Source organism: Hylobates moloch, unplaced genomic scaffold (assembly GCF_009828535.3).
Source record: "Hylobates moloch isolate HMO894 unplaced genomic scaffold, HMol_V3 SCAFFOLD_2, whole genome shotgun sequence".
NCBI lineage: Eukaryota > Metazoa > Chordata > Mammalia > Primates > Hylobatidae > Hylobates > Hylobates moloch.
The window spans coordinates 111435713-111507801 of record NW_026652277.1 but is presented as its reverse complement, the minus strand read 5'-3'; the positions used below and the strand labels follow the sequence as shown (position 1 = coordinate 111507801).

At 35.1% G+C, this 72089-nt stretch overlaps 1 long non-coding RNA gene across 2 annotated transcripts; it reads right to left on the bottom strand.

Annotated features, from left to right (window-relative positions):
- Window positions 1-23968: 23968 nt before the first annotated feature.
- LOC116475600 (uncharacterized) lies at window positions 23969-67442 on the bottom strand. Of its 2 annotated transcripts, XR_009210637.1 has the most exons (8): window positions 67314-67442; window positions 62079-62090; window positions 50487-50617; window positions 46631-46723; window positions 34056-34107; window positions 30273-30317; window positions 26505-26619; window positions 23969-26029 (listed from the first exon to the last, which is right to left on the bottom strand). It is a non-coding gene; the product is annotated as an uncharacterized LOC116475600 (long non-coding RNA). The 2 variants fall into 2 exon arrangements; XR_004249937.1 differs by lacking the exons at window positions 62079-62090; window positions 67314-67442 and adding an exon at window positions 52021-52481.
- Window positions 67443-72089: the final 4647 nt, after the last annotated feature.

Genomic DNA, 72089 nt, shown 5'->3' with positions numbered 1-72089 from the left:
TTCAGAAAAATTTGGTGTCCAAAACATAGGGACTCTGTTTATTGTTCATATGGGAGCTAACATCTGGGTGTTTATTAGCTCCTAAAGAGTCAGTGCTCAAAATAAATAAATAAATAAATAAATAAATAAATAAATAAATAAACATTTGTAGGAAAGTAGGAAAATACACCCAACAATTGGCTCAAATAAAAGATAATAATATTATTTTCTTTTGCCTTGTCCCTGGGTAAAACAAAAATATATCTCTTCTGAGAAATCAAAATCCAAAAACTTTATCTTGAATAGATTTAGGTTCAGAATTATCCATGAGGTCTGCATAACTCCAATAAAAAATTAACAATAAAAATTTGTACCCTCTGGTGATAAATCTGGGATATTTGGCAGAAGCATATAAAAGGCACTCAGGAGATAATTTCCACAACCAATACTATAGGGATACCAACACACACATATACCAAGAAATAAAGTTAAGTTAAAATATAATGACAAAATTTACAAAATGTAAAAGAGAACAATCTACTTGGCCCCTGAATAAACAGACTCAACAAATATGGCAAACTCAGCCCCAAGAACTCAATACAGTACAAAAAAATTTAAAAAGACTATAAAATAAATAAATATGCTTAAAATAGTTAATAAAAGAGTTTTAATAAAATATCTATAAAAAGACATTTAGGAAATACAAGCCCATTTGTAAAAGAGCAATATTTTCCTGTTTCCTGAGAAACTCATTAGATGGGATAAACACCATTTAAGGAACAATTCAGTATGAAAATGGTAAACTTTTAAAAACCTGGAAAATTTACCAGGGTGAAACACAGAGTGATAAAGAGGTGAAAAATATCAAAGACAGTAATACACAAAAGTCAACAACTTTCTTATATACAAGCAATGAGCTGGCAGGATTTGAAACATAAAAAAAAATACTATTTACATCAATCCTCCAAATAAAACACTTATGTGTAAATCTGATGAAATATATTAAATGTTTACATGACGACAATGACAAAACTCTAATGAATGATATCAAAGAAGACCTAAATAAGTGGTGAGATATCCCATGTTCATGTACAGAAAGACTCAATATTGTCGAGATGTCAGTTCTTTCCAACTTGAGTAGTAGATTTAATGCAATACCAATCAAAACCCCAGCAAGTTATTTTGTGGACAAACTTATTCTGAGGTTTCTATGAAGGGTAAAAGGTCTAGATTAGCCAACCCAATAGTGAAGAAAAAGAGCAAAGTCAGAGTACTAACACTACTGCATTTCAAGATCTAGTATAAAGCTATAGTAATCAAGACAGTGTTATTGAAAATAGAGATGAATAAATCAGTGGAACAAAATAGAGAGCCCAGTAACAGACCATGTGATTCTAGTCAACTGGTCTTTGACAAAGGACCAAAGACAAGACCTGGTCAACTAGACATTTACATTCAAAAATAGGGACCTAGAAACAAACTTTTACACCATTCACAAACATTAACTGAAAATGCATTACAGATCTAAATGCAACCCACAAAACTAAAAAAATACAACACAAAATAAAACTGTAGGAAGATAACACAGTAGAAAATCTAGATGAACTTGGGTTTGGTGATGATTTTTTAGTTACAATACCAAAAATATGATCCATGAAAGAAATAATTGGTAAATTAGACTTCATTCAGATAGAAAACTTCCATTCTGCTAAAGACAATGTCAAGAGAAAGAGAAGGGGGTGGAGCCAAGATGGCCTAATAGGAACAGATCTGGTCTACAGCTCCCAGCATGAGCGACTCAGAAGACGGGTGATTTCTGCATTTCCATCTGAGGTACCAGGTTCGTCTCACTAGGGAATGCCAGACAGTGGGTGCAGGACACTGGGTGCAGTGCACTGTGTGTGAGCCAAAGCAGGGCAAGGCATTGCCTCACTTGGGAAGCATAAGGGGTCAGGGAGTTCCCTTTCCTAGTCAAAGAAAGGGGTGACAGATGGCACCTGGAAAATCAGGTCACTCCCACCCTAATACTGTGCTTTTCCAACGGGCTTAAAAAAGGGCACACCAGGAGATTATATCCCACACCTGGCTCGGAGGGTCCTATGCCCACAGAGTCTCCCTGATTGCTAGCACAGCAGTCTGAGATCAAACTGCAAGGCAGCAGTGAGGTTGGGGGAGGGGCCCCTGCCATTGCCCAGGCTAGATTAGGTAAACAAAGCAGCCTGGAAGCTCGAACTTGGTGGAACCCACCACAGCTCAAGGAGGCCTGCCTGCCTGCCTCTGTAGGCTCCACCTGTGGGGGCAGGGCACAGACAAACAAAAAGACAGCAGTAACCTCTGCAGATTTAAATGTCCCTGTCTGACAGCTTCGAAGAGAGTAGTGGTTCTCCCAGCACGCAGCTGGAGATCTGAGAATGGGCAGACTGCCTCCTCAAGTGGGTCCCTGACCCCCGAGCAGCCTAACTGGGAGGCACCCCACAGTAGGGGCAGACTGACACCTCACACAGCCGGGTACTCCTCTGAGACAAAACTTCCAGAGGAACGATCAAGCAGCAGCATTTGCGGGTCACCAATATCCGCTGTTCTACAGCCACCTCTGCTGATACCCAAGCAAACAGGGTCTGGAGTGGACCTCTAGCAAACTCCAACAGACCTGCAGCTGAGGGTCCTGTCTGTTAGAAGGAAAACTAACAAACAGAAAGGACATCCACACCAAAAACCCATCTGTACGTCACCATCATCAAAGACCAAAAGTAGATAAAACCACAAAGATGGGGAAAAAACAGAGCAGAAAAACTGGAAACTCTAAAAAGCAGAGCACCTCTCCTCCTCCAAAGGAACACAGCTCCTCACCAGCAATGGAACAAAGCTGGACAGAGAATGACTTTGACGAGTTGAGAGAGGAAGGCTTCAGACGATCAAACAACTCTGAGCTACAGGAGGAAATTCACACCGATGACAAAGAAGTTAAAAACTTTGAAAAAAAATTAGACAAATGGATAACTAGAATAACCAATGCAGAGAAGTCCTTAAAGGAGCTGATGGAGCTGAAAGCCAAGGCTCCAGAACTACGTGAAGAATGCAGAAGTCTCAGGAGCCAATGCGATCAACTGGAAGAAAGGGTATCAGTGGTGGAAGATGAAATGAATGAAATGAAATGAGAAGGTAAGTTTAGAGAAAAAAGAATAAAAAGAAATGAACAAAGCCTCCAAGAAATATGGGACTATGTGAAAAGACCAAATCTATGTCTGATTGGTGTACCTGAAAGTGACGGGGAGAATGGAACCAAGTTGGAAAACACTCTGCAGGATATTATCCAGGAGAACTTCCCCAATCTAGCAAGGCAGGCCAACATTCAGATTCAGGAAATACAGAGAACACCACAAAGATACTCCTCGGGAAGAGCAACTCGAAGACACATAATTGTCAGATTCACCAAAGTTGAAATGAAGGAAAAAATGTTAAGAGCAGCCAGAGAGAAAGGTCGGGTTACCCACAAAGGAAAGCCCATCAGACTAACAACGGATCTCTCAGCAGAAACTCTACAAGCCAGAAGAGAATAGGGGCCAATATTCAACATTCTTAAAGAAAAGAATTTTCAACCCAGAATTTCATATCCAGCCAAACTAAGCTTCATAAGTGAAGAAGAAATAAAATACTTTACAGACAAGCAAATGCTGAGAGATTTTGTCACCACCAAGCCTGCCCTAAAAGAGCTCCTGAAGGAAGCACTAAACATGGAAAGGAACAACCAGTACCAGCCACTGCAAAAACATGCCAAAATGTAAAGACCATCAAGGCTAGGAAGAAACTGCATCAACTAATGAGCAAAATAACCAGCTAACATCATAATGACAGGGCCAAATTCACACATAACAATATTAACTTTAAATGTAAGTGGGCTAAAGCCTCCAATTAAAAGACACAGACTGGCAAATTGGATAAAGAGTCAAGACCCATCAGTGTGCTGTATTCAGGAAACCCATCTCATGTGCAGAGACACACATAGGCTTAAAATAAAGGGATAGAGGAAGATCTACCAAGCAAATGGAAAACAAAAAAAGGCAGGGGTTGCAAACTTAGTCTCTGATAAAACAGACTTTAAACCGACAAAGATCAAAAGAGACAAAGAAGGCCATTACATAATGGTAAAGGGATCAATTCAACAAGAAGAGCTAACTATCCTAAATATATATGCACCCAATACAGAAGCACCCAGATTTATAAAGCAAGTCCTGAGTGACCTACAAAGAGACTTAGACTCGCACACAATCATAATGGGAGACTTTAACACCCCACTGTCAACATTAGACAGATCAATGAGACAGAAAGTGAACAAGGTTACCCAGGAATTGAACTCAGCTTTGCACCAAGAAGACCTAATAGACATCTACAGAACTCTCCACCCCAAATCAACAGAATATACATTTTTTTCAGCACCACACCACACCTATTCCAAAATTGACCACATAGTTGGAAGTAAAGCACTCCTCAGCAAATATAAAAGAACAGAAATTATAACTGTCTCTCAGACCACAGTACGATCAAACTAGAACTCAGGATTAAGAAACTCACCCAAAACCACTCAACTACATGGAAACTGGACAAACTGCTCCTGAGTGACTACTGGGTACATAACGAAATGAAGGCAGAAATAAAGATGTTCTTTGAAACCAACGAGAACAAAGACACAACATACCAGAATCTCTGGGACACATTCAAAGCAGTGTATAGAGGGAAATTTATGGCACTAAATGCCCACAAGAGAAAGCAGGAAAGATCCAAAATTGACACCCTAACATCACATTTAAAAGAACTAGAAAAGCAAGAGCAAACACATTCAAAAGCTTGCAGAAGGCAAGAAATAACTAAGATCAGAGCAGAACTGAAGGAAATAGAGAAACAAAAAACCCTTCAAAAAAATGAATGAATCCAGGCGCGGGTTTTTTGAAATGATCAACAAAATTGATAGACCGCTAGCAAGACTAATAAAGAAGAAAAAAGAGAAGAATCAAATAGATGCAATAAAAAATGATAAAGGGGATATCACCACCAATCCCACAGAAATACAAACTACCATCAGAGAATACTACAAACACCACAAATAAACACAAATAAACTAGAAAATCTAGAAGAAGTGGATAATTTCCTCGACAAATACACCCTCCCAAGACTAAACCAGGCAGAAGTTGAATCTCTGAATAGACCAATAACAGGCTCTGAAATTGTGGCAATAATCAATAGCTTACCAACGAAAAAGAGTCCAGGATCAGATGGATTCACAGCCGAATTCTACCAGAGGTACAAGGAGGAGCTGGTACCATTCCTTCTGAAACTATTCCAATCAATAGAAAAAGAGGGAATCCTCCCTAACTCATTTTATGAGGCCAGCATCATCCTGATACCAAAGCCTGGCAGAAACACAATGAAAAAAGAGAATTTTAGACCAATATCTTTGATGAACATTGATGCAAAAATCCTCAATAAAATACTGGCAAACCAAATCCAGCAGCACATCAAAAAGCTTATCTACCATGATCAAGTGGGCTTCATCCCTGGGATGCAAGGCTGGTTCAACATACGTAAACCAATAAAGGTAATCCAGCATATAAACAGAACCAAAGACAAAAACCACGTGATTATCTCAATAGATGCAGAAAAGGCCTTTGACAAAATTCAACAACCCTTCATGCTAACAACTCTCCATAAATTAGTTATTGATGGGACCTATCTCAAAATAATAAGAGCTATCTATGACAAACCCACAGCCAATATCACACTGAATGGGCAAAAACTGGAAGCATTCCCTTTGAAAACTAGCACAAGACAAGGATGCCCTCTCTCGCCACTCCTATTCAACTTAATATTGGAAGTTCTGGCCATGGCAGTTAGGCAAGAGAAGGAAATAAAGGGTATTCAATTAGGAAAAGAGAAAGTCAAATTGTCCCTGTTTGCAGATGACATGATTGTATATCTAGAAAACCCCATTGTCTCAGCCCAAAATCTCCTTAAGCTGATAAGCAAGTTCAGCAAAGTCTCAGGATACAAAATCAATGTACAAAAATCACAAGCATTCTTACACACCAATAACAGACAGAGAGCCAAATCATGAGTGAACTCCCATTCACAATTGCTTCAAAGAGAATAAAATACCTAGGAATCCAACTTACCAAGGATGTGAAGTACCTCTTCAAGGAGAACTACAAACCACTGCTCAATGAAATAAAAGAGGATACAAACAAATGGAAGAACATTCCATGCTCATGGGTTGGAAGAATCAATATCGTGAAAATGGCCATACTGCCCAAGGTAATTGATAGATTCAATGTCATCCCCATCAAGCTACCAATGACTTTTTTCACAGAATTGGAAAAAACTACTTTAAAGTTCATATGGAACCAAAAAAGAGCCTGCATCGCCAAGTCAATCCTAAGCCAAAAGAACGAAGCTGGAGGCATCACGCTACCTGACTTCAAACTATACTACAAGGCTACAGTAACCAAAACAGCATGGTACTGGTACCAAAACAGAGATACAGATCAATGGAACAGAACAGAGCCCTCAGAAATAATGCCGCATATCTACAACCATCTGATCTTTGACAAACCTGACAAAAACAAGCAATGGGGAAAAGATTCCCTATTTAATAAATGGTGCTGGGAAAACTGGCTAGCCATATGTAGAAAGCTGAAACTGGATCCCTTCCTTACACCTTATACAAAAGTTAATTCAAGATGGATTAAAGACTTACAGGTTAGACCTAAAACCATAAAAACCCTAGAAGAAAACCTAGGCAACACCATTCAGGACATAGGCATGGGCAAGGACTTCATGTCTAAACACCAAAAGCAATGGCAACCAAAGTCAAAATTGACAAATGGGATCTAATTAAACTAAAGAGCTTCTGCACAGCAAAAGAAACTACCATCAGAGTGAACAGACAACCTACAGAATGGGAGAAAATTTTTGCAACCTACTCATCTGACAAAGGGCTAATATCCAGAATCTACAATGAACTCAAACAAATTTACAAGAGAAAAACAAACAACCCCATCAAAAAGTGGGCAAAGGACATGAGCAGACACTTGCCAAAAGAAGACATTTATGCAGCCAAAAAACACATGAAAAAATGCTCATCATCACTGGCCATCAGAAAAATGCAAATCAAAACCACAATGAGATACCATCTCACACCATTTAGAATGGCGATCATTAAAAAGTCAGGAAACAACAGGTGCTGGAGAGGATGTGGAGAAATAGGAACACTTTTACACTGTTGGTGGGACTGTAAACTAGTTCAACCATTGTGGAAATCAGTGTGGCAACTCCTCAGGGATCTAGAACTAGAAATGCCATTTGACCCAGCCATCCCTTTACTGGGTATGTACCCAAAGGATTATAAATCATGCTGCTATAAAGACACATGCACACATATGTTTATTGCAGCAGTATTCACAATAGCAAAGACTTGGAACTAACCCAAATGTCCAACAACGATAGACTGGATTAAGAAAAGGTGGCACATATACACCATGGAATACTATGCAGCCATAAAAAATGGTGAGTTCATGTCCTTTGTAGGGACATGGATGAAACTGGAAACCATCATTCTCAGTAAACTATCACAAGGATAAAAAGCCAAACACCGCATCTTGTCACTCATAAATGGGAATTGAACAATGAGAACACATGGACACAGGAAGGGGAACATCATACTCCGGGGACTGTTGTGGAGTGGGGGTAGGGGGTAGGGATGGCATTAGGAGATATACCTAATGCTAAATGACGAGTTAATGGGTGCAGCACACCAACATGGCACACGTATACGTATGTAACAAACCTGCACATTGTGCACATGTATCCTAAAACTTAAAGTATAATAATAATAAAATAAAATAAAATAAAATAAAAATAAACAAAGAGAAAGAGAAGACAATCCACAAACTGGGGACAGAGGGTACATGGAAATTCTCTGTAATTTGCTCAATTTTACTGTGACCCTAAAACTTTCTGAAAAATAATGTTTATTAATTTTTAGAAAGTAAGAAAGGAAATAAAAACATTGCAGATATATTATCTACAAAATATGACAGCAGAAATATATCCAAATACATCAGTAATAACAATAAGTAGACACAGGCCAATGTCATCAGTTGAAAAAAACTCTCAAAATGAACTAAAAAATAGAAATCTGTAATATGATATACACTAGAACTACACACAAAACAAAATGACAGGGAAAGATTTTATATGAAAGGATATAAAATGATGTAGGCAAATACTCAAGAGAGGAGTTAATATAATGATATTAAGCAGACAGTTTTGAATTTAAGACAGGACCATTATTATAGATAAAGTCACTACTCTACACATGATTAAAGGAAAAATTTGATAAGATACTATAATTCAAAACAAGTATGAGCTTCAAAGAGAGCCTCAAAACATATCATTCAAAATTTGTCTGTATTGTGAGAAAACTGGACATATCTTAAATTAGTATGGGAGATTATAATACCACTCTTTCAGAAACTAATTCATCAAGCAGAAGAAAAATAAGAATATAAATGATTTAAACAAAACAAATAACAAGTTTAGTCCCCACATATTGGCATGTATATATAACTCTTTCACCTTTATGATTAGTGAATATACATTGCATTCAAGCAAGCATTTATAAAAGTTAACCATATATTAAACTATAATACAGTAAATACCAAATAGCATGTAGGGACTGTACCCACTATAGGCAATACTTTAGAATGTAAACTAAGACATAGCCATGCCAGACAATAATAATAATTATAACAGCAAATAATTATAGTAAATACTATATACTAATTACATACATACATCTTATCACTTTAACAGAAAATATGACAAATTGGTATTTATCTGAAATCTTGTTTCCATTTTCTGGAACAGCCCTTTTTATACTTCTAATTGGATCTTAAATGTTATATGATTTATTATTATTTCTTTAAGATACATAAATGGAAACTTTTTAAAAGGAAAACATAAGTAGGACTAAGGAAAAATTAGCCATATTTAATAATAAATAATGTCATACTATCTTCTAATCCATGATAACTAAGAAATTTTATCCTTTCTGTTTCCTTTTCCAATAATATAGTATTCTCCCCTTATCCACGAGGGTTAAGTTCTAAGACTTCCAGTGGATGCCCAAAACTGTGAATGGTATCAAACTCTCTCTATAGTCAGCCATTCATATGTGCGAGTTCTACATTTCTGGATTCAAACAAGCATGGATCAAAAATACAGTATTCACAGAAAGCAAAACCCACAGACATGCAGGGCTGACTTTTCATATCTGAGGTACCACAGTGCCGATTGAGGGACTTGAGCATTGAGAAATTTGGTATCAGTTGGAGGTCCTGAAACATCCCACACAGATAGCAAGGGAAGACTGTACTGTTTTTTTCTATACACAATATAGAATTATACAATTTAATGTATAAATTAGGCACATCTAGGAGATTAAGAACAATAACATAATAAAATAAAACAATTGTAACAATATAATGTCATAAAAGTTAAGTGCATGCAGTCTCTGTCTCTCAAAACATCTTATTGTACTGTACACACACTTTTAGATCACAAATGACTGTGATAACTAAAATCACAGACAGCCAAGCAAAATCACAAATAAGAGGGAGCTACTGTATTTGCCTTAACTGCCTTCAGCATTTAGGACATCATTCTTTATTTTTATTTAGAGGTAAAACTAAATACAATCAATCCTAAGATTCATTGTGATTTCCAGCTCTGTTTTTAACAAGTCCCCATTATGCTGATTTCTCGTCAGTCTGATTGATAACATCAAGCTAAGCAGCCTCTATGCAGAAGCATTTGAGCGTGAAATACTTAGCATTTTACCTTCCTGTAACAGCAAATTTTAAAACTTGTGGGAATTATTCTCAAAAATGCTCATATACTCTGTATCTACAGGCCTGTTTTGATAGACCAGCTTTTGCAATCAAGTCTTTTGCATCTATAAATTCACCATATAGGATATCCATCTCTAAAATACCCATAATTTTAAAACTCACATTGAATGTCATTAGAATTTAAACTTCTTTTTTTTTTTTTTTTTTTTTTTTCAGGAAAAGTGGATTTAAAGCAGGGAGGTAATTAGAACTTGTGAAGTTTAAAGTAAAAGCCAATTAAGTAACAGTTTTAATGAAAAAAATTGAGAAAGTCCTGCTTATCTTTACCTTTGCCATTTTCTAGTCATATATTTTGGGGCTCTAAAGCAGTCTTATTTCTATTTTAAAAGGTCATGTTTTCCCAATATGTATTTTTATCACAATCTACACATAACAACAGCAAATACTTCAGATGCAGTTAGTTCATCTTTTTTTTAGACTGCTCATGGCTTCTTCAAAAGACCATCATAGAATTTTGGGGGAACAGAACATCAACTTCTGTTTTACTGTAATCATTTTCTTTTGTTTTCATTGTCAATATATTTCCAAATTAGAAATGGACACTATTTTTCTCATACTTTGAAAATATGCTTTTACAGGAGATTTTAAAATTGTTTCTATGGTGGGCAACATGTAGGCCACATGTTTAGGACGTTATCTACTTTTATTTCTATGAATTGAAAATTTTATTGTGTGGTTCTGCACATTTTGAAGAAATGAAAAATGACAAAATACATTCATTATGAAAGCCTCAATATCACAGATAAGCAAATTACACCTCTTTTAGTAATCTTGCATAGAAAGCACGCAGGACATTTAGTTAAGTAAGAGCTGTTCATTTTCTGTGGTTGAAATTTATGGAGGAATGGAATTTGCCAAAACTTGTATTTGTAATTTTTGCTGAATATGCAGGTAGATGAGCATGGCCTAGTTGGTATTTAAACAAAATATCAGCAATCTATTCTTTTCTGGTTTCTATGGTTTTATTAATTTTTTTGTAGAAATTAAGCGCTGTATTTGATTTTACAAACTGAAGTCCTTAAGAGTACTCTGTTGTTTTTGTTCTAACGATCTGACATATCACTTGATATACTGTAAGAAGGCATGATCATTAATATTAATAAAATCTGACAGAATCAGCTCTACACTATAAGGGCTGATGTCATTTTAGCTGCAACCTCTTTATCAGGAAATGTAAGTTTACTCATTTTCATAGAGCAATCAAGGTATAGATGTGACATTATGCATTTGTGTATGTGGTATGTCCACGCTAATGCAGCAGCCACTATTTTCAATAGACCATCTGTATCTTTTGGTGAGATGAAAAACATTTTGATGGATTTAAAAGTACTTCCTGGTGTTGGCTTGTGAGATTCAGTCTTCACATATGCTTTCTTCACATCCTCAAACCCAGATTATTTTCTGTATATTTTATAGTAAGCTCTGTTTTGGTAATTTACCTCCTGAATCCTCTTTTATATATTCTTCCATCTGCCATTAAATTGTACAGTCATTTAAGCTTCTTTTCCATTGAAGGCTAGGTCATTTTGATGTTGATATTATATTTGTTCTCGTTTCCATTATGGGAATTGTTAGAAAACCTGGTCACAATATTCACAATGTTAACAACTAAACTAGTAGTATCTTGATACAAATCATGATAGTTAATCCATCACCAAAATCAAGGATAAATTATGCATGCTCACAAATAAAATACACTTAAGTTATACAGTTAACTTGCTTCAGTCAGGTGATACAACATTGGATGATCCATTATTAGAGACTGCAAAGCATGATTGCCAACATAGGTGGCCAGGGAAAAAAATAGCAATAGGGACTATTGAAAGCAGATGGTCCATGCTGCATCCATTTAATGGTAAAACAATGCTGCTTTCAGCCCCTATTTTTCATCTGTCTTAGAACTTCTGTACCTTTCTCCCAACCTTCCATACCTATTACTGAAAAAATGGCTGTTTTGAGTTTCAGGGAGGGATTTCCTGGTTGTAGAACTTTCAGTGCTAAAATCAAGACATTCCCCATAAAATGAATAGTGGGCCAGCCTAGCTGTCCATGATGCAATAACATGCAAAATTATTACAGTAAAGAGAACATGTTCCTGATCCCTATGCATTTGCAAAATTTAAGTAATGTTTCTCGATTTCTAAACGTATCTTCTGAATTCAGATATAGAATTTTAGATAATCCACTAACATTATTCACCATATTAATATACTAAAGGAGAGAACTATAGGATAATGTGACTGACTGCAGAAAAAAAAAGTAACACAACATTCGTTTATAATTAAAACTCATAGAAAACTCCTAGAATAAACTTCTTTAACTTGGTAATGTGTAACTAAAAATAAAACATAGAGAATACACTTACTGCTGGATTTCTGGAAACATTATTTTTAAAATCAGAAGCAATACAAGAAAGTTCATGATCCTTGTATCTATTTACATGACACTGGAGATTCTAGGAAGTATAAGAGAATAATAAAAATCTTGATGTGGAAAATAAAATAGCATTATTTACAGTTTCTAGATAATTTATTAGAAATAATAAGAGATATAATCAGGTTTGAAGAATCTAAGAAAAATTTCTGAAATCAATAGCACACTTTACCACAATAAAACAATTAGGAAATTGAAGTAATAAAAATACCATTCTCAATACAATCCCAAGTTATAAGATTTATGGAAATTAACCCAAGACTACATGTACCCAGAGTACATGTTCTTTATGAAAAAAAGTATAAAACTTTATTAAAGGACATAAAAGAAGGCAAATAAATGGAGATATTATAACTTATTGATCAATTGGAAAATTTAAAATCATAAAGATTGCATTCTCCCCAAGTAAAATAAGAAATTAAATACAATTTCAATCAAAATCTCATCAAGATGTTTTATGAACTTGAAAAACTATGCTAAAATGTATATGTAAATACTAAGGACCAAGAACACCCAGCCAAATTTGGATATTTTCCCAACAAAATATTAAAATTTACTGTAAAACTAGACCATTTTTAAGAATCCTATAGAAAGGAGGCAATGTAATAAATCTAAGAATGATTACAGAGTCATGTGTTACTTAATGACAGGATATATTCTGAGAAATGTATCATTAGGCAATATTGTCATTGTGCAAACATCATTGAGTGTACTTATGCAAACCTAGATGGTGTAGCCTACTAAACATCAAGGTTATATGATTGTTCTGCTTCTAGGCTTCAAAACTCTATAACATGGTACTGTACTGAATTCTGTAGGCAATTGTAACAGAATTGAAAGTATATGTGTATCTAAACATATCTAAATATAGAAAATGTACAGTAAAAATATGGTAATATGGTATAATCTTATGGTACTACCTTGTCTAAGCAGCCCATGATTGACTAATGCATGTGGTACATTACTTTATACTTATAAGAGATGGCATTTTAAACCCCTGAGAAAGAATATTGGCAATCTATAGAAAAAATTAAAATTGAATTCTAAAACACCAAATGTATTAAATTCCAAATGGATTAAAAATGTAAATGTTAAAATTATTATAATATACTTTGGAAGATATCTATATAATTAAATGACATTTACACTTAATATTTTATATCAATGAACAATCAAACAAAAAAATGATCAACCAAGTGAAAAAAAAAAAAAAGAAAGCCTAGGGAAAGTGTTTGTAACACATAAAATTAACAAAAATACAAAATTGAGAGACTATGAAAGTCCCATAAATCTATTAAATGAAAAGAGAAAAACACCCTTCCTCAATTAAAAAAAAAATGAACAAAGTTAGGAAAAGACAATTTATAAAACAGGAAAATAAAACTGAAAATATATTCAACTTCGTTATTAATTAGAAAGTGCAAATTTAAATTTCAAGGCACCATTAAAACCATAACAGGATTAATAAGTTTGAAATTGTTAATAAGTTGAAAACACTAAGTGTTGGCAAGGCTGTGGGGAAATAGAATCTTTTATGCTTTCCTGGAGATAAAGCAATGAGACACAATAAATTTTGAAAGCAATATGACAATATCTAATAAAGTTGTAAACTTGCATGAACTTTATTATTTAGTAATTTACATCCATGAGTTCACAAGGGAACAGAGTTAAGCATGTTAATTGCATGACTATGTGTAATAGAAAAGAGAAGGAAGCAACCTAATTATTCCTCTGTAGAGCAATAGATAAATAAGTGGCTTAAGTACATGCATTCAACATAGGTGAATAGTAAAGAATAATTAAAACGAACAAACTAATTCCATTTAATGAAGTGTGGATAAACCTTAAAAATATTTTTGAGTTATAAAAAGGAAATTACAGGCCAAGCACGGTGGCTCACACCTGTAATCCCAGCACTTTGGGAGGCTGTGGGGGGTGGATCACGAGGTCAGGAGTTTGAGGCCAGCCTGGCCAATATGGTGAAACCCCATCTCTATTAAAAATAAAAAAATTAGCTGGGTGTGGTGGCACTCGCCTGTAGTCCCAGCTACTTGGGAGGCTGAGGTAGGAGAATTGCTTGAACCCAGGCAGGGGAGGTTGCAGTGAGCCGAGATCCCGCCACTGCACTGTAGCCTGGGTGACAAAGCAAGACTCCATCTCAAAAAAATAAATAAATAAAATCAAAAGGAAATTACAAAGTAGTATGTATATAATACATTTTTGTATGTTTAAACCATACAATAACACAATGTTTATGGATGCATGTATATCTACCAAGCGACCAAAGCATATAGCAGATTGACATTCACCAGTTTCAGGTGAGTGTTCCTTTGTAGGGATTTAGGAAATGGGTAAGGATGGTGAAAGTGAAATTTAGTATACCTGTCACATTTCATATCTTTGCATGAATCAAAAATAATAAAATGTAAACATTTTTTGGTGATAGTTGGGGGTATATTGCTATCCATTTAATTGTTTTATGATTATTTGAAATACTTTGTAATAAAAATTTGGTGTATGTGTGTGTGTTTGTGTCCCTGTGTGTGTATATTCCAGACAAAGGAAAGTATGAATTCCACTGAATTGTTTGCTGATTATTCCACATATAGTTTATTATGCCTAGCTATTGTACACTGATTTGAGTGTAATATTTTAAGAGAGATGTTGACCATTGACAAAAGAAGTACCTCTACATGTACTTGAAGAGTAAGATAATGATTAATTGAGATAGGTACCTAACAGTATTTTAGTATCTACTGTATTCCAGATTTCCTATATGAGTGTGTAATTAATGTGTGTATATGTATAAATCAAATAAGCCAATATGTAGAAAATGAAACAACTAGAATTGCTGAAACCAGTGTTAAACCTACTTATCTTGATGAAAATATCCATGGTCTTTTCTGTAATTCATACTTCCTTCCTGAAAGGATGTGAGGCAAGACGGTACCATGGAATTACCCTGAAGGACCGGCAACCATGCAAAACTGAATACATGTCGCCTTAACAAGAAAATCTTGAGAGTTATTTTGAAAAACTTCCACAAGGAGCAAGAAGAAAGGAAAACAGATTAACGTATTTTTGGTTGTTGAGACTTCCAGATAGGATTAATCGGTGAGTAACAATTAGAATGAGAAAAATATCAATTCGCTAGGTATTGTTCTAGTTTCCAGTGGCTGCTGTAACAAGTTATCACAAATGTGGTGGCTTAAAACAAAGGAAATTTTTTCTCTCAAAGTTGTGGAGGCCAGAAACCCAAAATCAGTATCCCTGGACCAAAATCAAGGTGTTGACAGGACTCTGCTCCCTCCTGAGACTCTAAAGGAGAATCAATTTCTTGCATTTGGGGGGTTCTACTGGTTGTATCCCTCCAATCTCTGCCGCTATGGTCACAATGGCTCTCCCTCTTTCAGCACGTGTCAAATTTCTCTCTTTCTTTCTGCCTCCCTCAAAAAGGATACATGTGATTGCATTTAGGGACCACCCTGATGATGGGGGATATTCTCCCAAATCCTCTTTGCCATTTTAGATAACATTCATAAAGTCCGTGGATTAAGATGTGGACATCATTGAGGGACCATTATTCAGCCTACCACAGGTACGAAGAGACATTTTTACAAACTACTATGGACTCCTAATCTTTCTAATTGTCCACCATCTCTTCACCCTTTTTCTGATTATGGGCACCCCAATGTTGTGAAACACTTCTCTCGAACTCCATATAGATCTGATGAGAGGAGTCTTATTATACCTCTCCACTTCTCCAGGATTGCGTACATGGTGTGGGTTTGTACCACATTTTAGAGGCGAAGATTCATACACCCGTGTGTGGACTCATGGCCCACGTCTGACTAATTGGACTTTATTATCTACTGTTATACACAACCATATATGAGAAAGACTCTCTTTTCCTGGAATCTATAGCTAATCTGATTAAACTTTAAAGCTGGTAGTAGCCAGGTTCACTATCACAGGGAGGAAGCATAGTGAGAGGAGAAAATAATGAGAGGAAAAAAAATGCTGGGTGCGGTGGCTCACGCCTGTAATCCCAACACTTTGGGAGGCCGAGGCGGACGGATCACGAGATCAGGAGATCGAGATCATCCTGGCTAACACGGTGAAACCCCGTCTCTACTAAAAAAAAATACAAAAAAAAAATTAGCCAGGAGTAGTGGCGGGAGCCTGTAGTCCCAGCTACTCCGGAGGCTGAAGGGGGAGAATGGCCTGAACCCGGGAGGCGGAGGTTGTAGTGAGCCGAGATCGCACCACTGCACTCCAGCCTGGGCGACAGAGCGAGACTCCATTTCAAAAAAAAAAAAAAAGAATGAGAAAAACACGCCCAAAGAATCAGAATGAAAAGAGTCCTCTTGGCATCAACTTTTGCCTCAAGTCAGTTCCATTTCTGACTTCTTTAGTTATGTGAGGGAATTAAAACCCTGTTTTTGACTTCATTTAGCTTGAACTGGATTTCTAACACCTGAACAAAACCGTTTATTCTGTGGGGGAAGAAATTCACAATGAATGTACAATTGGATAGGAAGATCTCAAAGTTCCCTTCAAACTCTACAACCTCTTACTTCCAAATATGCTTAAAAAAACCTGGGTAAAATAAAAAGAAATCAAAATATTGTCAGTTACAACACTGCACTTTGTATGACTTTTCTGAAATGGGGTATGTATAACACAGTTATGCTACAAAGTCACTGTTGAAGAAGAGGATACAATGTCAAGCACAGAGGAACCTAAGCTTTTGTTTGCTATGGGGGATATCTCAATTATCAGTAGAAGCTGTAAAAATAAGCATCCATAAACCAGCTTCCAAATAAACAAACAAACAAACAAACAACTAAAGAAACAAATACTCAAAGTCCAGCACCTATCCCTGAGAGTCCTAAAAATATCTTGAAATTTCCTGAAAAAATTGCTCCAAATGATTCATTTAAATTCTATGTTCCCAATTAATGTTTCCTTTACCTCATTTCTTAAAAAAATTCTAGAATTCTGTATCAGAATTTATAAAATTTTATGTATGTGGATACTATGTTGTCCAATTCAATAAGCACACTGAAAAATATAATACTATTGCTCTTATAAGTATATTTTTATATGTTATTTAAGAGTTGATAAGATAGTTTATTTCTAGCCATTTATAAAATAAAACAAAAAAATTCATCAGGCCCGTGTTGTGGAACATAACTTCCTGTTATAATATTGTTTCCATCAGATCTGAGATCCACCATTTCAACCTATAATGCCTTTTCCAGGAATGGAAACCTAAGAATATTTGAAAGATAGTTATAAAATCTTACTTTTAAAACACAATTTTAGAAAGCATAAGATACCACGTTCTAATTGAAATTAAAAACACCACCACTGTGATGTTTGGACAATTAATAAATAGATCTTGATACCTTAAATGTTGTCCCCAATCATCTAATGGATCACTCTTGAGATAATTAGCCCAAGAGTTTAAGTTGGATGTGAAGGATCATGATATTAATTAAATATGTACTTGTAAGATTTGTAAAGCAAAACATTATCCACACTAACACAGCAGCTCTTGTTCTTTGCGCAGTGTGGAATAAAGCTGCTTATCATAAAGAAAAGACACTGGACAAAAGATTATGTTTCAAAAGAAGATTGGTTATGGTGAGCAAGTTGATCACTTTTGCACCCCTTTTCCACTTAATAATAAAAATTTCAGTTTAGTTAAGGTATGTAAGTTTTAGCACACAGCCAAGCCTTGTATATAGCTGTCCATACCCCCATTTCCTAAGATAGGCAATGTTTGACTTAAGTCAATCAGTGTATTCTATACTCATGAGCAGCATGGGGCAGACATATGTTGTAAACATTCCAATCATGAGGAATCTCAGAGTTTTCTTGGAATGTTAAGACAAAGCATTCTCTCTTGCTCTGCATGCTGTAGTGTGCGAAATGTGAAAACTGGAGCCAACTTGAGGAATGCTGCTTGAAGTTTAAACCAACATGCACAATTACGATTACACACACACACACACACACACAAACACACACAGACCAGGACACTGAAATAAACTATAAACTGCCCCTGAAATGTACCCTTTCAACTTTCATTAATGAGCCAACAAATTCTCTGTTGTTGGAGCAGTCTGTCAGATTTTCCATAACATGGAGCTGAATTCATTTTCTCAGATACAATCACCATTAGTAAATTAAGCATATTATGTTACTAGTATATTTACCTCCAGTGTTTAAAGAATAACCTTTAGATGAATGATAAATTATTGATACTAAAACAAAATTTAAAGTGTATCAACAAAAGAAAAAATAGTTAAATCTAACTAACCAGAAAGTTGAGGAGGAGAGGAATTTATTTTTTTGAAATGTTCATTGTGTTGTGTTCACACAGGTTTCAAATAATATGGATTTATTGATTAATAATATTTCTATGCTAAATCCTCAGGAAGCATCTATGTATTTAAAGAGAAAGAACAGCTTACTTCAACTGATCATGAAATTATTCTAATTTGAGGACAAGTCATAATGTCTAAGGACACTCAAAACGGGTCTTACTATAATGGAACTCCTTAGACACTTCTCCAAGAAAGAGTTGTCTGGCCTTGGAACAAAAGAAGAAAATACAGATTCACTCAAAACAATAGTCTCTTTGAGTTTCAGGAGGAGAAATATATTAAAATAGTATATAGATTTAAATTTTGCTGAAATTACTAAAACTGAAATGAGACAGGTCAGAGTAAATTATGACAGTCATGCAAGAAGAATTATGCATGTTTAAGCCTCAGAAGCATATTTAGCATCCCCTTTGGTATAAATGGTCTCTTGATCACTAAGAAACTGGGATACATATCTTATCTCCCAACTATAAGCTGGCATCGTGGTATAGGAGAATATGCCTTTTCTATTTTTTGCATCTATGATAAAGAAATCTCTCCCTATAATCTCTGCTGTTCCAAGAGAGTATAAGTAAAAAGTTCCTCTCATTCCTGCAGCTCTTTCAGGCTTTAACCCCTCCCCATAATACAGTAGTAACTTATTCTTTAATCCATAAAAAAGCTAATATTTGGACCACTGCTGAACCTATCTTATCTCAATTTGTTCAGAACCCTTAAAGGTCAACTTAGAGGTCAAGTCACATCTTCAAATTCCAACAGAGAATTTATATGTACTTTGAACCACTTAAAACTTGTAGTTATATGCTCACATTTTAAGTATTGAATGAATACTTTCTGATGAGTAATAATTTCACTAGAGAAAAAAGAGATTTCAGAACACAAAACTAGATGATTATTTGTAGGGAAAAAGGATAGACGTAAAATAATGTCTAAAGAGAAGAGTAGGAATGTGGCAGGATTGTAATGCGATAATACTATGTTATATCATTGTCATAACATTAATAGTGTTAAAATTGTACCCTAGGCACACACTTTGTTATTAGATTTTGATTTGGATTATTACAGCAGCTTCTGTGTGTTAACTGCTTACACTGGTTCACACATTTAAATCTATGCAAATATCTCATTTAATCCTCACTACAATCCATAAGAATGATATCACCAATCCCATTTGATAGATAAAAATGTGGGCCGGGCGCGGTGGCTCACGCTTGTAATCCCAGCACTTTGGGAGGCCGAGGCGGGTGGATCACGAGGTCAGGAGATCGAGACCACGGTGAAACCCCGTCTCTACTAAAAATACAAAAAAACTTAGCCGGGCGTGGTGGCGGGCGCCTGTAGTCCCAGCTACTCGGAGAGGCTGAGGCGGGAGAATGGCGTGAACCCAGGAGGCGGAGCTTGCAGTGAGCCGAGATCGCGCCACTGCACTCCAGCCTGGGAGACGGAGCGAGACTCTGTCTCAAAAAAAAAAAAAAAAAATGTGAAGAATAGTGATAAAAATATCTGCAAATTCTAGAGCACTAGTGGGAGATAAATATAAGAATTATTTTACAATGCATAGGCTTTCACTATAAATTATACATTTTACTGCTTAACATGAACTTATGATCTCCTATGAAAAGGAATTTTCAGGGTTATCAAGTTTCCTAGGAAAAATAGTCAAAAGTACTCTTAATGCTTTAAATAAAAAGAGCCCTATAAAATGTGATATTTTTGAATGAAAACACATTAATAGGGTTTTTATTAGATTTCAAATATAACATTTTAAAAACAATTAACATATAATTGAGTAAAACCATTCACTGTACTTTTGCCAAGACGCAGTGAACATAATCCATGGTATGTCTTTGTGCTTGTTTCAGTGTTTGGATTGTATTTGAGAAAGTAAATAATATTGAATAACAAAATGACACATACATCTTGACTGAGTCATTAAGTTTTCAGTTAGACTAGCAAAGAAATAAAACACCTCTTTCAGATTCATCAGAATTTTTCAGCATAATTTTTCAATCCTGAGTCCACAAAGCACAACAGCATTCTCCATAAAGCTATGGTGGAGAGGATATGTTTAATTTACTTTTCTCCAAAAAATTATTGCAAAATAATACAGTTTTAGCCTATAGTCTCATAGTGCCCTATCTTCAATTCATTGCACTTTACTTATGACATTCCTCTATCCTTGTTGTGCCTCCCTCTTCCTCTCTATTTACCCAAAACTTACCCATTTGTCAAGTCCATTATTTATCATGCCTGGAAAAGTTACTTAATAATTCATGCTAAGAACTACTCTTTTACATTTTATATCACCAATATTAACAATTTTTTTACATATTAACACCATTGTTCACAAATTAATGTGTATTTTATAATCATAAAACTTTAAGTTCTATGAGGATATTGATTTTTAAATTAATCCTATCACAAAACATGACATTTTTAGGTTACAATAGATATATGTTTACTACATTGAATAAATTGCCTCCATGAGATAGGTGGGTCCAACCAGAGTGCATCTATTCAAACCTTCCTTAAGATACAGCAAGTTCTCATGACTCATGTTATTGTAGAATGATAGATGTGAATGCAAATCTTTTCTCTCATCTTTTGCATAACTTCAAGGAAATTCCTGTGGCAAACTCATGGATCAGATAACAGAGAAGACTCTATTATTGCTGTAATTACAAGTTATTACTGCTGTAGTTCTATTTTATCTAAACACTTTGCTATATCTTAATGAAGGTCTGAGGCATTTCTTATAATAGCAATGAACTAATGTATACAGGGAAGCCTCCTATTCCAGACAGCTGATCATGACACAACAAGATAAGATAAAAATTCTCCTGTCATTTATTATAAAACAACAGCTAAATTCATATAATGTAGACATAATTATTTTGCTTTTCCAGTTCAGAATTGAAAACCACTATGGTTTTCCCATTTGAATATATAATATATGTCCTCTCTCTCACATAAGTACATCTGAATGGATGAGGAAGGCCACTCTTCCAATGATCCAATCCATCAATCAACTGAATCAATCAGTCTCTTCTGACAAACTGGAGACAAAGATTCTCAAAAGATAAGAAGATACTTAAGACAGAGAAAAAAGCTAAAACCAATCTATTATCAAAATATGATAGTCCACTTTTTTTCTTTCTGATGTCATAATCAGCTTTTATTCTATTAATATTTGCATAATAAATCTCACTTTACTTGGGCAACATTGAGCAGGCTTATGGTCATTGAAATTAAACAAGACCCAAATATTAGTAACTATTACTTGTGTTAGAATTGCAATACATTCTCAGAGAAAACCTAGAGAATGTAGAATTACTTTTGGGTCAAGCTGGCCTTATGTCTTAAATTGGGAAATAAGAAGTTTTCATCTGTAGTCACTTGACATTGTATGTCCACTAAGGTTGTAACACTGAGGAACCAAATACTTTCTTCCATGGGATAGTCCAGATGGATTAGTAATACAGAGATATGTGGGTTAGATAATTACTTATCAAAATACTAGGCAAGATTTTGAGAAAATAATGAGCTTAATTGCTGGATTGGCAGTATTAACACACAAAAAGAAACACACCCATCCTGCAGTAAGAAGCCTTTACTACCTATAGTCAACATGTTGAGGTCTCTAAAAAACAAGTTCAGAAGGAGGTTCACATCATTTCTAAATTTCTCCCAACATTTTTTGTTATGATAACTTTAAACACACAGGAGTATTATAGGAATTATACTATAATATCTGTACACCTGATGTCTAGATTCAGTAATTGTTAGATTTTAACTATATTATATACAAGTTATGTACTCAATTATTTTAGCAAAACTTGTTTTATACATTTGCTCATATGTTTCAGATGTCAGATTTCTTTTTCTCGAAATCCTTCATCATGCATTTTCTAAGAATAAGATATTTGCCTATATAAATGTCATTTGCTTACCTAATAAAATTAGCAGTAATTTCCTAAAATCATCTAATATCCAGTTCTTACTCAAAAATTTTCAAACCTAACAATTTAGCATGAAGCTGATAGAACTAAGAAAAACAAATAATAAAATGCATAACTATGGTAGAAAAAGAGACTCACATAAGTAGCTTATTTGTCAAGGTAGAAAACATTGGGAAGTAGAAAATATTTTGAAATGTATATATTGCAAAAAAGTACATTTAATCAATTACTTAAAAATTTCTGTAAAAAGTTAAAACAGCTAATTAATGTTCCCCCAAACTGAAAATGGAAATAATATAAACAAAAAAGATTTAAAAATTGAAAAAGGAAATAGCAAATATTATTTTAAAAAGAGCAGAATTTCATGAATTAGAAAACCAACAAATGAGAAAATATAATTTACAAGTCCAATTTTTCTTTTTTAAAAAAATTAATAACATTAACAATCCCATAAAACTGGACTAAAAATAGGTATTAAAAGGGCCCAAATATTAATATTAACAATGAAAAGGATAAAAACATTACATCAATAAAAGCGGTGAAAAGAAAATGAGTATGGTAGATTGACTGCAAAAATGGCTTCTATGCTTTTCCCCTCTGTCTTTTCTTTCACAATGTGACTTTGCAGGTCCTCCTCTAGAGAGCTCGATTCTACTTCCACATCCTTTGAAGTAGGTCTTGTAGTTTTCTTGACCGACAAAATGTGGTGTAAAATGTTCATGTGTGAGTTCTAAGCAAAAGTCTCAAAAGGCCTTCCATGCTTCTACTCTCTCCCTCTTTCTGTTAGGCCCCTACTTTCTCCTTATGAGCAAGCTCCAGTTGGTCCAAATGGATGAGAAGCCATGTGAAGCAAAACCATTTGAGCCATAAAGGCATAGCTGAGGCTCTAGACATGTAAGAGGGTTCAGCCAAGAAAAGCAGAGCTGCTCAGCTTAACACAGCTGACTGCTGCTGCATAAGTGATCCCTCCAAGCCCAGCTCAGACTACAAGAACTGTGCCATGTTGCCAAGCAGAAAGTGCAAATTCAAGAAAAACAAATTAAATAAACAAATAAGTAAACATGTAATAGTGAAAAGGCAGAACCAAAATTCTCACTATTTGCACATAACATATCTTCACACAGAAAATCCCAAACAAATCTACATTTAAACTAAAATTAATGAATTTATGTAGTTCATCAGACCAAAAAACAAAACAAAACAAAAAAATCAAAGCCATCCACACAAAACAGTATAGATTGTTTTAAGCCAGTAAATCTTAAGGTAGTTTATTTCACAGGATGATTGTGGGAATACATAATCAAAAAGATCAGAATATTATAAACAAATTTATGCCAATAAATAGAAAAATTAAATAAAATTCTTATAAAAACACATTTTCAAAACTGATAGAAGAAATAAAAAACCTAATTAGAATTGAATTTAGAAACCTATTAGAATTGAATCTAATTAAAATAATTATCTGGATAAAACTCCATATCCAGAAGAAACTCCGTATGCAAACCTTTAAACAAATAATAAATTATACCAGTCCTAAATAGCCACTTTTATAAACTGAAAATATGCCACATTCTTTTTATTAGTCCAGCATAACCTTGATACCAACATCCTAAAGATATAATATATTTCATGACTAAGTACAATGATAAACAAAATATTATCAAGAAAAATTTATCAATTAATAAAAATACAATGTATAATTTTTAAAAATGAATTTATTTCAGGACTTCAGGGGTGGCTTAAAATTTTTAGATCAATTAACACAATTTTCTAAATTAACAAAAAAGGAGAATTATAATAGTCATCTCAAAACCCATTCGTAATATTAAATAACAGAAAACTAGAAATAAAATAGAATTTTCTTAGTCTGAAACAAGGCTTTTATTTTAAAAACGAAAAAGAAATATCAGATTTAATGGTGAAATAACGAAAGATATATGACTTCTGTAATGAGATAAGGATATCTCCTATGACCCATTAATAATTATCTGGCAAAGCCTAGCCAGTGCAATAAGCCAAATAATTATATTGCAGAAATAAAAATCAATTTATGTGCAGACATGATTTTTTTCATAGAAAATTCAAAAAAAACCTCAAATTATTGGGATTAGTTAATTGAGCTGATCACTGGACTGTACATGAAGGTAGTATAAAAATAAATTGTAGTTACATATACTAGCAACAAACAATTAGAAAGTAAGTTTTTTTGTTTGTTTTTAATGATACCATTTATAATGGCATGGAGCTAATGAAGGCTAAGTGGAAACTTCAAGTAGAAAATAAACCATTGTTAAGAGATATTAGAACAGATAAAATAAATTGGGATGTACTATATTATGAATTAGAAGACAATTCTCTCATATAGATATATAGATGCAACATAATCCCAATAAAAATGGTAGTGTTTTTTGAAGGGGATGGGAAATGACAAGCTGATTCTAAAAGATATGTAGAAATGCAAAGCAGGAAATAATAAAGTCAGTCTCGAATAATTACAAATCAGTGATTTTATACTAATAGCTAAAAATCATCTTATAGCACTTTACTATAAACAGTGTGGATTGAAACAAGGATTGATAAATAGACCAGCGGAACAGAATATAGGGTTTGCAAACAAACCCACAAAAATGGAGAAACCTAATCTATGACAAAGGAGAAACTGTAGAGCCATAGAGGAAGCTTCATCTTCTCCATAAATAATGCTGCCTAAACTGGATATGTATATAAAAATAATGTTGGCACCTATGTCAGACCATATGCTAGATTTCATTTTAGATGGCTTGAATTTCCAAATGTAAATAAAAAGTTAAAATGCTTCCAGAAGACTTTGAAGAAGAATTTTTCCAAGATTGCAGCAAATTCTTAAAAAAAAAAAAGTCAATTATTTTATAGATTCAGGAGGTACATGTACAGGCTTGTTACATGGGTATATTGCATGATGTTGAGGTTTGGAGTAAAAATGATCCTGTGTCCCACATGGTGAGGAGAGTACACATCAGTTTTTTAATCCTGTTAGTCCTCCTAATCTATTGTTGCATCTTTATATCCATGAGTACCCAATGTTTAGCCCCACTTTTAAGTGAGACCATGTGGTGTTTGGTTTACTGTTCCTCTGTTAATTCACTTAGGATAATGGCTTCCAGCTGCATCCATGCTGTTGCCTCAAAGGACATGATTTTGTTCTCTTTTATGGCAGCATAGGATTCCATGGTCTATATCTACCATATATTTTTTAATCCATTCCCCTTCCCTTTTGATAATCACCTTGGTTGATTCCATGTCTTCATCATGGTGAACAGTGCTCTGATAAACACACAAGTACATGTGTCCTTTTGATAAGAATTTATTTTCTTTTGTATATATAACCAGTAATGGGATTGCTGGGTAGAATGGTATTTCTCTTTTATGTTCTTTGAGAAATCTCCAAACTGCTTCCCACAGGTGCTAAACTAAATTATATTCCCATTAGCAGTGTATAAGCATTCCCTTTCCTCTGTAGCCTCACCAGCATCTGTTGTTTTTTGACTTTTTAATAATAATCATTCTCAGTGGTGTGAGATGTTATCTCACTTTGGCTTTTATTTACATTTCTCTGATGATTAGCGATGTTGAGCATTTTTTTCATATGTTTAGAAACTTAAACAATTTAACAAGCAAAAAACCAGTAACCTCACTAAAAAGTGGGCAAAAGACACAAACAGACACTTCTCAAAAAATCACAGCAAATTTTGATGGTGTACCATTTCTATCCCCAGCCCTCCTCTGAATACACCTACTTGTATTATGGACTGGTTCTGTACGTGCAGATAACTTTTCACATCAAGCACTGAGCTTGTCTTCTCTGTGTCAGGATTTTCTCTGGCAATATTGCTTGAGGTAATGATGCTACTCCTACTAGGAACAATAATATTTGAATCAGTACACCATCTATGTTTTACTGGTATTATTTTCCAATTTTCCCAGTCAATATAAGCTAATTGGCCTCATGAAGGTGTGTATTGTAGCGGAACACACTATACTTCTTAGGAAATATACTTTTTATTGAATTCTGCAGAAAGCAGACATTGTTAACTTTCCCCACTGTTAAAGATGATAAATTTGATTACTTCATTAAGGCAGTGACCACCAAATGTTCTCCATTATTTTTTAAAAATGTTTTTCAAATTGCAAATAATCTGGAAGTGACATTTTATGATCACATGAATCTTCCTCTCCAAAATAATTCCCCTCTAATTTTAGGTGAATGATAATTTTTGCCTGAGTCAATCATTTCATTAACAGTTGAAAAATGTTAATTTTTTAAAAAAATTTATTAACTAATGTTGTTCTGTAAAAATATTTTCCTCACCACTTGGGATTCACTGTATCTCCTCATTACACAAAGTAAATGTCTGGTTTCCATTTAATTATCAATTTTTAGAGTAAGAAATTGGTGTTGTAACTACCTTTGAAGATAGAATACTTGTTATATTGATTTGGTTTTATCATTCTTGCTTTTTTTTTTCTTTTTAGAAAATCATGGCTTTCTTTTTCTTATTCTTTGAGGGACAGGGTCTCACTCTGTTGCACAGGCTAGAGTGCAGATCATAGCTCACTGCAGCATTGAATGCCTGAACTCAAGCAGTCCTTCCCCCTAAGGTTCCTGAAGAGCTTGTGACTTTTTATTTCTTCATCCTTTCCTTCTCTCTCTCTCCTTCCATTCTGTCCTTCTTTATTCATTTGATTCTTTTTTTTTGACTTCTAAGTTCAGGGGTACATGTGCAGTTTTGTTACATAGGTAAACGTGTCATGGAGGTGAGTTTTAGAGATTATTTTATCACCCAGGTATTAAGCCTACTAACCATTAGTGATTTTTCCTGATCTTCTCCCTCCTCCCACCCTCCACCCTCTAATAGGCCTCAATGTGTGTTGTTCCCTTCTATGTGTCCATGTGTTCTCATCATTTAGCTACCACTTATAAGTGAAGACATGCAGTATTTGGTTTTCTGTTCCTATGTTTGTTTGCTAGGGATAACAGAATCCAGCTCCATCCATGTCCCTGCAAAAGACATACTCTCATTCTTTTTTATGGTTGCATAGTGTTCCTTGGTGTATATATATCATATTTTCTTTATTCAGTCTATCATTGATGGGCATTTAGGTTGATTCCATTTATTTGTTTTTGTGAATATTGCTGCAATGAACATACATGTGCATGTGTCTTTATAGCATAATAGAATTATTATATTCCTTTAGATATATACCCAGTAATAGAATTGTTGAGTCAAATAGTATTTCTGCCTTTAGGTCTTTGGGAAATCACCACACTGTCCTCCACAATGGTTGAACTAATTTACACTCCCACCAACATTGTATAAGTGTTTTTATTTTTCTCCACAACCTCACCAGCATCTGTTTACTTTTTCTTTTTGCTTCTTAATTGTAGCCATTCTGACTGCTGTGAAATGGTATCCAATTGTGGCTCTGGTTTGCCTTTCTCTAATAATCAGTGATATTGAGCATTTTTTCATATGAGTCAGCTCTATGTATATTTTCTTTTGAAAAGTGTCTGTTCATGTCCTTTGTCCACATTTTGGGTTTTTTTTCTTGTAAATTTGAGTTCTTTGTAGACGCTGAATATTAGACCTTTGTCAGATGCATAGTTTGCAAAATTTTTCCCCCATTTTATAGGCTGTCTGTTTGCTAAGTTGATACTTTCTTTTGTTTTGCAAAAGCTCTTTAGTTTAATTAGATCATATTTGTCAATTTTTGCTTTTGTTGAAATTGCTTTTGGCATTTTCCTCAATAATCCTTTGCCTGTGCCTACATCCTTAAAGGTATTGCTTTCAAGAGTTTTCATAGTTTGTGGTTTTACATTTAAGTCTTCAATCCATCTTGAGTTAATTTTTGTATATGGTGTAAGGAAGGGATTCAGTTTCAATCTTCTGCATATGACTAGCCAGTTATCCCAGCACCAATTATTGAATAGGGAATTCTTTCCCCATTGTTTGTTCTTGTCAGGTTTGTTGAAGATCAGATAGTTGTAGGTGTGTGGTCTTATTTCTGGGTTCTCTATTCTGTTTCATTGGTCTATGTGACTGTTTTTGTACCAGTACTATGTTGTTTTGGTTACTGCAGTCCTGTAGTATAGTTTGAAGTTGAGTAGTGTGATGCCTCCAGCATTATTCATTTTACTTAGGATTGCTTTGGTTCTTCAGGCACTTTTTTTGTCCCATATGAATTTTAAAATAGTGTTTTCTAGTTCTGTGAAGAATGTCAGTGGTAGCGTAATAGAAATAACATTGAATCTATAAATTCCTTTGGGCAATACAGCCATTTGAATGATATTGATTCTCCTGTCTAACTAAAATCTTGTATCCTTTGACCAATATCTTTCATCTCAATCTTCCACCTTCCCTAAATCCCTGGTAACCACCATGACACTCTCTGCTTCTATAAGTTCAAAGTTTTTAGATTCCATGTATAAGTGAGGCCATACATTACTATCCTAGCTTATTTTTCTTAGCACAATGTTCTTCATGTTTATCCATGCTGTTGCAAATTGCAGGATTTTCTTTTTTAAGGCTAAATAATGTGCCATTTTTGTGTTCATGTGTATACATATAGAAATGTATACCATATTTTCTTTTTACATTCATTGACTGATGGACACTAATGTTAATTCCATATGTTGGCTGTTGGTAAACAATTTCATAATTAACATGGGAGTGTAGTTACTCTTTGACATATTTTGTAAATATTATGAGTTCATATGAAAGTATCCAAATTAAATTAGTTATTACAAGTTGTTAGTTAATTTTCTTGAACTTATATTTGTATCTCTTTTCAATTACATTTAAACTTTAAATCCTAACAATATTAATGTAATTACTCGTTTGCTTTATCCTATATTTATACATTTATTTGAAATTTTGTTATCAACATAAATATGAATAGTAACCTGATAAGTAAAGTGTAAGATTATTTTGCAGATTATTAAATGTACTATGTTACTAATATCAGAATTTGTTTGATAAAAATCTGCCTCATGCAAGTGAGCACAGAAAAACAATCTGTGGAGAGAACAAATAAAAAGACGATTTAAAAGAGAAGTGAAGATGTGAGACCATGTATCCCTAGATATCACAGAGAATGTCCTTGGTTAATTTTTGATTGATGTCTTTCTAAGTCTTTGTTTCTGGATACCCTGAGACCTATTGCTTGATTCCTCTTTGGTTATTATGACATATATTTTAATATATTAAATATTCTAAGAATAAATATTTAATAATAAAAATGTTAATATTCCACCATGACCATACTTTCTTTCTTTTTTCTTTGCATGTTGTTTGTTTCTTGGAAGTAATTAATACCTTGATAAATAAAAGAATTCATTTAAAAGTTGACAAACCTAATAATTGGGGCTATGACAAAACTAGCACAAAGGCTCACAACTAGGATAAATGAGTACTAGGTTTGTTTAACACTATACTAATATTATCCTTTAAAACATTAGACATTTCCTATTTTCCCACATGATCCAAGAACTTATTTTCAAGGCTTACCTTGGCTCTTTGGTTTGAAGTAAGTTCATTACCAGAATTTTCTTCCTGCAAAAGATTTGACCATTGAGAATATATCTTATGAACAGAGGAGAACAGTTTGGAAAGTATACAATTGTGAAAAACTATAGCTTAAATGCATTTGGCCTCTTACAGTTAATCCAAATAATTAAGAACTAAATATTCAAGAATCACTACAGGCATGAGCATCAAAATAGGTATATTCCTAATGATATCAACTTAGCAGCAGGAGTCATTGGAAAACAACCAGAAATTTTTTGCTCTTTACTGTTTTCAGAAGAGTAGAACTCTCTCAGCATTAAGTTTTTCATGTTAGCCAAAGTGAAAAGAAGGAAGAACCAAAGCTTTTCTATATTTGCTTTATTTTATGCCTATCTCATATGAGAATTTTAGCAAAGTTTTCTCTCTGGATTATAAAAATAGAAATCTGGTTGTGGTAGATAAGTGAGAATCTATATAAGAATATGTATAATTATATCAAAAATTAATTAGTTGGTGATTTATAAATTTTACATGCAGTTTGTCTAGAACTTTTATGGTAATCATGACATTAATATTTTAGGAGTCAAATAATCCACAGAACACAAATCTATTTTCAGTAACTTTTAGTACCTCACATGTTAACTTCTAATTGTTAATTTTACCTCAGTGCCCTACTAGGACTATTTCCTCATTTGTATGCAGTTTTATAAAGTTTTTGGAATATTTTAGACTTGTATTTGAAGAGGTATTTTTAGAATATTTTAAAATATACATTGCTGAAAAGCAATTTAAAAGTACATGATAAATGAGATCTTTAACATAAGTTTCAAGTTTTGATAGAAGCAAGTAGTTAGTGGCCAAAAAGTGACTTTCTTTCTATGACAATTCCAGAATTATATGTAAAGCCATGGACAATAATATTAGTTTTTACCTGCACAAAATGTGCCTTATTTTCCAAGTCAATCATTTATCTTTTACAGATCAATTCGTAACTTCATTCAATAAAGTTTTTCCTTACTTTCAAACTGCTTACCTTACATTACCTTCTAACAAATTGTGATAATATTGTTCAATCTTAAGGCAGATAGATTTAGAATTAGTCTATCCTCATAATGTAATATTTTACTATTAAAATATTATATTAGTACCATATATATCAACTTTTTAAATAATTAAATGAATGTTTTAATATAACTGTAAAGAGTATATAAAATATAATCATATGATTGATATGAGATTGATTATTTTTAAAAGGAAACTACCATTTCATTGATAGAAAGAAGCAAATTGTGTAGAGTCATTTTAGGATTAAGCACCTGCAATATATTCTGATATCCAAGAACAGAACTAGGCTGAAGCTAAAATGAAGCTTTGTGTGATCATTTTCAGCATTATAATTTTCTGCAAAATTTGAGTGATTTGCAAAACTGTGATAGATTTCCCTGAATAGGATGGTGGCAAAGGCTTTGTAGATTCAAAAATAGTTTTGCTGAGGCAATGAGAAGTAATACTATCAGACGAGAAGTTGGTTTACCAAGCTAAAAAATAAAAATAAAAAAAAAAGCTGAGAAAAATTTTGCCTCTAAACATTGCAAAGTCTTACTTCCCTTATTTGTGTATAATTATTTTTCATTTTGCTCTTAATATTTCTCTACTGAGGAAAAATATAATTGCATTTGCAATTCAATAATTAAAGTTGTCATTAAACAATAAAAATTTTATAAATATAGTTATCAAAAGTGAGTTTACATTTCTGGAATGATTTGACAATGTTTCTAAACTAAAACATATAAATGTTGTCATTTAGCTCCCACTTATAAGTGAGAACATGCAGTATTTGGTTTTCTGTTCTTGTGTTAGTTTGTTAATGATAATGGCCTCCAGCTTAATACCTGAATGATGAAAAATTCTGTAAAACAAATCACCATGACACAAGTTCACCTATAAAACAAACCTGCACATGTGCCCCTGAACTTAAAATAAAAATTAATAAAAAAAACTAAATTAAGAAAAATATTTTTAGATGCTGGGCTTTTGAATATTTAACACAGGACAATATCTCATAAGCATGTTTTCACCTTCTCTGAAGTAATATTACCCTCTGCTTTTGCTAACGCTTGAAAAAGTTACTTCATGTAAAATTTTAATATTTATAGTTGTTTTTGATAGGATGATAAAGCTCCTATCATAAGAATATCAGCTACTTCATCATGGCCAGAACCAGAAGTCCCAAGTACAGGTAAATCATAACTTTCTTCAAAAGTTTATAGCTTAAACAATTTATAACTTTTTATAATTTTAGTATCTCATTTGAAAACTGTGAGTTCTGATATATTTTTATTTTTCCTACAATTCTTAGAAACTGTTGAAGGGAGCACAAGCTTCCCAAATGAACTAGAATTTTCGTTAACAGTAAAGACTCTGAGCAAAACTTATTCCTTGACTCATTTAACTGTAGACCCAGTTGAAACTTTCAGTGAATTATGGTTTTAATTGAAAGTAATAAAAATAACGTCTTCCTAAAAATTAAATTGAGGCAACTAAATATTTTGTGTCAGTTCTAGAATCCTCATGAGATGTCATAATACTTGGTCACTGACAATAGACACTGAATTTACATATAAAACTTAGAGGCAAAATGCTTCATATCCCATTATGTGTTTCCTCAGTCTTTTTAGAAACTGCAATATAGAGATTTCATGCTTATTAAGGAAGGCCAAAATGTGATGATCCAATGAAATGTGACCAGTTTGGAGGGAAAGAGTCACCCTTTACAAATGGTGAAGGATTTAATAATTTATTTAAAATTTAGTAACATAAGGAATGTTAATAAGAATCCTACATTACATATTCAGCAGGCTAAATTGCTTATGGTTGGGTGCCAGTAAATAGATTATTTTTTATGTTGCAGGAATTTGTTGTTGTAAACTAAGTGCTGGAGAGAGAAGAGGTCATAAGTGCACTTTTTTTTTTTTTTTTTCCCAGTTTAGGCCATAGGTTTTTCTTGCTTGAATCCTTAAAACAATTCAAGGATTCAGCAGTTTGGCTGTGGTTTAGGTTCTTAATTTCCTGACAAACTTCTTGTTGTTCAGAACAGGCAAAAATACATCTATTTTGATTGTAATTATGCCAAGCATCTTTAACAGCCTATACACAAGACATAAAGAAAAAGTGAAAAGAAGATGCTGACTTAATTCAGTTGAAGACTTAATTAGAACTCAATTCTATCAGGCATTTAATATTGTATTTTTTTCTCATTTTTTTCTAATAGAAAATAATGGCATGGCAATTGTATATGATCATGAATAGCTATTTATGGAACCAGTTCTTGCGTCTACACTTAATTACATTTTGTTTGGAGGTTAACATTATATTACAACTGTAGCTTTTATTTCAATCTATTCTTATAGTTTTTCTTTCTCGTTAGGACTTAGATTGCTGGTTCGTAGGATCTCTTGCTTCTGATTTTCTCTATTTCTGTTTTCTATTTCTAGGCCTATTCTCTAGTGCATTATTCTTGATGACTTTAAAGTCATTTAGGGTTAGAAGAAAAGAAATAATTCATTTTTGCCATATGCTGAAGTCTTGATAAACAATGTATTTATATGCTAAACAAAAACATGCTGTATATTTTGTGATTCCTAATGAATACATTTGATTTTTGTTTAGCTTGTCTTCTGTCTTTACCCTGCTATCTACCTATTGTGCTAAAGGATCATAATTCCTGAAGCCTACCTGCCTCAAGTCACACAAATATACGTTGAAATAATCATGGATATTCACCATAAACATGCAATTGTTCAGTATGTTTCATCGCTTCATGTTTCTTCCTATCCTGCAAAATAATTTAGAGTCATTCCTTTATTTACAAATATCATAGAACTGATAATGCATTTTATGTAACCAATAATAAGTCTCAAGAAAGATGAGACTTGATTCATGTTTCCGTTAACACCCTTACTTGACAGCAGCATGATTTCTGTAACGTCTAACACTATACCTGATCTAATCGTTTTCACTATTTAGTAATCCCTTGCTAAGTGCTTTACAAAGTTACTCTAAATTATACTGGATGAGACTATTTAAATGAATAAATCACATAGTTGCATTTTATTATTATTTTATATTACCTAGAAATGAAGTCAATATTATACTTCATAAATTGAAACCATGTCTTGCTAACATGTTACGATATTCCAACCAACAAATAGGTTCTTATTTTTATTCACGGGATTCTGTAACCAATAACTGGCTGGTAAATAATATGTCGAAATCAATCAAGTTGTAGATACACACTCAATGGATGGATAAGGAGAGGCACTAGGTCTGCTCATAAAATTGCACTTTCCACCTGACAATAGAAGCTATTTTTTCATTAGAGTTCCAAATATCTCAGTGTTTGGGGAAGTCTCCAGGTAATATATGCAGTGAAGAACATTACTAGGCACTGGGAAACAATAGGCTTCCATCAATCAACATATATTTGAATATGAACAGCTTTTAGGGAAGCTTTGGGTATTTTTTCTTTCACTGACATTGATGTTAATTAAGTATCATAATTTAATGAACCCCCAAGAAGATTGACATTTGTACAATTAATCTTCACCTGGCACACAAACCTGATCCTCTGAATCAGAATTTCAGACAACGGGTACTGCCGCTGTGCACGTACAATTCTGACACCGACTTGGCTTCTAAGTCTCCCATTATATTCCTAAGCATGGCAGCATAAAATAAATGAAGCTAGAGAAGGCTTCAGACACAATCTTGCTTTACTCACTTGAGATGAGTATATAGAATGAGTAGGGACACCATCAGCTCTGCTAAGGTTTACTAAAAATCCAGGGCAGGCATGGTGGGATAACAAAATAATAATTTATAAAATGTCTTCCATTATATTTGCATATGTTTTTACATGCATTCTAATTTATTCTAGATTCTGGTTGAGGTATTTGCTTTTATCTGCTCAAATTTACCAAGTAATTATCCCACTGGAGGACTCATTACCTCTGAATTTTTATTCCGCCTTTGTTTGGGGGGTAAAATGCTCAGCTTTCTTAAAATAGTCACTGGCCGGATAATAGACTCACAATGAATGATTTACTCCAGTGTTTTTCAGCATCTAGGGTGACGCACTGATGGGTTTTTTATAACAATTTGTTGAAGTGTAACTAGCATTTGTTTACTTATGGAATGGAATGGAGTAGACTAAAGTAGATCAGAATAGAATAGAACAGAACAGAGTGAATTGCACATAGTAAAGCTAAGTGTTTTTCAGTTATATATATATGTGTGTGTATCTGCATTAGGTTGTAATGCAACATGTATTTTTGCATGTATTTATCATTGTGGGTTGCCAAGTTAAAAATGTTTGAAAGTCACTTGCTTTTTCTAATCAGGACTCACTCCAAGAAACAAGGTATTATAGCCAAACTGCATGACTTATATGGACGTGAGAGAAGTGAAATGGTTAATGAGAAGACAACTCCAATGCCTACAATGATGAAATTGTAACATGGCCCCAATTTTTAACCTCTCCCCTTAAATTGCAGATAAGATCTATGGATATGATGAGATTACTCCTCAGATTAGGTTACTTTTTTTTTTTTTTGAGATGGAGTCTCGCTCTGTCGCCCAGGCTGGAGTGCAGTGGCGCGATCTCGGCTCACTGCAAGCTCCTCCTCCCGGGTTCACGCCATTCTCCTGCCTCAGCCTCCCAAGTAGCTGGGACTACAGGCGCCCGCCATCACACCCGGCTAATTTTTTTGTATTTTTAGTAGAGACGGGGTTTCACCGTGTTAGCCAGGATGGTCTCGATCTCCTGACCTCGTGATCCGCCCTTCTCGGCCTCCCAAAGTGCTGGGATTACAGGCATGTCCCACCGCGCCCGGCCGAGATTAGGTTACTTTATAATGCAAAGATGAATGGATTTTGCAGATATAATTAAGGTTTCTATTGAGTTGTATTTGTGTTAATCAAAAGAAAGATTATCCTAGGTGGGTCTGACATAATGACATGAGCCCTTTAAAAAAGGATCTAGAGGTAAAAGAGAAGAAGCAGTAGTAGATTTGCTTTCCTTGGCTTTTGAATATCAAATTGCCATGTGGAGAGGGTCATGTGGCAGGGAATAGCAGATGAGTTCTAGAAATCAAGAGCTTCTAGTCTACTACTACAAGGAAATGAATTGTAGCAACAACCAAGGAGCTGAAAGGGGACTTTTAACTTCAGAGAAGATTGCAGTCTCACAGCTGACACCTTGATGTCAGCCTTGTGAGACACAGAACAGAGGAACCAGTTAAGGTGTGGTCAAACTTCAGGGGAAAAAAAAAAATCCTGAGGTAATACATGAGTACTAAGTTACTAAATTTATGAAAATTTGCTACACAGCAATAGAAAACAAATATAGTTGTCTATCTAGATTCTAGAAGTATGGCATCCCTTTTCTTTGTCACAAAGCCCTAATTGATGACTACTGGGAGAGACAACATTTGTTTTTACTATCCAATTGAGTTTCTGCAGCCAGAACTATAATTAGTACAGTTCTTTTCACACTAGTGCATGTCAAATGAGTGTCTTTCCCCTCCTGGCTTTTCATTATATGCCCTAATCCTTGTGAAAAGCATGGGGAAAAATACACCTGGGTAAGAAGGAGCTTTTGAAATATAATCCTCAGGTATTTGTAAAGTAGATAATATTAATCTGTTTTGCAGTGAGAAAGCTAGAATTCAGAGGGGTTCAGGGAATTTTTTTTTTTTTTTTTCGAAACACACAGCTACTATAGCTAAGTCTTAGAGTCTCTCTCAAATTATTATTTTCTCATTCAATTTCTCTCTCTCTCTCTCTTTTTTTTTTGAGACAGAGTCTTACTCTGTCGACAGCCCAAGCTGGCTTGCAGTCACTTGATCTCGATTCACTGCAACCTCCGCCTCTTGGGTTCATGCAATTCTTCTGCCTCAGCCTCCCGAGTAGCTGGGATTACAGGTGTGCACCATCATGCCTGGCTAATTTTTGTATTGTTAGTAGAGAATGGGTTTCACCATGTTGGCCAGGTTAGTCTTGAACTCCTGACCTCATGATCCGCCTGCCTCGGCCTCCCCCAGTGCTGGGATTACAGGCGTGAGCCACCGCACTCAGCTCAATTTCTCAAAGCAATAAAAAATTTAATTCGTTCACTGTAAAGCAGAGTTCAAAGTAAGATTAGTTGTGTGATTTTAGCAAAGTCACCTAACGTAGCTGAACCTCTATCTTCACATTTCCATATTTGGCACACAGACGTGTGTGTATGTGCACCTGGGTGGTAGGGGGAGAGAGAGAGAGAGAGAGAGAGAAAAGGACAGTGGTATTTAGCTACAGTTTAGAGTTAGAAATTAATGAGATGACTACCGAATACATATTTTAAAATTACTATAATCACTGTCCAAATTCTGTAAGCTCTCTTTATTATGTAACAAAACAGTTTATAATTTAATTTCAAAGTTAAAATGGACTAATACCCCCCGGCAATTCATTAAAACCTTTGCAATGCAATTTTTCACTAACTGAAAATTTAGGATGATTTAAATAGAATGAGATCTGAAATTAAAGAGGGAAAAAAGAATAAGCTATGCATACTAATAGAGAAAAGAAGATATCTAGAAAATATTTAACATATTTAAAAACATTTTATTGTAATAAGATATTATTTACTATAAATTATCCTTAGGTAGGTTAAAAGATCTATACTTAGTAAATTTTTATTAAATATTTTCATAAATATTTGTGTACCTAACCTTACATTAAGAGTAATTCTTTATGTTATTTGAATTTGTCTAATTGAATTTCCTTCCTATAATTTATTTGCCACTTTAATGAGCTTTTTTTATCCAAAGCTTAAAAGTTGTAAATCAAAATTATCTGAATATGTTAAAACATTAAAATGTCTAAGAAATTTTTGTAAAAATAAAATCTAAATCTAATTTCTAAATGATTTTTACCCTTTCCTCCCAAAAGAATCAGTTCTCATGGCTTAAAATTGTATACAAAAAGCATCAACTGACAAACAGTATTTAAAACGGGAAACAATCCATGATTATGGATCTCAGTAGAAATTAATTGTGCACTCACAGCACACATCTGCACTAGATAGAAGCTAACCCTTTCATTAGTACAATAGAATAAGAAGGTGCCTGCTTTTGCAAATCCAAATTAATGACATTCTGGTGTCTCTGTATATGTACATTTATGGTTTGCATGTCTTCACTTATCAGGGATCATGGTGACAATGACCACATGACTAATATTCCTTTTTACATTCATCAGAATTTTTTTTCCCAAAATTTATTACAGTACCTGATATATGGGAAAAGATTTTTCTTCAGATTTATAGTAACTGTTTTTAAACACTGAATGGAAGGCATTTTTGTTGATTTTTAAAAATAATTTGTTATACCTAATATTGATATTTACATTTAATTATCACAGCATTTACTTCCAAAGGTTCTTCCAAATTCTTCTACTTTCTTTTGGATAGGAAGAAAGAAAATATTTTTGTACAGCTGGGCAATGTGTTTTGGTTTTAAACTAGGTGTTATTATAAGAGTCAAAAAGTTAAAATTTTATAAAGTTTATAAAGAAAGGAAGTTACAGTACACTAGGATTAATATATAATTGAAGAAAGAAATTTCTTTATAAATTTAGTGTAGCCAAAGTTTGCAATATTTATAAAGTCTACGAAGTGTACATTAATGTCCTGGACCTTCACATTCACTTACCACTCACTCACTCAATGACTCACTAGAGTAACTTCTAGGCCTGCAAGCTTTACTCATCCTAAGTACCCTACACAAGTGTAATTTTTTAAAAGACTTTAATACTGTATTTTTACTGTAACTTTTTAATGTCTGTACATAATTGCACATAATTGTACACAATTTCTTACCATTGTGTTAAATCGACCATAAAATTCAGTACAGTAACATGCTGTACAGTTTTATAGCCTAGGAACAATAGGCTACACCATATAGTCTGGGTGTGTACTAGGTTGTACCATCTAGTTTGTGTAAGTACATGCTATGATGTTCTGCAATGATTAAATCATATAATGACACATTTCTCAGAGCATATTCCTGTCATTAAATGACATATACTTATTTTACGTCTTCTCTGGCAATTTTGGCTATTCTTTCTAGAGTGAAATCTCTGAGTTATGATTACTAAATAACCAGGTGATAACACATTGTTTTTCCAGATGAAGAGCAGCTTGGTAGAAGAGTATATTAATTAACATTTGCCACAAAACCTCGGTAACTTTTATAGCAATAATCCTCAAATTTTTTGGTCATAGAACCACTTTTTCCCTTAAAAACTAGATCCCAAAGACCTTTTATTTCTGTAGGATATATATATATATATATATATATTCCTTATTAGAAAATATATTGAATTCAGTTTTAAAATATTCTTATAAATAACATAAACTCATTACATGTTAAAATCAATATAATGTGTTTTATTAAAATAACTATTGTTTAGAATATTAATGATAAGAGTAGCATCATTTTTCATTTTTGTAAATCTCTGCATTGCCTCACTTATTAGAAACTAGCTAGATTTCCATATCTGCTTCTACATTTGGTCTGTTGCAATATGTTATTTGGTTGAACTATACGAAGAAATTCTGATCTCACACAGACATGGAATGGGACAAAGGTGACCTTACAGACCCCTGAGGGGTCTCAGAGACATGTAACTATATTCCTTTCATTGCTTTCATTTTCACTTTTCTTTTTAACCACTTTACACTGATTACTCTTGGACTTTCTTTTCTTTTTTCCTTTAATGCCTCCCATATTTTATTTCGTTTTCCTTTCCTTTTGTATTGTTCTTTACCTTATTATCTTCTTAATTACTCCTTCCTTTGCTGACCTCTAGCTCCCTTCTCCACTTTTCCTTCCTCCCCTTGAAACCCTTTCTACCCTGTTCTCTTCAAGTGATATACAAAACTGAAGTGTCTTTCTAAAAATGGAATTATCTTGGGAGATATTGGAAAGATACAGTATTTTTTGTATCTCCCTAAATTTTTTTTCTGTAAAGAGCACTATCCAGTAATACAGACCAAACCAAAAAAAAAAAAAGATAGTGAAGGGGATAATGTTTCATTATCCACTTTCCATTAAACTGGTGCTGGATGTAGAAAAGAGTTGAAAGAAAAGAGATTTAGGATGTATTCTGGAAGGAGATGTCAATCCAAACATCTCATCGCATGACTCTTCTTCCAAAATACACCATAAATCTTTTTTTTTTTTTGTCAATCAATTCCTCTTTTCTACATCTAATGCCAGTTTAATCAATGATTTCCCCTTTTTTGTGGTATTACAGCAGTCTACTAATTGGTTGTCCTACTCTTCACCTGCCCGATCACACTACCACCACCACATTAATTCTCATTCAGTGGCCAGTGTGATTGTCATAGACACTCTTGGTGATCCACTTTGATGTCCTTTTCCAGCTGGGGCACTCACTGCCCAGCTGTTGTGTCAGATGATAATAACTCACAGCTGACCATGGTCTTCTCTGGAGTATTGACTTACAGCAAATGCAAGTCCAATGAAACTTTTCAATAAATTCCAACTTCTTCATTACTACCTACTAAATACTGCCTTAACAAGTTCCTGCCCACCAGCTGACTTTGTTTCCTATTAGCAAGCTAGGAAAGGTCCTTACCTGGGGCATTTGCTCTTCAGTCCAGAATGTTCTTCCCCTAATATTTGTAGAGCCAGTTTGTCATGTTGAGGTTTCAGCTCCAATATAAACTTCCAGTAGCGGGGAATTTTTCACCACTCTATGCAAATGTACCTTCTATCTTCCCTTTCTCAGTAACTCTATTAAGTTACTACAGATGTTTTCTATTTTTCAGATAATTAATTACCATCAAAAATTATATATGTATTTGTTTATTTTTATTACATCTCCTTACCCATATTAGACTTTATATTAGTACAAATAAACTTTTGTTGGCTTAATCTTTTGAGATTATATTTTTCATATCTGCAGGCATGTATTATCTAGACTGAAAATAGAACATCAATAGTATGTATCCTTTTCTTTATAAAGTTCATAATCTAGTAAAAGAGAAAGTAAAGATACACAAGTGTATTAGCTGTCTATTGCTGCAAAGCCAATTACCACAAACTCAATAACATAAAACAATAAACATTTATTATCTCACAGTGTCTGAGGGTCAGGAATCTAGGTGTCTTAGCTGGGTGGTTCTGTCTTGGGATCACTCCCAAAGTTTCAGCCACATATTGGCTGGAGCTATAGTTATTATCTCCAGGTTCAATGGGGAGAAGTGAATATGAATATCATTCATTTCCAAGATAACTGATATTGGTGGGTTTCAGTTCCTCACGATGTGGGCCTCTCCAAAGGTTGCATGAGCAGCCACAATATTGGTTTCCCCAGAGTGAGTAATTCAGGGAAGAGAGGAAGAAAAAGAGAGTGAGAAGAGCAAGAAAGAAATAAAATCCTGGAAGGAAACCTCAGATTTTTATAACCTAATCTTGCAAGTGAAATCTTACTACTTCTGCCATATGCTATTCACTAGAAAAGAATAACTAAGTCTAGTCCTCACTCAAAAGGAGATGAATTAAGGTGTGTATTTTGCAATGAGGAGTATCAAATAATTTAGAGATGTATCTTTTAAATGACTACAATAAGTTAGAAAGGTTACATTGAAAAATTCCAATAATATAGGCAGAGCATTCTAAGAATTTATAAATATATAAGAACAAGTTAAAATGATAAGTAAAGGTTTAAATGAAAAAAATGATTATTGATGCCTTTTGAAAAATGAATATTTGATAAAAATCACTTTAGGTAGAAGAAACAAAGAAACTGCAGAATGTCACTGAGGAATAGAAAATAGTTTGATCAGGACAAAATTTTATGTGAGAGAGGAGGATTGGTGATCTGTTGCTGAAGGAAGAAAGCCACCTATTCCTGTTCTTGTTTGATTTACAGATGGCCAGAAAATAATAAAAGAAAATAAAAAAAATATTTGCAAATGCTTATGGCTTAATCAGCATAGCCCTGCTCTTACGGAAAGTGAAGCAGCAGCAGCTGTGTGAGATGTGATTCAGGATTCCATCCAGTTGCCTGCTTCCCAGCATCCTTACAACTTGCATAGTGCTAGACGTACATGTATCCTTCCCTCCAGCAAGAAAATGTCTCAATTTTTCTATTGGAGCTTGCACTCTATCTGAGATTGCACCCTATTAAATTTCAATGAATAACTCATTTTATTGACTAATACATCTCAGAAGCATGATAAATACTTTTATGGCCCCTTTTATTGTGCAAGTGCTTTATCAATGTGAATATTCAGATTTGCTTTTTCAACTGAGAGTATGCTAACACATCAAACCAGGCAAATACGTTACTCAGATAGACAGCTAAATCCTGGGTTGGGGTAGAAGTAAAGTAAAGGAATTAGCTAATAATTTTCAAACTGATCGATTAAGTCAAAAGCTCAAACTATCCACCAGATTGAAACTTTGTTTAAACCTTATTAATTACAAACTTGGAGGACAAAAGAAGACTGACCACAAAAGTTTAGAATTCTCAAAGTGGGCTTAAATTCTTTCATTTATCTTGGGAGGGAGGAAAGATATTACTTTTATCAAAGTTTATACAGAGTAACCCTAATGGTGAAGTTAAGCTCCTGAGACATTTCATAGTACATAAATCTCCAATATTTGACATGTTTTCTGATGCCTCACCAAAGGCAAACATATTATAAGATGCAACTGACACACTACTTCCAAACAGAAGCCAGGGAACTGCCAACACTTGTAATGGCCAAACATAAAAACGATTAAGTCATCATATCAGATTGTTTACCTGTTTGTGTAATACTGTTGGAAAATATGTTCTGACAGTCTCAAAAACAATATAATTTTTTTGAGAACTGAGGATGACATAACCTTTTTATGATTTTACAAATGTCATAAAATATAGGATCTATCTAGAGGGTAATTTCACCTTGATTTTCAATTAACTTAACCAAACAGGGTAAATACCATTAGTCACAATAACTTTCACAACCTCAGTCATTATCCATCAAACTGCTTTGTGGATCATTTCTGTTTTTATAGTTGGAATAAATAAGCATGGCATAAAACACATCAAGTCTTTTCGTCCTGCAGTAGCTAAACTTGTCTATCTCCTATGCACATTTCAAGCTATGAAGAATTTTTTGTATATTCTACATCCTTTAAAAAAATGGTGGGCAAATGTTTAACACAGTAAACTAAACAGTGTGGAAATGGAGAAAATGTGTGCTTATATTTAATAAAAATTAAGAGAAGTGTTTATTTAGAAAATATATGCTTTTAGTATTAATCAAGAATGTGCTGCAGCACACTATCAATTTCTTTCTTTCTTTTTTTTTTTTTTCAGATGAAGTTTCACTCTCGTCACACAGGCTGGAGTGCAATGGCATGATCTCCACTCACTGCAACCTCTGACTCTTGGGTTCAAGTGATTCTCCTACCTCAGCCTATCAAGTAGTTGGGATTACAGGTATGTGCCACCATGCCCAGCTAATTTTTTTTTTTTTTTTTTTTTTTTTTTGTATTTTTAGTAGAGATGGGGTTTCAGCATGTTGGCCAGGCTGCTCTCAAACTCCTGACCTCATGTGATTGGCCTTCTTCAGCCTCCCAAAGTGCTCGGATTACAGGCGTGAGCCACCATAACCAGCCCACATTATCAATTTCTTTTTCTTTTTGTTTTTTTAAGACAGAGTTTCACTCTGTCACCCATGCTGGAGTGCAATGGCATGATCTCAGCTTACTGAAACCTCCGCCTCCCAGGTTCCAGTAACTCTCCTGCCTCAGCCTCCCAGGTAGCTGGGATTACGGTGGCCCACCACCACGTCCAGCTAATTTTTGTAGTTTTTAGTAGAGACAGGGTTTCACCATGTTGGACAGGCTGGTCTCGAACTCCTAAACACAGGTAATCCTCCCGCCTCAGCCAACCAAAGTGCTGGGATTACAGGCGTGAGCCACCCCACCTGACCCACACTATCAATTTCTAATGCTAATTGGGCACAATCAGTTTCTAAAGGTTACCTATTAATCCTTAATAAGAAATACACATATTCTAAGGAGACAGCATTTTCTCACACTCGTAAGATAAATTACTGTTAGGTTTATTTGTGTTCCTTGTCCTCACTCACTCACACGTTTGAACCAGTAGCTCTCATCATTAACTTCCGGGAAGGAATAATTAACCCAATGCTTTAACGCCATCACGGGGGTCTCAATATCTTGTATTTCTCTTCCCAGTCTCACCATGTGTTTTTTCTCCCTGTTTTGTTTTCCTTCTTTAACAAATTACACACCATTTTTAACAGCACTGCTTCTGAAATCAGTCAACTCTACTTAAATGGTTCAAACAATCAGATGCAAAAGTACAGTTTAAAATTTCACAGGCTCTATTTTAAAGAGGGAAAGCAAACTTCCTCAGGAAGAACAACATCCAATAGAGAGTGTGGAAAGTTTCATAAGACAGTCAGTGGTGGAAGGCTTAAAATATAGTTCCCTAAACATCTTTCATATAGACTAGCTCTTCTTTTCTCAAAATTGCTCATTTCTCAAATACTCCATCTTTCTCATAACTCCTTTAAAATGTAGTGTGTGTGTGTGTGTGTGTGTGTGTGTGTATACAGTGTCAGTATCTGAAATGAAGAAATTACGTTGTGATATCTTACCTTTAATTTTCTATTATTGTTTTGACACATAGAGTATATATTATATATCTTACCTCATTTAGAAATACACACAACCCTATGAAAGACCTTTCGGTAGCCCCATCTTATTCCTGAGAAAGGTAAAGTTACAGACATTTTTTAAGCAATCTCGAGCCTTTTAGGCATTCAGCCCCACAATGGAACTCAGCCCCCTGTCTCTTTAAGTTCAGCATTCCTAAGGTGATACCTGCTGGAATCCAAGTATTTCTCCATAATCTGAAAAGCAAAGTTTTCTGCTCATCTCAAATATATATATTTTTGTGACTAGTGCTATGGACTGAATTGGGTCCCCCCAAGACTCGACTCATATGTTGAACTCCTAATGCACAATGTGATGGTATTTGGAGACGGAGACAATGAGAGGTAATTAGGGCTACATGTGGTTATGAGCGTGGGGCCCTCATGATGGAATTATCGGTATTATAAGAAGAAGAAGAGCAGAAATTGCTTTCTCTCCATCATATTATGACACAGGATGAAGATGGCTGTCTACAAGCCAGAAGGAAGACTTCTACAAGATATTGTATTGAGTGGCACCTTGAATTTAGACTTTCCAGTTTCCAAATTTGAGAAATAAATGTCTGCTCTAAAGTCACCAGTCTATGATTTTTTTAATAGAAGTCCAAGCTAATACAGTTATACAATTCTCATCTTCATAAATTCATTAACTTAGAAATATGACCTTTTTGGGCCCCATATTTTTCTATTGCTTAAATTTTAAAACAATTATATTAGACTAATTAATGCTAATGATGTTTATCTGTCTCTCACTTTGATTCCCTTTTATTGATGGAATATTCACTTTTTCTTGTCTTCTTTTTGGCTTCTCAGAAGGACTTAATAATGACTGATTTAATCAGAATGTTTGCAGAAGCAAGTAAATTACGCTGGGTCACTAGGTAGTCAGTTTAAATGAAATTCATAGATACAGAAGAATCACAAAAAATAAAATTAGTTAATATACTAATTTAGTTAGGAAAGTTATTCCAATTCCAGAAACTTCAGTAGAAGTCACCATCCAGAAAACTCACTATCCTTTGCAGGAGATCAAATAAATGGTGTTTTAGTTAAAAAGCAAAGGAAGGTTCAGAACTATGGATGAGTTTCAAATAAAAACTAAATACATTATGTTATATTCTAATTTCTCACTATCGTTATTAATATTCAATCATTGTCTTATAATCTGTTTGAATTATTGTCTCTTTTTAAGAAGAACATACTCATATTCATAAAACAATTGGCACCTGTCACAGGTTGGTTTACCTGAAGCAAACACTGAGGTGATATTTGGGATTCATGATAGGATTAAACATATCAGATAAAATGTTTAGAATATTTTAATGCTAAAATATTCAAAGGATCACTTAAGCTGAATATAACCATTGGGAAATACAAAATATTTGTTTTTCCTTCTTTCTTTTTAATAGATGGAAATCTTTAATCTGAAACTCTTCTTTGAGAGGAGATTAATTAGTAAAATTCTAGTGCCCTCTCTCTTAGCTCATTCTGTCCATGGGAGGTGGAATGAATTAATAAATTTATAAATTTGGGAAAGAATAGCTGGACATACCTGGCTTCACTCTGGCCTTCTTCTTCCTCTGGGAAGCTGACCAAAGAGAATATAAGTTCTACCTGCTCTTCCCGGGTAGGCTTCCATATGTTTCTGTTTGGGGACAAAGGGTAAACACCAGTGTAATTTTAGTGCTTGCTGCAAATAAAAGCATAAAAGCCACATACCAAACTGGCCTCTCTTCAAAATAAAAGAGATATTTGATATTCACCTTTGCTCTTGGTGTAATTTCTCACTATTTCATTATCTAAACATGAAAGTGGGTGTTCTGAGAGTTTTCCTCAGGAACTCCCAATAGCTATAAAAAATACACAAAACAAAATCTTAATTCGTCTCATAACAGTGAGTTCAAATTACTTTTCATATGAGTAAAAGAAAAGGGAAAATTAACAAGTAAATTAGAAGAGAATAATTCTGCTTTCACTTCAAGGTAATCAAAATTCTTATAAACAGTATCACTATCTGATAGTAACACAACCCAATAAATAATGTAAAAAACTGAAGTTTTTATCTACTATGCCAAATATGATTCCTCTGGTTTCTTTTTGTTTGTTTAAGAAAGTATTTTTAAAAGTTAAATTGACCAAATGGGCTACTTATACTGGCATTGTATAATCAGAGTCAGAAATGTTGAATAAACAAATCAATAAAATGGAGCTGTATATTAAAAACAACAAGCAGGGTTTGTCCTAAATGTTTGTTCGATAGCCAGGTTTACTTAGAGCCAGCATATAAAAGATTTTGTGATTAGGCCCCAAAGCACAAAAATACCAATTAATTATGATGATTAGATATGTCTTCATTAGTAGTCTATAAATAAATCATGCAAAGCATTATGCAGTCAGCTATCCTGGAAAAATATTCTTCTAAAGGGCTGTGAAAACAGCTTAATTAATTATAAATGCTTTGAAACTTAGAGCATTATATTTTGAAATGTTACAGCATACATACATACACATGTTATATATGTTTGGAGGTATTTGTCAATCTGTTTCGGTGTTTGTTAATGCTACTGAGCAATAAAATGCTTCCCAGAATCAAGATGAAAATGTGTTAAAAATCTGTATTTATTGTTAAAAGTAAAAATGTTATTTAGAACACTTATATTTCCAATTCCTCTCATGTTTTCAGATGACAGAGTGTTTTTCTTTGATATTTAACTTCTACGCTTCCAGAAATGCTTTGTAAATGTTCTCTTCTCTTCCCATCCCATTCCCTCCCTGCCCTCAGAATATTTTCCTGATTTATTCAAAAAGATTTATTCCTGAAAACATTCCATTATTAAAAATATTTCAATTATGCTTATAATTAACCTGTTTTTTGAAGCTGTATTCCATTCACTCCATCAGATCTTCTGCCTTCCACTGCTCCCTGGTAGACCCACAGGACAATGATCTCTATGAACTGCATCAAGTGTTTCCCTTGCCCTGCAGTTTCTAGTTGAGCTTGGCTAATGGATATCCCTGGCAGGAGATCAGAGGTAGGTAGGAAAATTTATTTTCCTTGCTCCTTTTCTGCAGGTTGATTGTATACCTCTGCCAAAGGTCACAGCTCTTGACGGGTGATGCTTGCTACACAAATCGCTCTACGGGTTTTAGTCCTTTCAGATATAAGGGTGTTAACAGGTCTCTCTACTATAACTGGCCCTGAGGTATAGAAATCTCTTTTGATTTCTCTATACCCTGTTCTAGCTTTTGTATATCATCATTTTATTAATTTCATCTCAAATTATCCAATTTGAGTACATAATCTGTTCTATGCAATACCCTGACATGATTATTTTTGTAAATCAACAATACAAAAATAGAGTAAAACATGAACATCCTCATTACATCTTCTGATTTTGAATACTGAAAATACAATTCAAATTGGCCTAAGCACCTGGATTGTTCTAGTTCTCTGAGTCAATATATCACATGCAGAAGGATGCACTTTTCTGGCTACTTGTGGTTTAAATGGGCCAGAACAGTTCAGGGCACCATCAAGCATGCTTTTGCATATACTACCCTAGAACAAGTGTGTGTCAGTCAGGGTCCATTCAGAAGACAAAATCAAGTCAGTTATTTTAACAGAAAAGGTTTTATATAAATAATTGTTAATTAGGTACTAAAGACTTAAAATGGCAAAAAGAAAGATAATTGCATTGTTATGGAAGGAGTTTCTATAGGCTGCAGCTACCCTACTAGGACTGGGTATGCAAACATACAATCTTGGAGGAAGGTCTGTGCAGAGCTGAAACTCAGACCTCAGATAAAGTGTGCTGCTTCACCCATGCTTGTGTCTCTTTGCTTGAGGGAAATATCTTATGGGACTAGGACCCAGGCCTCTGAAAAGGAATAATGATTGACAGCATCAGGGGCTGCTGTTTTTGCAGGAGCACATTGAGACTGATTCTGCAAATGTTGAAGAACTGCAAAGTCAGTTAAACATTCTACAGAGACAAACTCCTGCTACCAGCAGGAAGAGGTGAGATGAGGCTAAGGTGATGCTCAGTGACAGGAAGCAAACGGGAAGCCAGCACCAAACAAACAAGATGGAGCAAGTCTCCTTTCCCTCTTCCATCCTTACAGCTCCCTCTAGTGCTCTCTACTAGCCAAGGCTAAGAGGAAGGCAGCTGGCAAAGCAGACATGAAGCTTGCAGATTTCCAGTTCAGCTTCACAGAGCAGAGTGTAGAAGAAACAGCGTGAGCTGAGAGGCAATAACTTAGTAACCGTGTAAGATAACAACCAGAGGTCAACTATACTCATTGATTAGAAACATAGTTTCAGGATTCCTACCTTATCAAACCTTATATGAGGCTAGATTTTCTGAACCACAGGAAAGTTTTAGTCCTTTCGACTTTCTACTTGGGAAGTTGATATGACAAAGAAAACAATTATAACAAAATATGAGAAGTGCCATGACAGGAGCTATAATATGAAGCTTTTAAAATGGCATTTCAATTAGCAATGTAGGGTCCAGGGAGAGCATCTGATTGGAGGTAATGTTGAAGTTGGATTTGAATCCTGAAAAGATTCAATAGACAGGAGCCTACTGAGTAGATACTAGAATTAATTCAAAAGCTTGATAACCATATTTGGGAAAACAGGAAGGTCAAACATCAGAAAATACAGGTAATTTCCACTGGAGGAATTTCCTGGTTAGAACACAGGAACCACTCACTGTGTTGTTCCTGAATACCACTGAACTAGACCTACTGTCACTGGGCACAGCTGCCATGAACACAGCGATGGTCAATAATTTTTCACAGGCCTTTGTGAATTTTGTATCACCTCCTGAAAATTCAAAGTGGGCCATCCAGTAGGTTGAATCTAGGTCAGTTGCCCTGCTCTAGGTGCCAGGGGAAAGAAAGAAGAATATATGACCTTATTAGTCTGACCTTAAATTCTGGCTTCCTCCAAGATTTACATAGTAAGGATTTATTTATTTATTTGTTTGTTTATTTATTTATTTATTTATTTTTGACAGAGTCTTGCTCTGTCACCCAGACTGGAGTGGAATGGAGTAGCTGGGACTACAGATGCATGCTACCATGCCTGGCTAATTTTTGTATTTTTAGTAGAGACAGGGTTTCACCATGTTGGTCAGGATCTTCTCAATCTCCTGACCTCATGATCCATCTGCCTCGGCCTCCCAAAGTACTGGAATTACAGGTGTGAGCCACCACACCTAGCCCATAGTGTGGATTTTAATCCCAAATAAGGTTAACATGTGCATGATAGGTTCACAACATTCCCACTAGCAATTATCTCTTTGGTAACCTAGAATTCATATAAAATCTTTTGCCCATTCTAATAAAAAAAACTTCCTGTCTAATACTATGAAACTTCCTCTCATTGCAAAAATCCAGTTTACCAGTGTCCCAAAAGGAGACAGTTTTAACCCTCTTCAGTTATAGCATCTGGCTCCAACACCAGAATCCTTCAATAGTCTCCATATTGAACTGAGATCTCCTAGATCCAGTCTTGATCTTGCCATAGTAGTGACTGAAAGAAAGGAGAAGTAGATTTATGTAAATCTTTCATTCCTAGGGGTTCTGAACTCTTGCTGGTTTTATATGTATAGCTCAGTCTTTTACAAATAAATATGGTCACATAAGAATTCCCCTTGGGACCAACTGGGGACCCACCCTTCCTGATGTATTATGTATCATATATTATCTTTCCTCTTGACTTTCAATATCAATTACCCTATACAACACACTAACTCACTTTATTGTTTGCTGACTCAGGTCATGAGATTCTGAATTGGCCAGCTGGCAATGTTTACTCCCATGCAATCATTACTGAATACCCTGGTGTAACATTTCTCCCTTGAATATTACTAGTTTCTAAACCCGCATTCCCATTATTTCAGAGATAGGAATAAAGATATTGTGAATAACTAATTAGATTTAATTGGAAGATATACTAATTTCAATTCTATTGTATACTGACTGTGAAATAAACAGCAATATATATGTTTCAAATGTTTCAAACCATAGGTAGTATCCTATGACATGATATCTAACTTATTCTTCAACAAAGTATGTAAGACTAAAGAAACCTAAGGGCATTATCCCATTTTCCTGCTTTGTTCATAGGAAACTGAATTCCTTGCTTGGAAGAAATTATGAGAAATATAATGACATTGAATTAAGCATTCAGTTGTGTAACATATAACGATGCTGACCTGAGGCACTACATGAATTCTTCATGACAAAAGCAGTAAAACAATCATCAACTGATTCCAAACAGTTGTCCAAACAATTATCCTATAGTATTATAGGTTCGTATTTACTACTTTTGGTAAAATATCTTGGTACACTGCTAAGGAGAATCCTGTGTTGTTGTGCTTGTGAGTAGCCACTATCTTTTCAACCATGGCCACTTTGTTCATTAAATTCTAAAGTTGCTGTAGAAGGAAGATGACCTACATTGGGAGATTAGGTTATCTTGTCCATCTAAATATTATGAGCTATTTGGCTAGAAATGTCCTTTGGATTAATATGTAGTATGAATATTATTTATGTTCTGAGCCCATTTTAAAAAATTCTTCCATGCTTCTCTTCCCCAATCCCCACCCCTGCCAAAAAAAAAAAAAAAAAAATCTGTCATTAGTCCCCCAGTTCAGTTCCTTTGAGATCCCTTATCTAGTTTCTAGGCAAACTGGCAGCCATTTGCCATAAATTCTGGTAAGTTGATATTTAAGGCAATTTGAAACTATTATCAAAGCACAAGAGAAAACTGGACTTCTTGTGGTATTATTTTGCCCATGAGGTCCACAAGTCATCCAGTAGGTTTTAGAGAGAAAATCCTCCCAATTGTCAAAATAAATTAATGTGTTTAATGCTTGTGTCTAAGCATTTCCAAAAGATCTTAGCATTTCCATTTTCCCAGGGCATCCTTACCTTGGTAAGTTGCGATGGGTGTCTTTAAGAAGAGGTACAAGGAATTTTCATAGTGTATTCTTCAGTGTCAATGGGCTATCAATGGGAGTTAGTGTTCAGGGTGCCAAAATACTCTTTCCCTACCAATTCCCTAATTTTTACATAAGAGATGAGGAAAAGCTCTGAATTCAACTGATAGTTTAATTTTACTATCTCTAATACCACATTTTGTTTTTTGCCAGCTCAGTCCCTGCAGCAACAAAAGATAAGAGATTCTTTTATCTTGATCCTAGAAACTCCCTGGATTTCAGTCTGTGCTGTGAGCCTAGAATTCAAAGATTTTAACTTGTCATTCTGTTTCTTTAAGCTGTCCATTGATGTTCAAAACAGCTGCCCCTTCTCTAAGTCCATAAATTCCTCACGTACACCCCACTATTCTGTGGTGGGGGCAACTCAATTCCCAAAAGCCATCACTGCAATGAGCACTTGATGCCAGGTGATTACAGAAAACAATTTGATTAGCTTTTTCACTGTTACTGAATTCCTGTCTTGGCATTTAAGCAAGATTTTGACTGGTTTCTGCCCCAGCTATGCCAGATGAACAATTAATAGTTTCCACATTTCCTTGAAAGTATCTGATGCACCCCATTCCCAGGTAACAATTTCTCTCTCAGTTAGAAATTTTGGATGTGAGCAGAAAAAGCAGTTTTAGCTAATAAAAGGAGAATATAAATTTGTTGAAAGAATGTTGGGTAGCTCACAGAATTAGCTGGCATGATGGGGTACCTGCTAAGAAAATGGGCAGAAAACAACAGAAGCTTTGTAGAGGGAACCCAGCCAAGAGTATGATGAAGAAATACTCTTGTTTGGATGCCCCATAGGTACTACCAGTGCCATCAACAAGATCTGCTGCTGGATACTACCACTGCTACATACAGCAGAAAATAGTAAATCGTGGATCCAAAAGACACAAATCCAAACACAGATCATTATTATGCATGAGAAAGAATGCAAAACAAACAGGAGAGAAACAGAAGTTTATCTCTTGGTGATATACAGCAATATAACAGAGGAAATCATTATTTGAGATTTAAATGGGGAGGGGTTTTGAGAGGCATTTGGTTAATGTGCCATCACCACCCGATACCTTCCATTATGGCCAATAATCAGCTGGATGGCTTTGAAAATATCACTTTTTCTTTACTATAACTGGTTCAATGTTTCTACAATAAAGACAATAATATCTCTACCAAATGATATACCTTGAGGGAAAATTGGTATATATATATATATATAAAAAACACATGGAATAGTGCCCAGCACATAGTATATACTTTATAGGTGTTAGTTAACTATTTGTGGTACTATTGAAGTAATAGCAACATTAGAGTCACTTCAAGTTTGAGGAAAAAATAATTAAAAATGTATGAGTACGAAAAGAAGGAAGCATTTGTGCAACTGTTATTGTAATCAGTTTTTAAACTGTCACTGTAACAACTTGGTCAATTAAGTTTCTCCCACTTTTTATCTTATCCTAAACAAATTAAGCAATAATCATTGCAAAAGTGTTTTTCTCAAAGCTGAAACACTTGCCTTCAGATTAAAGTTTCTTTATAAAAAGTACTTAATATCCTGAGAATAGAAAGAAAATTTAGCTAAGCATATCTAATAAGAACCAAAGCACGATATATGTGCTGATAAAACATTAATGGAGATTCCATTAAAATGAGAAACAAGACAAGGATGCCACTGTGGCTACTGCTTCTGCTTCTAGCTAATTTGATTATACAAACTAATACATATAGGATATGTGGGAATGATAGGAAAATATCATTCTTGCAGAAAACATGATTATCTATCTCAAAAGAAAACAAAGGAATTAATAAAACACAAATTTTTAAGAGTAAGCCTAATAAAACACTTCCAAAAACCATGACTGAGAGCAAGATGGCCAACTAGAAGCCCCCAGCACTCATCTCCCCTACAAAGACGGCAGAAACAATAATATTTTCTGACGAAAATAACGGAAGGAGAGCACTGGAGTACACGAAAGAAGTAGCAGAAACCTTGTAGACCAAAGAAACCCACGATAGCCACATAGAGAAGAGAAGGAAACATCTTGCCTCTGTCACTCCATCACCCAGTTGGAATCAGCTTGGAATCAAGGGGAAATTCTTCCTATAGGGAAAAGGTAAGCAAGAGGACCCCATCGTCCCCCATCACCACCTTGAATACCTACAGTCCTCACAGTAGAGACTACTGCAATCCTCACAAGCACTAAGCCCAGCTGAGGGAGCTACCTGGGATGCACACAGCTGCTCCCCACCCCCCAACCTAGAGAACGCACCGAAACTTTGTCCATCCCACTCCTACCTCCCAACATGGCCCAAGCCACTATCATACTACACCATCTTGGAACCATAAATATTTCTTGGGGACAAATAATCAAGACACCCTTCCGTTAGTTAGGCTTTGTCACCTCTGAACCACTCTCACCTCGTGGCTCATCATCCTTGGGCCAAACTTATACTACACGCTAACATATGGGGACAAGTTGCCATGAAGCCATTCCATCTGCTTTTCTCAGCTACTGCTGTACCATGGCCCTCAGGGGCTAAGCTGAAGCAGTGTTCTGCCTCACAGGGAAATGGTACTTTAGCTGCCCAGAGCAGTCACACCCTTCCTGTGCCTGAGCTGAAATGGAGCCCTGACTCATGGGGAATTGGTGCTTTGGCCAAGTCAAGCATGTGTGCATCCCAGAACTGAATTGACATGGTACTCCACATCTCAGGGAAACAGAGCATTGACTGAGCTGAGACACACTCCCATATAGGCCAAAACAACTGTAGTACTCTGTTGCTCTGGAACTAGAATAACATCCTAGAGTCTGAGTTGCTGACACAAACTCCTACCCAGGGAATGGAATAATCACTGAGCTGTCCCCTGTCCCCCAGGGCTCAAGTGATAGCTTGCTCTTCCATTCTGGGTTTATTGCTGCCACTGAACCTGAAAATACTGCTGTATCCCACCATCTTAGATCCAGAGTCACCACTATGTGATGCTGCATCTTCAGGTGACCGAGTAGCCATGGTGCCCTGTTGGAGCTCATTCTCAAATTCCAGCTGTACTCTGCTGCTTGTGCTCAAATATTCAGAGAATCCTCTTTTCCCTGGAGCCAGGGCAGTTCTCTGCCCTGCCCTTCAGGGACAGAGTTACAGCTAAAACTTCTTCCCCAGGGACTGAGCTGCTGGGGGTGCTCAGAGTCACAGACCCTAGCTTTGTATGCAATCTACATCCCACACTGACTCAGAAACTGAACATATGCCCTGAGACCCAGGTGGCACAATAGGTTCTCTGGATCCTAAGACCAGGACCTCAGCACCACAACCACTCTGAGCACTTGCAGCCTAGAACCCATAACTTCTGCAGCTGATTGTGGGCTGTATCATATTCAAAATGAAGGGGGATCCCCTTTGTAGTATTGAAGAGGTACCCCCCTTTGGACCCCAAGAAGGAACGAAGACTGTCTATTGTAAAGAAAAATGAGGAGAGAAGAATCCCAAAAGCCCTTGCCACCAAGGGTCTTAACAACCTACACTTCTATAGCCATTTCATAGACTCCTACAGCCTAGGCCTCTGAGGCATCCAGAGTCATCTCTGATTTTCAGTGCAACTGAAGGAGTTGATAGTATGGCATAGATACTATTCTATTGCATCCACTCAGAAACAGTCAACATACCCTTTCCATCTGGCACTCTAAGATCAACCTGAAGGTGAAAATCTTTTTCTATGAAAGCCAATCTAAAATTTGGAGAGGTGATTGTTCTACTGGATGTGCAGACATCAACACAGGGGCACAAACCACATGAAAAAGCAAAGAAGTATATACCCCCAAAGGAACACAATAATTCTCCAGTAGCTGACCTTAAAGTAAAGAAAATTTACAAATTACCCCCAAAAACCTCAAAATAATAATCTTAAGAAAACTCAACAAGATAAAAGAGAATACAAAAAGGTAATTCAAAAAAAAAATCAGAAAAAAACAGTTCACGCTTTAAATGAGAAATTTAACAAAGAGATAAATATCATAAAAGAGAACCAAACACAAATCTTGATGCTGAAGAATTCAATGAATGTAATGTAAAATATAACCAAGAGCTTCATCAATAGACTAGATCTGGCAGAAGAAAGTACCTGTGAACTTAAGATAGGTCTTTTGAAATTACCCAGTGACAGGAGAAAAAGAAAGAATAATAAAAAATAATAAGAATAGCATATAATACTCCTGGGACACAATTAAGTAAATTAAATATTCACATCATGGGAGTTCTAGAAAGAAGAGAGATGAAGATAAGGTCAAAAAGCTTATTTAGTGAAATAATCGCTGAAAAAAATGCAAGTCTTGGAAGAAATATAAACATCCAGATCCGTGCAGCTCAAATATTCTCAAACAGATTCAACCTGAAAAGGTCGTCTCTGAGGCACATTATTATTAAACTATCAAAAGTCAAAGACAAAGAGAATTTTACAAGTGACAAGAGAAAACTGTCAAGTGACATAGCATAAAATCATGTAGACTATCAGCATATTTCTCAGCAGGAAACCTTACAGGCCAGGAGACAATGAGATGTTTTATTCAAAGTGCTGAGAAAACAAAACAGAACAAAAACTGTCAACCAAGAATATTAGATCCATTATATCTGTCCTTCAGAAATGAAGAAAAAATGAAAAAAAAAAAGTTTCTTAAATGAATGGCCCAACATTATGCCTCAAGGATCTAGGAAAAAAAGAACAAACTAAATCAAAAGTTAGCAAAAGGAATAAAGTAGTAAAGAATGGAAAATAAATAAATAAATAATAGAAAACCTATACAAAAATAGCCATAAAACTAATGGTTATTTTTTAAAAATAATTGACAAATTATTGACAAAAATTGACAAAATCTTAGCTAAATTACCTAAGAAACAAAGAGAGAAGATTCAAATATGTAAAATCAGAAGTAAAATTGGATGTATTACAACAGACTCCTCAGAAACAAAAAGGATGTTAAACTATTAGAAAAATTATGTCAATAAGTTTGATAGCCTCCAAAAGTGGATAAATTCCTAGAAAATTACAACCTAACAGGATTGAGTCAAAAAGAAATATAAAGCCTGAAGAGACAAATAACAAAATAATAAATTAAAGCTGTAATTAAAAGCCTCCCCACCTTCCCCCACAAAAATGCCCAGGACCAGATGTCTTTACATTTGAATTCTACAAAGCTTTCAAAGAAGAATTAATACCAATATTTTTAAAACTCTTCCAAACAGTAGAATACTTCCTAATACATTTTCAAGGCCAGCATGACTATCATATGTGAGCCAAAGATACCACAAGAAAATAAAACTACAGGCCAGTATCTCTTATGCACATTAATGTAAAATTCCTCAATAAAATATTAGCAAATCAAATTCAACAGCACACAAAATAAATTATGCATAATGATCAAGTGGAATTTATTCCTGGTATGCAAAGCTGATTTACCAAATGCAAATCATCAAATGTGTTACATCATATTAATAGAATAAAAGGCAAAAACCCACATGATCATATCAATTGATTCAGCAAAAGCATTCAACAAATTTTAACATCATTTCTTGGTAAAAACTTCTACGAATTTATGTATACAAGGAAAGTTCCTTAACATAATAAAGGCCATTTATGAAAAACCCATAGCTAACATCATAGCTAATGGGGAGAAACAGACTTTTTCTTTAAGATCTGGCACAAGGCAAATATGTGCACTTTAGCTCCTTCTTTTCAACATAGTACTAGTAGTGCTGTTAAGAACAATTAGACAAATAAAAATAAATAAAAGGTATCCAAATCAGAAAAGAAGAAGTAAAATTGTCTCTATTTGCAGAATACATAATCCTATATGTAGAAAATGCTAACGATTCCATTGAAAAACTGTTAGCTTTAATTAATGAGTTCAGTAAAGTTGCAGAATATAAAATCAATATAAAAAATCCATGGCATTTTTATACACAAAGAATTGCCTACCCAAAAAAAAAATCAAGAAAAGAATCCCATTTATGATAATATTAAATAATAAAATAAAATACTTCAGAATAAATTTAACCAAGAGCTGAAAGATTATCCACTGAAAACTATAGAACATTGATGAAAGAAATTGTATTAGTCCTTTCTCATGCTGCTAATAAAGACATATCCTAGACATGGTAATTTATACAGGAAAGAGGTTTAATTGACTAACAGTTAAGCATGGCTGGGGGAAGGGGCTCAGGAAACTTACAATCATGGCAGAAGGTAAAGCAAGCATGTCCTTCTTCACATGGTGGCAACAAGAAGTGCTGAGCAAAAAGGGGGAAATGCCCCTTATAAAACCATCAGATCTCGTGAGAACTCACTTTTATGAGAATGGCATGTGGGTAACTGTCCCCACAATTAAACTACCCCCCACTGCCCACTGGGTCCCTCCCACCATATGTGGGGATTATGGGATATACAATTTAAGATGATATTTGGGTGGGGAAACAGCCAAGTGATATCAGAAATTAAAGAAAAAGCAAATAAATAAAAATATATTCCATGGTCAGGGATTAAAAGAATTAATGTTGTTAAAAAGTCCACACTACCTAAAGTAATATATAGATTTAATGAAGTCCCTATTAATATCCCAATGGCATTCTTCATAGAAATAGAAAAACTAATGCTAAAATTGGACCCGAAAAAAAAAACCCTAAATTGCCAAAGCAATCCTGAGGCAGAGGAGTGGTGAAACAAAGTTGGAAGCATCACATTTCTTGATTTAAAATCATATTACAATGCTATAGTAATCAAAATAGCATGGTTCCAACATAAAAGCAGACACATAGATGAGGGGAACAAAATAGAGAGCCCAAAAGTAAATTCAAACATATATGGTCAATTATGTGACTAGGGCACCAAAAAGACACAATGGTGAAAGGTTAATCCTTTCATAAATTATTTTAAGAAAACCATGTCTTCATTTGCAAAAGAATGAAATTAGACCTTTATCTTACACCATACACATAAATCAACTCAAAAATGTATAAAAGATGGCTGGGCATGGTGGCTCATGCCTGTAATCCCAGTACTTTGGGAGGCCGAGGCAGGCAGATCACGAGGTCAGGAGATCGAGACCATCCTGGCTAACATGGTGAAACCCTGTCTCTACTAAAAATACAAAAAATTAGCTGGGCGTGGTGCTGGGCACCTGTAGTCCCAGCTACTCAGGAGGCTGAGCAGGAGAATGGCGTGAACCAGGGAGGTGGAGCTTGCAGTGAGCAGAGCTTGTGCCACTGCACTCCAGCCTGGGCAACAGAGCAAGACTCCACCTCAAAAAAAAATGTATAAAATATATAAATGTAAGACCTGAAACCATAAAAATCCTAGAAGAAAACCTAGGTGAAGAGTTCTTTGACATTCGCCTTGCAATAATTTATTGCATATCACATCAAAAGCTCAGGCATCCAAAGCAAAAATAAATAAACTGGACTACATCAAACTAAAAAGCTCCTGCATAGCAAAATAAATAGTCAAGAAAATAAAAAGGCAACCTACAATATGGAAAAATGTTAGATAAGGGGTTAATATCCAAGAGTTACAAAAAAATTCATGAAACTCAATAGCAAGAAAACATATAACCTGATTTAAAAATGGGCAAAAGACTTGTATAAAAATGTCTCCAAAAATGTCACAAAAATGGCCAAGAAGTAATATGAAAAGATGGTCAATATCATTAATCATCAGGGAAATTCAAATTAAAACCACGAGATACAACTTTACACCTGTTAAATTAGCTATTATTAAAAAGAATTGATAGGCCGAGGAGGTGGATCACAAGGTAAGAGATTGAGACTATCCTGGCCAACATTGTGAAACCCTATCTCTACTAAAAATACAAAAATTAGCCGGATGTGGTGGTGCGTGCTGTAGTCCCAGCTACTCGAGAGGCTGAGGCAGGAGAATTGCTTGAACCCGGGAGGTGGAGCTTGCAGTGAGCCAAGATCGCACCACTGCATTCCATCCTGGCAACTGAGTGAGACTCCATCTCAAAATAAATAAAATAAAATAAAAAAGAAATAAGGGGTGTTGGAGAGAGTGTAGAGGAAAGGGAACCCATGTATGCTGTTGGTGGGAATGTAGATTGATGCAGTCATTATGGAAAACAGTATGGCGGTTCCTAAAGAACCTACAAATAGAACTACTATGTAATACAACAATCCCCTCCTGCTGTGTATATACCCAAGGGAAATAAAATCAACAACTCATAAACATACCTGCACTCCCATGTCCACTGTAGCATTATTCACAATAGCCGAGCTATAGAAACAACCTAGGTGTCTGTCAGTGGACTAATAGATAAAGAAATAGTAGTAAAAATGCAATGGAATATTATTCAGCCTTAAAAAAGGAAGAGACACTGCCATTTATTAAAGTATAGATGAGCCTAGAGGACATTATGCTAAGTTAAATAAATCACATGCCAGACACAGAAATAAAATATTGCATGCTGGCACTTACATGTGCAACCTAAAAATAAAGGTCAAATATACACAGGGAGAGTAGAGCAATGGTTATCAGGGTGAAGAGAGAACATAAGGAGAAGTAGATGAAAGGATATAAAGTAGCAAATATGTGGGATAAACAAGTAGAAAGATTGAATGTACAGCATGAGGACTATAGCTAATAACAGTGTATTGTATTCAGGAGTTTTGCTAAAGTAGTAAATTATAGCTGTTCTTGCCAAGGGGTGGGGGAGGACAATGTGTAACTATGTGAGATGATGGATGTGTTAATTTGTTCCACTATAATAACTATTTTACTATATCTTATAACAACATGCTACATATCTTAAATATACAAAATAAAATTTATTTAAGAATAAATAAATTCCCAAATGAGAGGAAAAAGAATTGAGTACAATTTCAACAACAACAACAAAAATATGTCTTTACTAGTCACATGCACAAGCTATCATGACTAGAAAATCTAATGGATATACATAATAAAAATGTAGTGAAATATTTAAAAAAAACATTTACGATGATAGCAAAATCTCTAAATTTCCTTTAGATTAATCTGATAAGAATGTGTAAAATCTAAGTGGAGGAAAAAATACAACTTTCCTGTAAATATAAAACAAAATTAAGAATGCTTTTTCGTGGATGATAAGCATCAATCTTAATTCTTAATTATCTGTAATTGTTCATTCTCCTCCAAATCAGCTAATAAATTTAAATAATTCTTAATCAAATACAAATTTTTAAATTCTACTTGATAAACTGATTCTAAACTAGTTTGTGTTTGTTTGATTGATTTCTTGCTTTTTTCCTTGAAACCAATTTCTTACATAAAAGTATTACTTTTATTATTATTATTTTTTTGAGATGGACTCTTGCTCTGTCACCCAGACTGGAGTGCAATGGTACAATCTTGACTCACTGCAGTCTCAGCCCCCTGGGTGCAAGCAATTCTCCTGCTTCAGCCTCCTGAGTAGCCGGAATTACAAGTACCCACCACCACACCTGGCTAATTTTTTTGTATTTTTAGTAGAGAGGGGGTTTCACTATGTTGGCCAGGCTGGTCTCAAACTCCTGACCTCAGGTGATCTGCCTGCCTCAGCCTCCTAAAGTGCTGGGATTACAGGCATGAGCCACCACTTCTGGCTGAGAAGTATTATTGAAATTTTGGTAAAGGTAATTATTTGTTGGGTTGGACTTTTTCATTTATTGTAATACGTTAACATCTCTGGCCCTCACTTATTAAAGCTAATGATATACCCTCAGTCATTGTGACACTGTAAAACACTTCACACCTTCCAAAAATTCCCTAGTGATATGAACTGACATAAGATTGAGAAGTAGTGGTCTGGAAAATATCACATCATAATAAAAAGCCAGACAAGTAAAACATTGTAGCATACACACAGTAATAGATAGATAAGTCAGTAAAGCAGAATAAAGAGTGTATTAGTCCATTTTCACACTGGTGATAAAGACATACCCAAGACTGGGAAATTTACAAAGAAAGAGGTTTAATTGACTTACAGTTCCACGTGGCTGGGAAGGCATCAAAATCATGGTGGAAGGTGAAAGGCACATCTCACATGGCAGCAGAAAATAGAAGAGAGAGAGCTTCTTCAGGGAAATTCCCATTTTTAAAACCATCAGATCTTGTGAGACTTACTCACTATCATGAAAACAGCACTGGAAAGACCTGCCCCCGTGATTCTATTATCTCCCACTGGGTCTGTCCCACAACACAAGGAAATTTAAGTGAGATTTGAGTGGGGACAAGCCAAACCACATCATTCCACTCAAGCCCCTCCCACATCTCATGTCCCCACATTTCAAAAACATTCATGTCTTTTTAACATTCCCTGAAGTGTTTTTTTGTTTTTTTTTTTTCTGAGATGGAGTCTTGCTCTGTCGCCCAGGCTGGAGTGTGGCAGCATGATCCCTGCTCACTGCAAGCTCCGCCTTCTGGGTTCACATCATTCTCCTGCCTCAGCCTCCCAAGTAGCTGGGACTACAGGTGCCTGCCACCACGCTCAGCTAATTTTTTGTATTTTTTAGTAGAGACAGGGTTTCACCATGTTAGCCAGGATGGTCTCGATCTCCTGACCTCATGATCCACCTGCCTCGGCATCCCAAAGTGCTGAGATTACAGGCGTGAGCCACCGTGCCCGGCCTCCCTGAAGTCTTAACTCATTTCAGCATTAACTCAAAAATTCTCAGTCCAAAGTATCTTCCAAGACAAGGCAACTCCCTTCTGCCTATGAGCATGTAAAATCAAAAGCAAGTTAGTTATTTCCTGAATCCAATGGGGATAGAGGCACTGGGTAAATACAACATTTCCAAATGGAAGAAACTGACCAAAATGAAAGGGGCTACAGGCCCCATGCAAGTCTGCAATCCAGCAGGGCAGTCAAATCTTAAAGCTCCAAAATGATCTCCTTTGACTCCACGTCTCATATCCAGGTCATGCTGATGCAAGAAGTGGATTCTCATGGTCTTGGGCAGCCCTGCCCCTGTGGAGTTGCAGAGTACAGCCTCCCTCCTGGCTGCATTACCAGGCTAGCATTGTTAGCTTTTTTAGGCGCATGGCGCAGTTTGTCAGTGAATCTACCATTCTAGGGTCTGGAGGTTGGTGGCCCTCTTCTCACAGCTCCACTAGGTGGTGCCCCAGTAGGGACTCTATGTGGGGGCTCCGACCCCACATTTCCCTTCTGCACTGCCCTAGCAGAGGTTTTCCATGAGGGCCCCACCTCTGCAGCAAATCTCTGCCTGGACATCCAGGTATTTCCATACACCCATGGCAATCTAGGCAGAGGTTCTCAAACCTCAATTCTTGACTTCTGTGCACTCCCAGGCTCAATATCCCATGGAAACTGCTAAGGTTTAAGGCTTGCACCCTCAGAAGCCATGGCCTGAGCTCTACGTTGACCCCTTTCAGTCATAGCTGGAGCAGCTAGGTTGCAGGGTTTCAAGTCCCTAGGCTATGTACAGCAAAGGAACCCAAATGAGCCTGGCCCATTAAACCACTTTGGCTTCCTAGGCTTCCAGGCCTATGATGGGAGGGGCTGCTGTGAAGACCTCGGACATGCCCTGGAGACAATTTCCCCTTTCTCTTTGGGATTAATATTCATTTCCTCATTACTTATGTAAATTTCTGCAGCCAGCTTGAATTTATCCTTAGAAAATGAGATTTTGTTTTCTATTACATTGCCAGGCTGCAAATTTTCTGAACTTTTGTGCTTTGTTTCCCTTGTAAAACTAAATGCCTTTAACAGCACCCATGTCACATCTTGAATGCTTTGCTGCTTAGAAATTTCTTCTGTCAGATACGCTAAATTATCTGTCTCAAGTTCAAAGTTCCACAGATCTCTAGGGCAGGGGCAAAATGCCTCCAGTCTCTTTGCTAAAACATAACAAGAGTCACCTTTGCTCCAGTTCCCAAAAAGTTCTTCATTTCCATCTGAGACTACCTCATTTTGGACTTTGTTGTCCATATTGCTACCAGCATTTTGGGAAAAGCCATTCAACAAGTCTCTAGGAAGTTCCAAACCTTCCCACATTTTCCTGTCTTCTTCTGAGCCCTTCAAACTATTCCATCCTCAGCCTGTTACCCTGTTCCAAAGTCTCTTCCATATTTTTGGTTATCTTTTCAGCAGTACCCCACTCTACTGGCATCAATTTACTGTATTAGTCAATTTTCATGCAGCTGATAAAGACATACCCAAGAATGGGTAATTTACAAAGTAAGAGATTTAGTGGATTTACAGTTCCACATGGTTGAGGAGGCCTCAAAATCATGGCGAAGGTAAAAGGCATGTCTCAGGTGGCAGCAGACAAGAGAAGAGAGTTTGTGCAGGAAAACTCCTGTTTTTAAAACCATCAGATTTCATGCAACTTATTCATTATCACAAGAACAGCACTGAAAAGACTTGCCCCCATGATTCAGTTACCTCCCACCAGGTCCTTCCCACAACACGTGGGTATTTAAGATGAGATTTGGGTGGGGACACAGCCAAACCATATTGGAGAGTGTGAAATAAATCTATACATATATATATATATATACACATATATATATATAAATTTTGCTAGCAGTAAGCATTATTTTTCTAAACATTGAGAGAAAGATTGACTTTGTATAAAATGGAGTCAAAGACAAAAATCATGTTAGAGATTTACCTCACCCAGTATACACACACACATGCACATACAAACAAGTTATGCAGATTTATTAAAACATTAAATATAAATACATACATAAACGTCTGGGAGAAACTACAGAAGAGTACTTATAGAAACTTTATATAAGCAATATCTTCTGCAGGAAGAAAAAATAGAAAACAATGATAAACTTGTCTACAAAAATATTTAAGATCTTATACTGGTATACATCATTTAAAATGTTAAAAGCAAAGTGGCCTGCAGAGAAACAAGAAAAAAATCAGTGAATCATTAATATCCATAATATAAACTGTTCTTATAAAAGATAAGAAATAAAAGTCAATTTAAAAAATAGTAACAAACATGCCAATGAAGAAAGCATAAACTCAGTTTGACAATTTATTCTTCACTTTTAACTTTTATTTTAGAATCAGGGAGTACATGTGCAGATTTATTACAAACATATATTGTGTGATGCTGAGGTTCGGAGTACAAATGATTTCGTCACCCAGATAGTGAGCATAGTACCCAAAGTTAATTTATTTCCACCCTTAATCCCCTTCTAATTCTTGTATTCCTCAGTGTCTATTGTTACCATTCTTATGACCATTTATAAGTGAGAACATGTGGTACTTGGTTTTTTGTTTCTGTGTTTGTTCACTTAGGATAATGGTTTCCAGCTACATCCATGTTGCTGCAAAGAACATGATTTCATCATTTTTAATGGCTGCATAGTATTCCATAGTGTATATGTATCACATTTTTAAAAAATTCCTATCTGCCATTGGTGGGCACTTGGGTTGATTCCATGCCTTTTCTTTTTCTTTTTTTTTTTTGAGACGGAGTCTTGCTCTGTCACCCAGGCTGGAGTGCAGTGGCACAATCTTGGCTCACTGCAAGCTCCACCTCCCGGGTTCACACCATTCTCCTGCCTCAGCCTCCCCAGTAGCTGGGACTACAGGCGCCTGCCACCACGCCCAGCTAATTTTTTGTATTTTTAGTAGAGACGGGGTTTCACCATGGTCTCGATCTCTTGACCTCGTGATCTGCCCGCCTCGGCCTCCCAAAGTGCTGGGATTACAAGTGTGAGCCACCGCGCCCGGCCTTCCATGCCTTTTCTATTGTAAATAGTGACAAACATATGGGTGCATGTGTCTTTTTGGTAGAATGACTTACTTGCCTTTGGGTATACACCTGGTAACAAGATTGCTGGAGCAAATGGTAATTCAACTCTCAATTCTTTGAGAAATCATCAAACTGCCAATGAAAAAATGCTAATCACCACTAATCATCAGAGAAATGCAAAGCGAAACCACACTGAGATACCATCTCACACCAGTCAGAATGGCTTTTGTTAAAAAGTCAAAAAATAACACGTGGTGGTGAGGCTGCTGAGAAAATGGAACACTTATACATTGTTGGTGGGAATGTAAATTAGTTTGACAATTTTTGAAACACACACACAGACAGACACACACACACATATTCTCTAGGAACATTTTTTGAGAGCAGATACAAATAAATAAATTTGTTAATTTGTAATGACATCATTACAGTATTGAGACTTCCAACACAGCATATCATTTTACTGAAAAAAAAAAGTTTTCCAGACAAATCTACAACTTTCTTCAACAGAAGACTGATTCTGATTATTCAAAATGTCCCTTCAGTATCAGAAAAGAAAAGCATAAAACAAAAAGAAAGACAGAAGGAGAGAGAGTAAAAAGTAGAGAACGAAGAGAAGGGAAGGGAAGGGAAGGGAAAGAAAGGGAAGAGAAGGGAAGGGAAGGGCAAAGACAAAGCAGAGGGAGGAAGCGGGAGGGAAGGAAAGAGGGAGGGAGGGAAAGAAGGAAGAAGGGAAGTAAGAAAAAGAAAAAAGAAAGTGAGAAAGAAGGAAGGGAGAAGGAAAGAAAGAAGGAAGGGAAGGAAGGAAGGAAGGAGGGAGGGAAGGAAGGAAGGAGGGAGGAAGGAAGGAAGGAAGGAAGGAAGGAAGGAAGGTAGGAAGGAAGGAAATTAAGATGGGAGAGAACAAAAGCGAGTAAACCTAGCTATATTTTGATGAAATATATGAGTTCCAAGGCCTAAAACAAAACCTAATGTTGGGAGATGATGAATAATTTTTCAGGAAAATTATCATCAGAAAGGAATAGAAATTGAATTTCTATTCTCCAGAGCATTAATTTGTAGAAGAAAAAATTACACCTAAATGTTTGTAGAGCATTCTTGGAATTAGAAATCCTATAACCATCTTGTTTTTTCTAATACGAAAAAAAAAGAGTGAAAAATACCTTTTGGAAATGCAAGACTCTGAATGTATACTATCTCCATATTTCTCCTTCTTTACTCTCCCATGTGAATTCAAAAGTATAGCTTAGATGACCAGAAGAAAAATCAAAATGATTTAAGAGTCTAATAGTACTGTTTTGCGCATTAAAAAGGATGGTAATCAGATAACTAAGTCTAAATAATTGTAAATATATACTAGTTATACATTTTTAATTCTAAAAATAAAACCATAATGTAAACAATAATAACTAACTGTAATAAACTGGGTTTATAAAGTAAATATGTTGAGTGATTGTTGGGGAGAAAGTTGAAACTTACCAATTAATTCCTTTAAGTAGAAGACCTCAATAGATATAATTTGATTTATCAGGCAGAGCCCTGCATGTAGTGCACAGCAGAGAAGAGGAACTCCGTAAAGGAAACTGAGAAGGGGCAGGCAGACAGGAGACGGGTAAGGTTTCCAACAAGGGTATGGCAGTGCCTAAAAGGTGAGAGATCAAATAAGAAAACTAAGTGAAAATTATACACTTGTTAATTATTATTAGTGACCTTACCAAAGTAGAAGCAGATTAATAGATTGTAGTATCTGGGGAGAAAAAGAAAATAGATAGCATTTCCAAAAACTTTAATTTTAAGGAGGAAGAGAAAGAGTGTGCTAAATAAAAGGAACTTGAGTTTGAGAGCTTTTGTTTGCTTCTTTCTTCGTTTTAAAAATGAAACAGAATTTTCTACCTTTGTGTAAAATAATACCAAGACCAGACTGTATCTAAGTAAAACAGTATTGATGACAAGGAACTTAGCCACTTCTTCCTGTGAGGTATGACTCTGAATCATCTAAAATAATTTATCTATTAAGACTAATACCTTGCCCAAAACTTGCTTTAATGTTTGACTTGCTTTGCTCACCAATCCAGTCATAAACTTTGCCCAATTCCAACCCAGTTTTCTACTTTTGAAATCCACTGCAAAAACATTCAGCCTAGGCCCTAGAACTCTATAAATACATTCCTTACTTATCCTCATTCAGACGCTGTGAAGATTCTGTCAAGGTAGTGTTCTTTCTTGCTGTGAGTACTTACTGTCTAATAAGCTTAGCTTGACCTAAACAACAAGTTTTTGGAGGTTGTAAGGAAGTAGTAGATGACAATTTGTTAAAGCTAAGAGTTGTTTGAATATGTTTAAATCTTGGTAGGAAAATTTGGTAGATTCAAAATCATGGTAGACACAATCAGAAGAGTAACCCACACAAGTGGGAAGGAATGGGAGAGGCATGCAGAAGTAAAGTTGTAGATTTAACCTCAGTTAGGAGAAGAGGCTTCTATACCACTGTACCAAGAGAGGAGGGGCAAAATGAAGGCAAATATAAGTAATCAGATATGCCTGGCTGGGATAGGGAAAGGGAGAGTCAAGGAGCTAGCAGGTGTTTTGGTGTCTAGGTCACATAACTGCCTCTGTGATCCAAAGTCAGGACACTGCAGCTACCACACCCATGAAACTAATGACCCAACAGTGGAAGAGCTCCTGCCAACATTCACTCCTACCAGAGGCTGTTTTTCTATCAACACTGCCCCAATCAGACGGCATTGACTTTCCTTGTTTTTTTCCTTCTATATTAGCATAAATCAAATTCATATCCAGAATGTTAATTACAAGGGGGTCTTGGGAGTGTGCTGTTTGCTTTCCAAATTCTCCAAATAGAAGGAAAGTGAAATAAAATGGGGAAAAATTGTCCAAACCAAGTATTAAGCACAGTTGATCCCTTAATGCAAACTCATCCTTGCCTCTATGGTGTGAATCCACATTAGTAATGTACTAAAATTTAATCAGGCATTTGCATCAGTAACCATACATGAGACTGATCTATAATTATCTTTTATTGTTCTCGGTTACATTTGCATATCAGTGTTATGATTCTTTCAACATAATATGAAAGTATTCAATTTTCTTCTATGCTATGGAATATATTAGATAACTTTAGATTATCCATGTATTAAAGGTGTCATAGAATTCATCCACAGACTCAATTGGGCCTAGTGCTATTTTAGAAGGTAGTGCTTTACAATTTCATGAATTTGTTTTATTACCAATGGTGAGTAAAATTTTGTAACCACTCTGAGCTCAAACATAGTAAATTACATTTTTAAAATCAATTTCATTCAGTTTTACAGTATATTTTACTAGATTTGAACAGCTGTATTATTTCCTCATTGAGCATTTAAATATTCTATGTTCTCTTTTCTAAAATAATCACCATATTTGTTTTATTCCCAGTCATTTGTAGTTGGTTTCAATGCTAAGCTGCCAGCCCCTTTGCCTTAGTTTCTCTATTCGTTTCTTATCCACTAATAGTTTCTTCAACAATGGTTAGTAGAAACAATATTGTCTGAATACTTGCATGTTCAAAAATTTTTTTTTTCCTTATATAGAAGGGCAGTTTGGCTGGGTATAGAGCTCTTCAGGCACATTTTCTTCATTTTCTTTCCCAAAGTCATTTCAGGCATTGATCCACAGGTTTCAGGTATTAATAATGACTAATAAGAGGCTTGGGAGCCAATCTGATATTCTTTTTCTGCATAAGCGCCATGAGAACATGGTCTTTTATCTGTCTTGTTCACCATTCTTTCCACAACTGGCAAAATGCCTAAAACAGAGTAAGCAGTCAATAACTATTTGCTGACTAACAGAGTAAGGGAATTGATCTTTTTGCTTGAATGTCTGAAGAACTTTATTTTTATAATCCAGTAAGTTCACTAGACTATATCTCTAGTTGAGCTTTTCCAAAGACATGGTGTTTCTTTTACTGCAGGGAGGGGTACTTACTATTATTGTGGCTCTCCTTTTTCTTCCTTTCCTAGTTGTGATACCTGTGACAATCTTTTGAACTCTTATTCACTTCCACTTTATTTTACTTTTTATCAAACATGTCTTCCACGTGCCTTACTTTGATTTTATCTGTGGTCTTTCTCCTTTTTTGCCTTCTTCAAATGAGGCCTTACTTCTTTAACAGTTTTATTTTTCTCCTTTTTTCCAAGGCTTAACAGATCATATGTCATCTACTTGCATTAACTTGCAAGTTATATCTGACACCTTATTATGTTTGTATTATAAGAAAAAAAGAAAATGGGTAAGTGGAAGCAGGTGGTTAGTTTGGGGTTATCTGTAGCTATCTGAGTTTATTAGTTTGGGACATTAATTCTGAAAACACTATAAAAGCCCAAGTACAAATATTTAAAATACAAATTCTGTTTCACTGGGCATGCTGTGTTACTAAAATATTCACTACTGTCTTATTGGTTCTGTTTCTACTTTTTAAAAAAACAATGGGAAATCTTCAGAGAATAATTTGGGACTATGTGGTGTTTGCAAAATGGTTATCTTTAGTAGCATGTTATACTTTTATAAATTTATTAGCATTTCATTTGCATATGCACTATATATAGTTAATATTTATAGGTGTGATAAAAATACATATCCAAATGAGGCATGTTATATCAGTTTATACTCAAGCCTACACAACTCAAAAAAAAAATAAGGAAAAAAAATTTCTTTGAGTGTACTATACTTCTGTGTGCATGGCGTTGGCTCTAAAATGTTTTTCACTTTTTTATAAAGAGGCTTCTTTTTTGTTAATTTTCCCAACATATTCATATTTTCCTGTTCTTTCTATAATGAGTTTTAAACCAAGTGATAAGTATTAACAAGTTTTTTTTTTTTTTTTTTTTTTTACTTTTCTAGGATGACTTTCCTGGATATAATAGAATTCCACATAGCACCAAGTTAATTTTTACTTTATTTTTTATAGGAGGTTCATCCATGTTAGTCAGTATTCCAGAACTCATTTTAGAGATCTACATCAATGTATGCAACAGCTTAGTCAATATCTTCACTTAAATGTCTCAACGGCGGGTCCACCGCACTTTATAGATTCAATCAAACAATGCAAAAACCAATTCAAATACAATTTAAAAACCAAACTTATAGTTCCCAAAAGCTTCGTCCTTTTTCAGATTTTTTTAAAATCTCAATAAATGGTACTACCACACACCCAGTTGCACAATCTAGGAACTTAAATGTTGTCCTTAGCAATTTCTCCTTGCCACATAACTCATACTCGTTTCAGTTTACCCTTCTTCCCCTCATGACTGATCTCTGTGTTCTGACTTTTTAATCTCTCATATTTCACTATCTTCATTTGCACTAAAACTAACCCTATTTGAGCCACAATCATTTACCATATTACTACTGATGCTCTCTATTGGGACATTGCAATGTCCTAGTTCCGATCTCCCTTCTTACCCATCCCTCCTACATTTCATTCTCCACATGGCAACAAGAGAGAAACAAAATTTAACATAAATTGGATTACATCAATCTCTGGTTAATGACATACACTGACTTTCTTTTGCTCTCAATTTAAAGAATAAAGTATTTTTATTTTCTTTACAAACTATGTATGATACATCATTACCCACCTCTCTGTCTGCATCCTATCTCATTTGCTCTACTATGTTATAAGCTTTCAAGTTGTCACCGTGGGACATATGAAGTTTCTTATTTGTCAGGATACGTGATTCTTCTGTCTGGCTCCCTCTAGACTGTAAACTCCCTAATGGAATGTCTGTCTTCTGCATATCATTATGTACTTAACACCTAGAACAAGGCCAGGGTGCAGTTCATACCAAATTAAGATAGGTTGAATGAATAATAAATATGAGTGCATCTTCTCAACCAATAAAGTAGTGATTAATTTCTTCCATCAAAATTTTAATCAAAGCCCATTTTATTTTCATAGGAATTTAATTGAAATATTGGGAAACAATTAAATAATGTAATTGTTCAGCTTTTACCTGCATTTGTCATACAAGTCATTTAAACTTTTTTTGAGTAAACTGTTTTTGCAAAATTAAAAAACTGTTATTTCTGATCAACATGTATTGAATTTCAAGTATTCTAACTCCTGACTGCTCTGTACTCAATGATATCCCTAAACATAGACTTCATATTAACACTAAATATTTAAAGTATCTCTTTAATATCCAAAATTATTATTTCTTTAAACAAGCTATTGTTGAGACACAAAGCTATAAAGTTGGG